This window comes from Aethalodelphis obliquidens, unplaced genomic scaffold (assembly GCF_003676395.1).
Source record: "Aethalodelphis obliquidens isolate GAN/ISIS:26980383/991018 unplaced genomic scaffold, ASM367639v1 scaffold1, whole genome shotgun sequence".
Lineage (NCBI taxonomy): Eukaryota > Metazoa > Chordata > Mammalia > Artiodactyla > Delphinidae > Aethalodelphis > Aethalodelphis obliquidens.
The window spans coordinates 97,010,903-97,082,991 of record NW_020837945.1 but is presented as its reverse complement, the minus strand read 5'-3'; the positions used below and the strand labels follow the sequence as shown (position 1 = coordinate 97,082,991).

General features: G+C 37.3%; 2 long non-coding RNA genes across 3 annotated transcripts; both read left to right on the top strand.

The window, feature by feature from the left end:
• The first annotated feature begins 20,831 nt into the window (after positions 1 to 20,831).
• On the top strand, positions 20,832 to 39,304 carry LOC113623308 (uncharacterized). Its single transcript, XR_003433883.1, has 5 exons — positions 20,832 to 20,902; positions 24,198 to 24,317; positions 30,153 to 30,281; positions 32,568 to 32,694; positions 37,372 to 39,304. It is a non-coding gene; the product is annotated as an uncharacterized LOC113623308 (long non-coding RNA).
• Positions 39,305 to 41,146: 1,842 nt separating this feature from the next.
• LOC113623301 (uncharacterized) lies at positions 41,147 to 62,983 on the top strand. 2 transcript variants are annotated; one of them, XR_003433882.1, is made up of 4 exons: positions 41,147 to 41,401; positions 44,187 to 44,315; positions 49,306 to 51,108; positions 62,873 to 62,983. It is a non-coding gene; the product is annotated as an uncharacterized LOC113623301 (long non-coding RNA). The 2 variants fall into 2 exon arrangements; XR_003433879.1 differs by having other exon boundaries at positions 41,147 to 44,315.
• The last annotated feature ends 9,106 nt before the right edge of the window (positions 62,984 to 72,089 follow it).

Below are 72,089 nucleotides of genomic sequence, written 5' to 3'. Positions count from 1 at the left end.
AAAAATACATGCTTTGAGAGGAAAATAAATGATAATTCTACTAATGCAAAGTATGCTTTGACAACATTTTAAAATTTTATAAATTTCACAGCATACCTAGAATAAAAGTAATGAGTATATACAGATTACTTGTAGTGTGACTTATTTTTAGGACATATAAAGTACTTCAAAGATATAAAGCCATGAATAAATTTAGGCACTCATCTGGAGACAAAAATCATGTTTTAATTATATATGCATATATACACACATATGTTATCCCTGGCTCTGAAAGGAGTACTTAATAAGTGGCTTCTGAACAAATAGAAGTTTAAGTATTGGTTCAGGTATTATCAAGTGAATTTTCTTTACCAGGCAGACTCTCTCCTGCTCTGACCCTCACTGTGGTCACTGCATCCAAGATTCAGAGAATGCTGCCTTACTTATTTCACTGCAACTTGTAGACTTTCTGAAAGACTTTAAGGTAAAACCAACTTTAGATAGACTCTGCTTTTCTCTTCAGTTTCTTTCCAAACCTAGTAAAATTCCAGTGGCTCCACTTCTGACGGTATCTTTTAGATTGTCTGATAGGAGAACTAGTTCTAGAGTAGGTTATGATATTCATTCTGAGGTGAAGATCATTGTAGTCACTGGAGGCCGATGCCTGATATACTCCTACCCTTTTGTATAGCAACAGGCTCTCTTGGGGAGCTAGTTCTTTAGATGTATTGCCAGATTTAATGAAGATTCCCTCACTGAGGTCTCTTGCCTTGTAGTGGACCATTGTGCCTAGGATTCGGGCCATGGGAATCATTTACTTCTTCTCATGGATTTTTGGGTTTCAAGAGTATCTCCTAAAATGTACATATTCTTGGGAGGGATGAAAACATGATGTTTTCCGCATCCACTCAGCGAATATTATTGGGAATTTGTCATTGGAACTGGAGGGAGCCGTGTGGATATGTTAAAGACTTCTACATGAAGAAACCAGGAAGAAAAACAAATAATTGCACAACGGTATACTTAAGGTGTAAAAAATGCTTGTAATTCACTGAGAAAACAAATAAACAAACACAAAAATCTGCCCCAAAGGATCTATAATGGTTGGACAGGTAGTTAATATTTGAACTGGGTTTCACAAGATTAATAGGCACTTACCTGGTGAAGGAGGAGGAGATACAATGTGAAGAAATGCTGGTCATTTCTTGTGACTCGAGTGTTTGTCAACCATTGGATCTTTGAAGCATAGCACAGGGTCCCTATAGTGAATCCAATAGTTATTTTTTGCATGCAGGAGTAAATGAGTGGAAGAATGATTAGTATTGGGTTGGCCAAAAAGTTCATTCTGGTTTGAGATGGTAGGGAAAAACCCGAACGAACTTTTTGGCAAACCCAATATGTTTGTAGGGCATTGTGAGTAGTGGAAGAAATAAGGTAAAACTAGAAAAATTGGTTAGGCACAGAGACCATGAAGGCAACACTAAAGAATCTAAATTTTATTCTGTAGTTTAGTTTCATTTCTTTGTCAAGATCCACTTGCATCATGATCTGTTGAGCTACTTTTTAATTACGCAGATTCCTGGCTCTTATCACAGATCGAGTGAATCAGAAACTCTTGAAGACTGGGCAAAGAAATCTCTTGAACTCTGTGAAAACTACTGCTAGAAGCAATGTCCAATTCTTAAAACATTATTTTTAAACTATTTTGATTGTTCAACATCTTAAGAGAATCTGTCAAAAGCTATGGAAATTCTCTCCAGAAAAATATATAGGCACATTCATTTTTACTAACAATTCCAGAGAGATTATGAAACCCCTGAGATTAACTCATGGGCTCAAGTTAATAACTCCTGAAACCAAGCGGGCTAACAACTAACTGAGAGAAAGTCAGATGAGAATCATCGTTACCAGAAGTTACAGTGATGGAGGGCTTTTAGATGCAGTTGAAACATACAGACAAATCCTTGCTTTTTAACAATTTTGTCTAAGACCAACCTGATTTCCTTCTGTCCATGTTTACTATAAAAGAGACATGTTCACATTTAAAAGGAGAAGAATTTATGCTGGGAGCCAGGAAGCTTCTTGATCATTTCCATCTGAAGTAAAGCATTTAATGAAAAATTGGAATGTTTCAAAAGGAAAACCAAAAGTATTTATTGAGCATTTAGAAACTGATATGTTGGTTTTCCCTGTTTCAAATAACAAACAAATTTGCTGGCATTCTAGAAAGTGTATGAGCTAACTGTTTATATACGTAAAGCTTCACATATTTAGATCATATCTAAAAATCTTGGTCTCTTTCTGATAATCTAATATTTGGGAACCGCAGTACAGTTCTATTTCCTTCAAAATTGAGAGCTATATCTGCAAAAAACAACTAAAATGGTCTATTGCTGGAGATATGTCACATGGAACAAGATAAAGTCTATGAAAACAGCCTTTTAGAAAAGTCATGGCTGAACTCTAATGACCTAGATTATTTAATGCAAACATCGTGTGCCATCTTAGAGATTTAGGGCAGCCCTCCCTGTAGTCAACTAAAACAAGCCAGTTTATGTAAAACCAACATGGCAACAGTTCAGAGGCACAACTTGCTATTCTGTGTACCTGGAGCAGAATCACTGAACTTCATCCAAACCTGGAGCAGAGTCAGAAAAACGGGTGAGGGAGAGAGTGTGGTGGGATGTATGGAAAGGATTTATAAAGTGGGGAGTCTTATACAGAGTTAAGGAGTTAATAATATATTGTTAACAACATATAATATTATTCTGTAAGCTTTTAATTCTTTGGTTAACAAAGAACATCATACTGTGCTTCTCAACCTACCATTTGTTTTCTCACTTAACATTCTTTTGGAAGTTAGTGTGTATTGATGTATGTTGACTGGGTCCCTTTCTTCTGAGTGCTTAAAAGGCTACAGTTATTTGAACATGCCACAACTTTGTTCTCCATTCTCCTCAAGGAGACATATAGGTTGTCTTGGATTCTTTGCCATTACCAAGTGTTTCAAGAATGCTTCTGTGGGTGTCTCCTTGTGTGCACACGTGGAGGGTTTGTACTAAGTGTGGATTTGCTGGGTCACGGGATATTCTATCTGCAACTTTGTTTCATAATGCCAAACTGCTCTCCAGGGCAGGGCTACCGGTTATGTGAGAGGTGCAAGTGCATTATTTTGTCATCTAACTTGTGTCAGACTTTTCAAGGAAATATCTTTATTTGCGTTTCTCTAATTACTGGTGAGGGTTGGCATCTTCTGATGCATTGTCTCTTCAAGGGTACTCTTCTGTGAATTGTTGCTTAATGTCCTATGCCCACGTTTCTATGGGCCAAGCACTAATCTAGGCTCCTGGGATATACCCGTGAACGAAACAAAAAGCACCGCCCTCTTAGAGCTTACATCCTAGCAAGGAGAGAACAGATAATAAACAATAAAAGTAAAAACAAGTGCATTTTGTTGCAGGATAAGACGATAAGTGCTCCTGGAAAAAGTCAAAGTAAAACAGGTAAAGTAAAAGGGCTTTGGAATGCAGGGTAGGCAAAACAGTTTAGAGTAGTAAAGAGTGATCAAGGGAGACCTCGGGGAGAAGACAAGGTTTGAGTCCATTGAGAAAGTTAAGGAACAGTTAAGAAGCCAGTGTGTCAGGAATGGAGAGACAAATGGAAAAACACTGTAGAGATGAAATCAGACAAGTAGAGGGAAAGGATTGTTATATAGGGCCTCGTGGGTCATTGTAAGACACTGGCTTTTAGTTGAATAAAATGGGGGATCCGTTGAAAGGCTTTGCACAGAGGAATGACATGACCTGCCTTGTTATAAAAGGAGCGCTCACATTAAACTTTCAAATGCTTACATACTATAGTTTCTACCTAATGAGGAACTTGGCTAAATCTTTTCTTCCTATGGGAACAATTTGATTAAAGATCAACTAAGACTGGGAAAGGTTGAAATGGATTACTCCTTGCGCTTGGATGAACAACTAAGGTTTAGGACTTGGACAAGCAGCGGCTGAGTTCTAACTGTGACTTTACACTTTTCGTTCCGGCAGCTCTGGCCTGTTGCCTTTGACCTAGGTTCCTTATAGCTTACCCATTTGTCACTCAGGGGTAAATTTACTATTGTTGCCAACCCTATGCCAGGCCCTGGACCAGCCGTTGTTAAGCACTATCTCTAATATCTGGCAGGACAGCGTATTGTCATATTCACTGTCACCTTTGCAGAGCTAGACTAGAAGCCAAATCTGTCCAACCCCAAGTCCCTTATTGTCTTATTACACTCTGATGTCTGCTGTGTGTGGCAGGGCAGTTATAGGATTTCTCTTAACTGGATGACAATGGGTATTAAAACAAGGTGGCACTGAATGATGCATAAGGCTACATTAAGACTTTTAAAAAAAATAATGATTTTAATGTGTATAATTTCTGAAGTATTCGTCTCCTTTGAAGCTGGTATATAACAAGAGCTAGTTGTCTCTTTTCTGTTTGTTTTGATATTCACAATGAAACAAATTTGGGGAATGAATTTTAGATCTCCAAAAAGATTTATCCTAGTTCTTTGGGAAAGTAGAAGTTTCAATCTAATATGCTAATCTGATATGCTAAGGTATTATCAAAACCCAGCCTAAGTGACTATTTCAAAGTGTCCTAACAGATTTAAATTTTTGAAAGAAAAATAGTTTCTGCCCCAGTGGATTGTGAACAACAAACAATGTCTTATTTTCTTCTACCTGAGTGAGAATACTCCATAGGCTGACAGGTCTATTCTCCTCAAATACATTTGTGAATTTTTGTGCTTCGCATGACAGAACACAGATAGTCCCAGCCCCAAATGGGTTGTATCCATTTGCAAATGAAGGCAGCCACTTATGTCTCCAATTCAGGATCGTTCAAAGGCAGCCTTAGCCAAGGATGCTTATGTTATATTTTCCATAACCATGCAAAGGCCATAGAAGAGTTGTTGTTTTTTTTTTCTGAGCCTAGAAGTCTATGGTAATACATATTGTCTTTAGGTACATTTTATTTTTAAACAAACTTCAAAAGAGACAGGTCAGAATAAATAATTTCAATGTCAGATTGTAGTAAATTGCTAGGCATATCATCACTTACTGCAAATAAAGGTTCATGACTGAAATAGGGAACGTTGGATGGATGTGAAGTCAACTACCCAGTCACTAAATAGTGACATGAAGCGGTAGTGCTCATGCCAGGTTTACCTTCCATCTTTGTCTGGAAGAGTTCTTTCAAGTTCACCTCAGTTGTGTGGACTTGGAATCTGGAGATTAAGATGGTATGCATGTGTGTGACTGTGTCCAGTTGGAATAACATTTTCTTCTTGCAGATCATTCTTTATAACACGAAAAAGCAAAACAAAGCACACAAAACAAAGTTTGTTTAAAATTATATCAGATTATCTATGCTGGAAAATCTACCCCTATAAATTCATATACTAAAACGCAAAATCAGAAGATCAAGATGATCTCCCAATACATCTTCCCTCAGGATAGCCACAGCTTGAGAAAGAAAAACAATTAGCAACCTTTATTACTTGTCTAGAAAAAAAATTGCCTCTTCAGGAATGTTACCTCTATTTGCTAGTCTGTTCTAACCAGATTTCCCTTTCTCGCATGGGAAATTTAACTGGAAATATTAGTGGCCTGTTCTTGCTTGATAACATTTCTGCATAAGCATTTAAAAGGCAAGGCTCCTATGCGAAGTAGTCTGATAAAAGACTTTCTTTGCAATGGCAAAAACACCAATTTACTTGTTCAAAATGATAAAGAGTTAAGGCCAGAGTTCATAACCTGAACTTATCCTGTGACACTCCCTCCCCCTTTCACTTGATGAAAACATGCTCGTGTGAAGTGAATTCTGAAACTGAATCCACGGAACACACTCAGCATTTGGTAACCGATTTGTACTGTGACATTCAAACATCTGCCGTGGCCGTTGCAATGTAAATAGGAAATTCTAAATGTGATTTGAATTGCCCTTTGGGGAGTTTTACACTGAGAGACGGTACATTTCCAAGGTAGCCAATACTTAATATGGAGCAAGCCCAGTGGTCGGGTTGGAGACTGTTCTGCTTCAGAGCACAAGTTGACAGGAAACTCTGCACGCCTTCAACTGGACCGAGGGAATTTGGCGGTTGACGTAGCCATACATATTTTTGAAATAGTTTCTCTTGTTAGAAATGTTTTACATTAGCCCGTGAAAATAAGCACCTTCATTATTCACATACAGTGATTCAGTTTTGAGGTGACAGCTGCCTACATAGATCCTAGTTTACAGACTGGCGTAAGCAGCGACTGGTTTTTAATTAGCAGTAAGCTTTTTGTAATTATTAGAAGTCAGCCTTTCCTGTGATTGAAGTATCTATGCTAGCATATATGCTCTCATAGTAAACAGAAGGGCTCAGACCTTTCCCATGAAATGCAACTGAGTACGTAGGTACTGCTGTGTGGCCCATTGAAAATGCATCATCAATTCAGATTTTATTGGGATGTTGCCAAGACTTTTTAAGCAAGAATTAAATTCAAGGGCATTGGATTTGTATATTTTTGATATTACCTGATATAAAATTCTAGTTGTGTCTACCCATAAATAAATTCAGCTGTTGAGGTTTCTTTACAATGTGGGATTAAGTGAAGAGAAGTGCATTGCTAAAATTCTCCACTAGAGGGAGACAGCTCCCTCCTTCCTTGTGCGTCTGGGTCAGGGCTCAAAAAAAGGGTAAATATTATGATGTTATTTTTTTCCCCCTCAAGTTCGTTGTTTCATATATAAAATAATACCATAAAACATATATAAATATACGATAGGTAAAAATATTTTTAAAAAATAATGGTGCAGAATTGTGTAGAGTAAAAAGCTTCCCTGCCAGTTTACAATTTTCCCCTCCAAGCCCCACCAGTTGTTTTTTTTTAACGTGAATGTGATTGCACTAAACATTAATTTTATGTCTTGCTTCTCTGTTTTATTTATAAACTATGTATTGTAGGCATCTTTTCCTGTCAGTTCACACAGATCTACCTTTTCTTCCATATGGTTCCAGAATATTCTATCCTAGGCCCCTAAAAAGATTTGTTTAATAAATCCCCTATAGATGGACATTTAGATTGTTTTCAGTATTTTGGTATTAAAAAAATGCTGTGGTAAACATTCTTTCATTTATTTCTTTGCATGGATGTGAGAGTTTCTCTGTGAGTTAAATTTCCTAGCTACATAATAGCAAGGCTTATTTATTTAAAACTTTAATAAATATTGCAAAGAGTGTCTATCTCCAGAAAAAAAAAAAAACTGTGATTTTGAGATTTAAACTCACACTATGTGTGAAAGTGCCTTTTAGCCCTGACCCTGGCAAACACTGCCTATGTCAAACCTTATAATCTTTGCCAATCTATTAAAGGAAAAATAATATCTTGGTCTAGGTCCATGATAACTAACTTCAATGAATAAATTAAATTTAAACTTGAAAAAGTTGTGAAAATTTGCTTTACATGTTTTATCAGAAGATGGACATAGGATGACCGTTTGTTAATGGTTCCAGAAAAAAACATCATTGGGCAAACTGACCTGACTTCCATAAACTAGTGGTAATAAAACCAGTCCTAGGTCCAAATATTTAAAAATTTCCACAAGACTTATATCATTTGACAAAAATTATTATAAAAAATCTGTAAAGGAAGGTGGGTGGGTATTATTATTTTTAACATCCAGGTGAGAATGAATCTTTTTAATGATCACTATTATGATCTCCAGCAGAACTTCAGTAATGAATCTTGAATCTAAAAGTGAATCTTACTTCACCTTCTAAGCCTGTTTCTCCCTTTCTCCTTAGAGACTGTCTATCACAATTTGCCCATTCTTTTCTCTCCATTCTAAACTACAGCACCCACCCTTTCCTCTTCGTTTTTAGCAAAGAACAAAATGCCCAGAATTTAAATGTCAAGTATTTTTTTCCTAACAAATATTTTTGTTACTAGGTTAAACATACACCCAAGTAGCAGGTTAAAAATAATTACAACACAACTTGGCTAGTTTGTTGTACCATTTTTGTTCATTTTCCTCTGACAGAAACCCAATACCTTTCATGATAGCTATATATATCCTACCTGACCCAAAAATATCCCATCAAGGGACAAGCCCACCTTGGAAAATTGCAAAGCAGTCAAGGCTTGTCCCTTTCCCTCCCCACTCCCCATCCTCGCCCTATCCCACATTTCACCGCTTTCCTCCTTCCACCCTCCACCTAGCTGTGTTTAGCTTTATCCCAGTAATCTATACCAGAAGGGAGATATCTGAACTTCAATGTTAGTTGACTGTATCTTCCAGGGTGTGGAGAGTACATACAAATGAAGAACTTTCAGGGCCTCCCTGGTGGCGTAGTGGTTGAGAGTCCGCCTGCCGAGCTAGGGGACACGGGTTCGTGACCCGGTCCGGGAAGATCCCACAGGCCGCGGAGCGCCTAGGCCCATGAGCCATGGCCGCTGAGCCTGCGCGTCCGGAGCCTGTGCTCCGCAACGGGAGAGGCCACAACAGGGAGAGGCCCGCGTACAGGAAAAAAAAAAAGAACATTCAGAGACTCAAAGGAGAGCTTTCCTTAAGGGCATAATTAGGAATAGAAAGCAGGGGATGTAGTTTCAAGCACAGAATATGTCCTAGGAGGTTTCTGTGCCTATTATATGGAGCATCTCTGAGTCTATGTAAATGCGAAATTCCAGTTGTAGAAAAATAGAATGGTAAAGAACCACTAGATGTACTGGGGTATCATTATTTCTTTCAGTCGAATAGTTTGCTCTAGTATGTATGTGTGTGTGTCAGGGGTGTGTGTGTTTGGTTTGGTTTTGATCACCCATACTTCAAGCTTTATAATAGAAGGTTTTAAACCACATGCCAGCCCTCCTGGGTATGGGAATTCTGTTGGACTCTGGCTGATGCTAATTGAGGAAATAGCCCCCTCCTTCCCGCCCCCTTCTCCAACCAGATAAGAATGAGTGTGACTTAAGTTATCTCAATGGTTTCTTATTTTGAGGTCTCTAAATTTTTAGGTTGTTCTATATGTTCCATTTTTAGTAAGTAACGAATATATTTGAAATAAAGGAGATAAATTGAGGCAGAAGTGTAATTATTGGCTGCCAATTTATGAACTTGAGAAATACGGCTGTGCTAGAAAAGGAAAATACATAAGAATAAGGAAAAATGAGTTAGTTACCTACATGGATACGGTTTTTGTGAGAAATGAGTTATGTATATGGTGTAAATTCCTGAGTGTGAATGTTATTGTAAAAAAATAAAAATTTAATAAAAATTCATTTATACAAACCAGAAAGAGATTTGTGTAGAATAAACTGGAATTTATTTCTGCCTTGTACTGTAATTTTCTGTGTTGAAAATGTGATTTTAGATTATAAAGCTCGAGCTAGGCAGTAATTTCTTATCAGCTGTGTAAAATAACCTTTGGACTGAATATTTTTAAATTGTTGTATATTCTGTATAACAGATACTATGCATAAAATTCTCCATGCTCTGTGTTAGAGAGGTAATGAATAATTTGACAGAGGGTGAAATGCTTTTCAATATGATTGGGAAAACTATTTTAAAAATATTAAAAAGTTTTCCAGTGGTTGAAATGTTTATGTCTAGAAGCCTAGAAACAGAGTTGGTTCATTTGACAGGCACTGGAGTAGTACACAGAAACAGGAACTATATTTTAGAAAGGAAGGGAGAGGAGAGGAGAGGAGGGTAGGCGAGGGTAGAGGAGGGGAGGGGAGGGAAAGGAAGGGAAAGAAGAAAGGAGGGAGGGAGGAAGGAAAGAAGGAAGGGAGGGAAAAGTTGATTTCTTTTCCATTTTCAGCTGTCCAGATGGACTTTTGGAGGTTGAATTGTCACCAGGTGTGTCACACTGTGCAGTCCATCTCCGGGATATCCTTCCCTCTCCCTGGCTGGTTTGGAGTCAGAGGTGAAAATGGAGGTGGACTGAGCAGTTCTACCCCATGCCCCGTACACACATGCACCTTTGTTTGTCCAATAGATTCCTATAGTTTAAAATGAATAAAATTCTGGTTAATGAACATACATCTAAATATGGTGTGTTTCATATACTCTATTCTAGTGTTGACTTGCAACTACTTTAAAAACATGATCCTTAAATTGCAGTTTTGGGAAAGATGCTGTATATTTCCAACCCTTGAAGATGATATAAGCTTAACTCCATAATATGAACGCAGCTGATCAGCTCAATTAATTCAAAAGGAAAAAAACCCAGACCAGTTAGTGTAGGCAAAATAACTGGGTGAATAATTGAACTTTTCATGTTTCAACCAGCACTTTTGACAGCAGGTTGATGAGGTCACACAGTAAGAGAGACATGAATGCATTAGTATCCTTAGGTGTGCATGTGTCTCGCTGGTATCCTTAGGTGCATGCACACACTGTTAGCATCCTCAGGTGCACGTGGATGTCACTTTCTATTAAGTTGCATTCTCCAGAGACCCAAAGAAATGCTCATGTGTTTCTAAGTAACTAGCTTGTGCCAGTGTTTAAAACCTTCAGATGTCACAAGAGCTTACACGTTGGCAAACTATTAAAAGGAGAAATGTCTCTAGTGTTTCTGGGATAGATCACCTTTTGTTGGAAACACTGAATTACAGCGCATTTTGGGACGAACCTCTGAAGTGCTTATTTGCTGTTTGTGTGGAAAAGTGCATTTTTCTAGACTAATTTTCAAAAAGATTTTGTTTGGAAAAATCAGTACTTTTATGGAGATATCAAGACTAGTAATATTGAATTGTCATACATTTCTGGACTGGTAGACAGAGTTCTCTCTCCTCCCAGATCTGAAGCAGAAAGTAAATAAGAACTATAACCTTCTAAAATATTAAGATCAACATTATATCATCAATATTAGACATTTTCCAACATCTAATCTTCATTTATTTTGGTTTTAAGCTAAACTTGAAGACTGGATTTTATAAGTATTTTTAAAAATCATATACACATTTTAGTTTTTACCTAGCTAAAACTCACTGGAAAAAGAAGAGCTGGTGTCATATACCAAAAACAATAATGATCTGTTATTATTTAAACTTCCAAGTCTTTCTTTCCCTCAGTTGTGGATCCACACTGCCTCAATTCAGTTCAACCAACATTTCATAGAATTGCAGTTTAACTCATGACATGATGAGATTTAACACGCTCGCAAAATTCTCACTTGATGATCATGTTTGGCCTGGCCTTAGCTCTCCCGTAACCTCACTACACTTCCTTCACTTACCAAAAATTGTCTTATCTGGAACAAATATTTTCCCTTGTCTCCCCATAGCAGCCTTTTCATTCCCTCTCCTCTACCCTTATCTTGCTCTAAATCCTGCAAGTAAGCCAATTAAAACAATATAATCTAATCTGATTTGGTTGTCCCAAGGAAATTAAGACAACATTATCCATGCCTCTGAATAGTTCCTCTCTTGTCTCACTCATGCTCTTAGAAAAACTTCAGTCGCAAGAACTGTGCAGTTAGCAAGCTCTCAGAATGACCCTACTTATTCATCAAACTATTTGAAATCATGGCAAAGTTTGTTCCTCCATATTTTATTAAACTCAATTAAGTAATGGAATCTTTTGTCATCAGTCTCAACTTCATCTTCCATGGAAAACCCACTGCACTTTACAGTTCATGAGATGCCAACCATTCATTTCTTTGTTGAAGGTAATTTGATCTATGTCTTGCTCTAGTTAAGATGCCCATGTCTTCCAGCATTTTTGACTTGGAGTTAGAGGCTAAGGTCAAGTTAACAATGGTAATCTGTCTCTCTGCAAGCAAACAATGAATCATCATTTGGATTTTAAGACTATGGTAAGCTTTGACTTGGCAGCCTGGTTCAAAGGTTGTCAGCAGAATGTATGAACGTGGCCTGCATCTGGAACCTCTGCTCATAGATGTCAAGGATTCCCTAACAAGGCCACCAATATAGTCGTGAATAATTGGTAAGAAGGAGGGGTGGTTAAAGAAACATTAGGCCCATGCCCTATTTTGACTGGATTGATTTGATCTAGACTTAATAATATTAAAAGCTCTTCTAGTCATTCCCAGGGCACAAATAAAAATGCTTTCAAATTATTAAGAAAGACTGTGACCTATTCAGGACAATATGTAAGGAAAGAGTGATAACATGAAGTAGTTCATTTCAGTCCCTGACTTTGGACCAAGGAAACTGCCATTTGAAAGGGAAAGAGCTTCGTGGAGAGTTGCAATATTTTATTACTAATTGAATTGGCGTTTGTTTTGGAGAGTTGGCAGGTGAAGTAGCTGAAGCCGAGATGAACAGTTCATAAAAGTTAGGGGCCAGTTTCTTTCAATTATCTTGTTGTTCTTATTCTTAAGGAATTCACACAAACTGGTGACTTTGAAATAAAGAAAACTTTGAGATCTAGTCGATTTTGAGTTTTTCCTAGACAAATGCAGTGCCTGCTACATAGTAAGCATTGAATTAATATTTGCTAATTGAATGAATGACGCCTTAGTGGTTGTTTATGAGTGAATATTTATATCTGTCTTTAAAATACCGGCATGAAGAAAAGGCATATGTTTTCACAAGCCATGGCCTAAAAGCAATGATTTTTATGATTTGAACTGATGAGAATCTACTTACTCTATTAAAGTTATTTGATTTTATTGTATTATGCAAAATAACATTAACTGTTTCTCCTGTGTTTCTGTTCTTGATGCTTTATTTTTCTATAGTGATAAAGGGGGAATAATATTCAGGAAAGACATCTATTTGCCAGGTAAGGGTTTGAGCTGATCACTAATATAGAAGTTTCATTAGTATATGTGACTATCATTTGTTCACTTTCATTGACCTTAATACTGACATGAAGAAAATTTTCATTAAGGATTCATTTTACACGGATACCACAAATTAACACTCTAGGATAATGGTCAAAGAGCAGTTGCCTCTCTTCTGGTAGCAAATCTGAAAAAAGAAAAGAATTGCTATTAATTATGCTGTTCCTGGATTCTATAAACTTATCTTGGGTATGCACTGAAGGGAGTATTAACACAGTTGAGCAGAAGCAGAAAGACTTGGGGATTTGGGATTCCAGGGTTTCTTGCCTAGTATATAAACACCTCCTATACCTCGTCTGCCCTCTTTGTCTAATCACCATATTGCTCATCGTCCAATCTGTGAGTTCTAAGCAGAAAATACTGAAAGTTTCCCTTAGCATTTCAAAGTAGAATTCTTTTTTTTTTTTTTTTTTTTGCGGTACGCGGGCCTCTCACTGTTGTGGCCTCCCCCGTTGTGGAGCACAGGCTCCGGACGCGCAGGCTCAGCGGCCATGGCTCACGGGCCCAGCCGCTCCGCGGCATGTGGGATCCTCCCGGACCAGGGCACGAACCCACGTCCCCTGAATCGGCAGGCGGACTCTCAACCACTGGGCCACCAGGGAAGCCCTCAAAGTAGAATTCTTGCCTCTGGCATGATTGGTGCTATCCTCTAACTCAGTGGATTGGATATGGGTGTCCTTCTTTCTAGGTACTACCCCTATCCTTTAAATTCAATGGATCTTGTGGAAAGCAGTGATTGGTGACATAGCATCTCAAACTTAATATCTAATTGTTTCATAGAGAAGCAGAAAATTATGGGATCTAATCTTACTTACCAGTTTCTATGGTTTTGAATATAGCATAGCCAACTTATTGTAAACTAATACTGAATTAGAATGTACCAGATTTCCATCATTGTAGGTGTTTTACTGATCATTTTCATAATAAAAAATATTTGAAATGTAAAACTAAATAGAGCTATGGAAATAACAGAAACCAATGTGGCCCTCAGAGAGGTGACTTTCCCAGAGTAACATGGGTAAGAATGAATAACTCCCAATGTCCAGTCCAGGTCTCCTCTCTCTGTACTATCCTGGTTCTGTGAAATGAGGTGACAACATAGATCTCAGGTCCTTTCTTAAGGGCCCATAAACCAGTAGGGTAAGTTCTTGTCTCCCAGTTAGTGTAGTTACTCCTGGGAAGAAGTATAAAGTCATGTTTAAGAAAATGATACTGAATCACAAATGCTGACTCAGGCTGTGCAAGCTCTGAGCAAACAACTTCACATTAGTTTCCTTAGTTTCTTCTGTAAAATGAAAATAATAACAGACATTCCCTTACAGTGTTGTTTTGGTTATCAAATGAGGTAATACAAGGATAGGGCTTAGAACAGATCTGGGCTTAGAACAGACCTGGCACACAGTAGGTACTCAGAAAATGTCAGCCCCCTAATCATGAGCCTTTCCTCAGTTCTCCAAGTCATTCATTCCCCATAACTTGCTCTCTGGTCATTCTTACCTTCTCTTATTTCTGCAAACTTTTGTCCTCTCTCTGCTTGAATTCTTACATTCTGAACATCTGCTGGAGGTCAAGAGTCTCCTAACCACAGTTTTAACCATGCTACTTATTTTCACCTTTTAGTAACTGAATAAAACATAAAAGAAGATTGAAAAATAGGCATGAATAAATTAGCCCTTGGTTTTCAGAATGGATATATTTCTTCTGGAGGTATTAATATAATCCATCAGTTTTAAACTGAAGTGTTAAAGTTCTAGAATTGTTACATATTGTTTGGCTTTTATCTGGAACACTGATGAAGAGGAAATGTTGTTACTGGATAGTTATTAGTACTGTCCACACATCTGGAGGATGGCAACCACCAGGTTCCACAAAAGGGGCAGCAGCCATCATGAGTGCCCTAGTGAGATACCATGCTGAGCCTGGCACATAAGGTATCCATTGCAAAAAGGAACATTGCCACTTGACTTCAACACTGAAACACTCCGAACATTTCCTTAAGGATTGTGCTGTATGTGAGCATATATTCAGAAAACAAGCCTAAAAGAAATGAGCCAGGAGGAACTTGCTTTCGGGACCTATCCCAGCCCCATTGTCTTAGGCTCATTTCCCTTTTCTGATCCACATACTGTTTTCCAGTCCTGAGCTGCTGGATTATCCACACTCTGTAGCTCTTACAGTGCCCCTGCCCTGTCTGCCTGCCCTCTCCAACTAGTGCTTTAATTGCCAAGGTAAACTGAAAAGGCCTGTTATCAAAAACATAAGAATGGCTGCATACTGATTCAGATTTGCTTAGTTGCTATGACCTTCTGCAGTCAATATCTTAATATTTTCTAGCCCATTTGCAACTGGAATATGAGCATATTAGGCCATTTTGGAAGAGAGATGCCATATGGCAAAAACAAGCAAACAAACAACGACAAACAATGAAAGAAATATTTAGGGACCAAGAGAGTATTCCCTCTGATCTTTTATACAATCTGTCATCTGGTCCTATCCATTCCACCTCAAGGAAAATCTCTTGGTACAACCTTTTATCTCCATCCTTTTCCAGATCTCCAGTTCAGGTTCTTGTCTCTGACTAAGATGCCTGCAATGGCCCCCAACTGGACTCCCAACCTCCAATCCAATATGCACACTGTCGTCAGTCTGACCATGATGTTTTTATGGCAGCCTGCAAGCACCAGATTAAAACTTCAGTGCGATATTAAAAATGGTTCACTTTTAAGGACCAGCACAACTCTTCAACATCATTCTTGTTCCTAAACCCTGTCCTCTAGCCGTGAAGAAAATGTGTCTCTCACGTTCAATAAAAGACTTTACTCATTCATTCTCTTCCTTTTGACTGATGAATTTCTACTCTTCTAGACCCAGTTCTAATGCTACCTTTCTGAAGACACCCTGATTCCCTCCTGATAGGATTAACTATTCTTTTCTTTTAGATTCCTTAGCCTTTTTTTTTTTTTTTTTTTGCGGTATGCGGGCCTCTCACTGCTGTGGCCTCTCCCTTTGCGGAGCACAGGCTCCGGACGCGCAGGCTCCGCGGCCATGGCTCACAGGCCCAGCCGCTCCGCGGCATGTGGGATCTTCCCTGACCGGGGCACAAACCCGTGTCCCCCGCATAGGCAGGCGGACTCTCAACCACTGCGCCACCACGGAAGCCCCACCTTAGCCTTTTTTATGTGTCTCTATTCACAGCACTTGTCAGAATGTTCTGTATCAATTTTTCACATCTTCCTGAATCAGTCTCTTGGATTCTCAAAAACAATACTAGCCTTATTTATTTTATATCATCAGCGCCAAGCACAGGACCTTGTGAATAATGTAAATGTTGAATAAATGTTTAATAAGCAAATGAATGTATAATAAGCATGCCATGCAGGGAGCCAGTGTTCTGTTTTTGTATAGGATCAGCCTTGCACAGTTATGCGTATTGGAGTAGAGAAGCATTCCTTCCTTCTTGTTTTCTTTTCTTCACCAAGTATTTATTGAGCAACTTCTGTGTTCTAGGTTCTATGGGAGGCGTCAGCATATTAAAAATAATAAAACATTGCCTCTTCCCTACAGGTGCTCTCAATTTTAATATGAAGGAAAAACAGCAAAGTAATAATATGAGTTGGGTACCAATTGCTTAACAGGAGCCCCTTTCATGTTTATAACTGGACTGTGGAGATGTCTTCTACTCTGCTCTCTGAGGGCCAGCATTTGAGATGAGTCTTGAGTGCACGTGGTCACCTCCATATTGTGCCCGACACCTAAGCACGTGCAGAAGGTCTTGGGAGAACCTCTTCAAAGTATATCAGTAGCTCCTAGAGAATGATGTCTGATGTGGAGAATGAAGAGGTCCTTGATCAAAGGGTCAGGACCCCTTAGTTCTAGTTTTAGCTCTGCTAGTAATTAGTTATGACCTTGGGCAAGTGATCCAATCTGTTGGATATCTTGTCTGTAAATTGAGGGTGTTGTTCTATACTCTAGGTCAGTGGCTCTCAACCAGGAGTTTATCATAGGATTTAAAAAATATATGTATTCAGTCCCTACCAAAGAGTCACTTAAATCTCCCAAGCTAAGGCCAGGCCATGTGTATTTAGCAAAATAACTTGCTGGTGATTCTGACAGGCTTTGACTGAGCTATATCTGCTCTCGATGATATCTTGATATCTGAGGTCTCTGGGCCTCTGTCTGGCAGGTCCCCACCCTGACCGAGACACGGAGACTCTAGGCCCACTCCAGTCTTTCTCCTTAATAGGCTGTGAGAACCAGGAACATTGTTTCCAAAAACAATCAGATCAGTAGCTGACATCATAGGTCTTCCTGAAAGAGAGGAAAGAGATGCAGAGCAGAGATAAGACAAAAAAAATCCCCAAATGCTTGTAGGATGCTGGCATCACAGCCGGCTCTCTGCAGCTTGTTGAACTTTAAGATGGACCCAGTCATTCTGATGCCCTCACTCCCATATATTTATTCTCTGACTGAGGCACAAAGATCCGAGTGAGCTAATGCATCAACCCATGAAAAATGAACAATTAAAACAATGAAGTTGTCAGTTCTTTTACCAGATTGTGAATAAATAACCTGCCTGTCAGGCTGGCTGCTCTGCTGGACCATTAGTTTAATACAAAGACATTCTGAGAAACGGGTGGATGACAGCTGATCTATCACCGGGCCTTTGATAAAGACTTGAGCAAAATATGCTGTCACAAAACACCTAAGGTCAATCCCAATGTGTGAGAAGCAAAGTATTAGATGAAATTTGAATACACCTCTCTGCCCATCACGAAAGCTATAGGTTTAAAAAAAAAAAAAACTGGTGAGATGGTGAGTACTTGTTTTGACAGTCCAAAACACTTTTCTGCTTATGCTTAGCTGTCAGGGACTCTGTGCTGATGTAGGAGGCCTTGGAGTTTCTAACCATCACAGTGATCTTGGGACTGCACCATGTATCTTCTTACTAGGCCGGACAGGGTCTTCCCATGAGAAGTTACTCTAAGCCATGTCGAATGCTAACACAGTCATGAATTTCCAAACAAAAAGTCAATTCATGGCATTTTCTTATGTGTATGGTTTGAATTCTGTGTGCTAGCTCAGAAAATGTTTGCCAGCCAGATATATCGCCCAGGTAAAATAATTACATAAGACAGTAGACAAGACAATTAAACAAAGACAAATTCATTACCTTCTCTAGTTGAGATCTCATCTATCTTTACATTTTAGTGGGAAAAGTAGAGATAGGAATGACCTCTCACAAGTCACTTTGAAGAAGATAATTGTTATTTCTTAGAAGCAAAAAGTACTATTAGAAAGTTTACCCTATAGTAAAGCTAGGTGAGAGGCAGTGTTTATGAGGTTTTCAGAGTTAACCAACTTGTCTCTAACTGATTTGTCTCATCTTGAATTTAGCAAAGCTGACTCCTCAGTTTTTAATAAAAATCATTCAAATGCCCAAGAAGCAAACAAATCAAAAATACAATATTTCCCCTTCCAAAATCTTTTGGGTATTCATCTCTATTCAAGTCATATCTTCATGGTCAAAGTGATGTAAGTTCTACCTAAATCCAAAAATAGGAACTATCAGTTCCATCTTATTTTGGAGTACATTCACTGGTTAATTCAAAGGGTAAAATCTAGCTTCAATATGGAGAAACAATTTAAATCTACAGAGAAGCCATGATTTCAACGAAAGAGGCATCAACTCTATTACTTCAAACTGGTTTGACCAGTTCTTCCAGGGAACTGGGTGGCTAACTAGTAAACAAGGTGAACAAGAACATGTCAATATAAAACTCTCCAGGCTGATTTTCCTTCCTACTAAGTCAAACCACAACTTGGCCTCTTGTCCAACTTTGTAATCTCTTCAATGTTATATAAAATTAGCACCCTCTCACCTCCTAAGAAGAATCCCCGAGAGACTGGAAAAAAGCTCAGAGCTCATCCTAAGGCTATCTTGGTTTTGTTCCTGATTTTTCCTTAGTAGCCTTGCCATTTGGGCAAGTGGCTTAATGTTTGCTTATCTTGCTACGTGCACAGTAACATCTGCTTAAAGGAGACCTTATATATAAAAGCAAACACTGTTCTATAGTCAGGGGGAGCCCTTGAAGTTGTTTTCTTAAAACAGAAAAAATAATGTTATTACATTGAGCACTAAGAACAAGTTTTATATAGAAGAACAAGTTCTATATCTTCTAACCTGCAGATATAGAAACTTCCACTGCAATCTGCATTTAGTCTTCTGTCAGTTTTAGCCCTTGAGAAGTCTCTTCCTCCTGAGTCTTACTGTAGGTGTATCTGGGCACTCAGGCTGCTTCCCAAGTTCTTGCTGGGTTCTGACCTTCCCTCAAGAGTCCCAAGTCATTCTCAAAGTGACATTTATTAAAACCTGTCCTTTGGTTCCATTAAGGAAAAAATTTTTTTAATTAATTAATAATTGATGATAGTTTTCCATATATTTTTTAAGGTTATTTTATGACATATAGGTTTATTTATTTATTTATTTTTGGCTGCGTTGAGTCTTTGTTGCTGCACATGAGCTTTCTCTTGTTGCATTGAGCGGGGGCTACTCTTCGTTGCAGTGCACAGGCTTCTCACTGTGGTGGCTTCTCTTGTTGCGAAGCACGGGCTCTAGGTGCACGGGCTTCAGTAGTTGTGGCACATGGGCTCAGTAGTTGTGGCTAGCAGGCTCTAGAGCACAGGCTCAGCAGTTGTGGTGCACGGGCTTAGTTGCTCCGCGGCATGTGGGATCTTCCTGGACCAAGGCTCGAGCCAGTGTGCCCTGCATTGGCAGGTGGATTCTTAACCTCCGTGCCACCAGGGAAGTGCCCATATATATATATATATTTTGATGCTAATTTATTTTTTTTAAACATTTTTATTGGAGTATCATTGCTTTTCAATGGGCATACATATATCCCCATATCTCCTCCCTCTTGCCTCTCCTTCCCATCCTCCCTATCCCACCCCTCTAGATGGCCACAAAGCACTGAGCTGATCTCCCTGTGCTATGAGGCTGATTCAATGCAATCCCTATCAAACTACCAACGGCATTTTTCACAGAACTAGAACAAAAAATTTCACAATTTGTATGGAAACACAAAGGACACCGAATAGCCAAAGCAATCTTGAGAAAGAAAAACGGAGCTGGAGGAATCAGGCACCCTGACTTCAGACTATACTACAGAGCTACAGTAATCAAGACAGTATGGGACTTCCCTTGTGGTGCAGTGGTTGAGAGTCCACCTGCCGATGCAGGGGACACGGGTTCGTGCCCCGGTCTGGGAAGATCCCACATGCCGCGGAGCGGCTGGGCCCATGATCCATGGCCACTGGGCCTGCGCGTCCGGAGCCTGTGCTCCGCAGCGGGAGAGGCTGCAACAGTGAGAGGACCATGTACTGCAACACAAAAAAAGACAGTATGGTACTGGTACAAAAACAGAAATATAGATCAATGGAACAAGATAGAAAGCCCAGAGATAAACCCACGCACATATGGTCACCTTATCTTTGGTAAAGGAGGCAAGAATATACAGTGGAGAAAAGACAGACTCTTCAATAAGTGGTGCTGGGAAAACTGGACAGCCCATATATTTTTTATATTACATGGTTTTAAAAATAATTATATTTGTATTTATTTCTATAAAGACTTGTGCATCAAGCTATTGTTAATAACATAGCTCTATTTAATAACATGGTCTCTAAGGTAAGTCAGAAGCTACTTTAAATATTTAGAAATACAGAGATTGTGATAAGTTGAATAATAGACCCTCAAAGATGTTCTAATTTCTGCAGTCTGTTAATAGGTAATCTTACATGGCAAATGGGACTTTGCAGAAGTTAACGATTTTGAGATGGAGAGATTTTTTTGGATTACCTGGTAGGCCTAATGTAATCAAAAAGTTCTTATAAGAGGGAAACAGTCAGAGTAGAAAGAAGCAGCTAAACTGCTGGCTTAGAAGATTGAGAAAGTGGCCAAAAGCCAAGGAATGTAGGTGAGTCCTAGGAGCTAGAAGAGACAAAGAAGTCCATCCTCTCCTCAAGTGTCCTGAAAGAACACAGCCCTGTCAACACCTGATTTCTAACCTACAGAACTGTGAGGTAATAAATTTATGTTTTTTAAAGCCACTAAATTGGTGACAGTTTGTTACAGCTTAGGAAACTAATACAGAAACATTTATAATAATGCAAGCCTTACCTTGTCTAACATACATACATACATACCATTGCCAGCACACTGGGAATTATATCGGTAACTCATATGTACCTGGGTCTTTCCCTCTGGAAATTTTTTGTCCTCCCTACTCTTTTTTTCTTCCCCTTCCCCTTCCCACTCATTATATTCTCTCTAGTGTTTCCAATCTGTTAAGTGGTGATCTCCTCAAAGAGAACATTTGGAACTAAACACACCCCATCCCCTGCCTGCCAATCTAAATTAGGGTCCCTGATGTTATTCTGTCTCATACACACTAACCCCTTATAAGATTTTTTAATTAGGCACTTATTTGAATGATAATTTTGTTGTGTTCATCTTTCTACTATTGCAAGCTTGATGGGTACACGCGCCATGCTTGATTTTGCTCACTGTTGTGAACCTAGCACATAGCAGGTATCCAGGAAATATTTTTTGGCTGACTGAGAACATTCTAGAATTCTGCAAATTTTGTAATATAGATTGAAAGCATGCCCCATAATGCAGTCCATCTGGGATCATGAGGCAACAAACCAACACACCACCTCCTCTTTCAGAGGACATGAAGCAGGCTGTGCATTAACTTTGATTTCCTCTGAAGTCTTAGTCAAAGTCATGATTATTTAGCCAGATGACAATTGATGGATGTTTTTCATGATGCACATATAATCTAAGAAATGCTACAGTATTTCTCAAGAATTCTCTTTAATAACATCCAGAATGCTTTGACTTGCTTTTATTTCCATTTGCACTTTATTGCTTTTCAATATAAATTGTAAATTCCTTCAAAGACACTTAAACATCCATTGAAGAACAGACTTTGAGAACTTCAAGAGATTAGTCTTCCTGAGTAATTATTTATGTCTTCTGCAATTTTGATTCCACTGGAGTTCAAGAATCAAAGCTAAGGATTTGTCTGAGCTCTTCTTGGGATGGAGAAGTGATTAACATTTGCGAAACATTTTTGTGAATCCTCAAAACACTGAACGATTAATGAGAAAGTGGTTACATTTTATTTATGTGTGTTTCAGAAACATCAAGCCAGGTGATTTCAATGTTTTTTTAGAAAAGCATTGGTCTTGACATATTATGTATTTTTCCCATATTATTCTGAATGTGTCTATGGTTTTTGCCCAGGTATAGCATCTTTGTTGAATAGTTGATCCTGATTTTAAATGCAAGGGTTTCAATGGAAAGGAAACACATTTTACTGAAGTATTATGAGATTCCTTTACGTTACTATGTCTACTAGGTTACTCCTGATAACAATCTGTGAGATAGATTTTATTAATCCCATTTTACAGAAGAGGAAATTGAAGGTCTTAGAGCTTAAATAACTGTTTAAAGCCAGAGATAAGGTCCATAGCCGTGCTGAGCCCCGCAACCCAAAGTTCCCACCATTTCCTCTAGACCACACAACCTTCAGTGGATCTTGCAGACCAGCACGGTATTCAGGACGGCTCCCTCTCTCTCAAAGCAGACCAGTCAGAATACCGCTTCCCTCAAAGCCCTATGCCAGGGGGCCCCATAACTCAAGATGGGAAATGGCTAAGTATCAATAGATGAGGATACTGGAACTTATTATACAAACCCTACTGTGTTCAGCACGGCCACTTTGACTCCTCTAATGTTATTATTCTCCTCAGAGCACAGGGTTTTGTGGCCATGTTTGCTGTGGCCATATCAAGATTTATACTCAGGTAACCCCACGGCAAAAACAGGTCTTCCCAGTGATGGGAAGAATTTGTAATAACCACAGCTCTTGGTTTCTGAAGTTATCAGAAGGCTTTAATGAAACATTTTGATTTTTCTGATTGTTTGTGAGCCTTCCATTAGGGATCACCTTTCATCACGTCACGGTGAAATGTAGGTGATGCTGTTACGCGTTTACTGACCACGATGTGAAGGAAGTAAGAATATCACAAACCTCCACTCCCAGTCACCTCTGAAATGCCATAAGCAGTTCTTAGTGCTTAGTCACTTATTAACAAACAAAGTTAATAAACTTCTCAGGCAGTAAACCCAGATGTGCTTTTTGGCATACCTGGCAAGTTCAGGATAAGTGCTTTACTGATATATTTGAACAATCAGTGATTCTTAGATAAAAGAATGTCTAGACCAACAGCAGACTACATAAACAGCTGTTCAGATGCCGAGTCAGATTCTACCTAGTACTCTCTTATTTGTACATATCCCACTCAAGAAAGGGAGAAAAAAATGCATTTTTTGATTAATCACCCCGTGTTTCATTAGTCTTTGTTTTTAATACTAAGGAAGCAACCAATGGCCCTTAAAGGTAGCATTTCTGTTACTGCTGTCATTTCTACTTAAAGCAAACTGGAAGATGAAATGTTTTTAAGGATAGTGGATGCTAAAAAACAAGTAACACCACAGGCACACAGGGCAGCCAACAAAACACAGGGATGCATTGAACAAGACAGTTAATAACTTCTCCAGTGTGAGGGCTTTTTAAACGGTTTGTTCTTTCACGATGACAAACCCCCAAGGTGATAAATTAAAAGGTTGACCCAGAAATTATTATTCAAATTTAGGTCTACAACAACCTAAATTGTCTGATTTTTTTTTTTTACTGAATTTGTTTGAATGTTCATCAAATACAAACATGAAACTCAAAATGTCTACTTGACTCTGTTTTGTAAGCTGAAAAATACCCAGAAAGCCTTTCTCTTTTCCTAGCAAAATGGCATGATATTATTTAGAAGTTGGAGAGAAAGCTTTCACTGCTTGCCCTGTAAAAAGGAAACAGCACAACCAGCAGAGTAGCTGACAAGTGACACAAATACAGTACATACTAATGCAGAGAGAGAAACAACCTTGAGAATTTAAACCGGTTGCACCAAAAAAAAAAAAAAAATCTTTATCCAGATATGTGGCCCCTCATGAATTATACTATTATTTTAGTTGATTTTACCTGACATCACCCTATGATTTTCTTCAGTGACAAGAAAATTGCAGCCGGCCCTTGACAGTCGGTCACAAATTGACTGAACAAAACAAAGTCAAAGAGTGAAGTAATCCCCAAGTAAATTTAATGAAACCTAAATCCCAAAGGGCAGCACACTTCTGTAGGCAATGGTCTTATTTAATAAATTTTTCCCTGCTTTCACTTTTAGAGCTATATTTACACAGACAAATTTAATTCATTGGGTTTACATTTCCTCTTTCTCTTCGTTTGTCCACCAGGAACAAACGGGAAGGACTGTAAACAGGTGTGTCAGTGTTCAGCTGAGAATGAGGAGTGTCACTCCATCACAGGGAGATGTACCTGTGTGCTGGGCTACCATGGAAACCGCTATCATCTCCGTAAGTGTGTTCTGTGCTTTAGCTGTAATTGATTGAAGAGACACTGATGCGGGGCGGGGGGGGGGGGGGGGGGGGGGGGGGTCATCACTCAGAATGCTAAAGGGCAAATGTTAATTCAAGCTTCTAATTCATTGCAAATCCCCTGGGAATTTTTATTGGAATGGTTGAAAACATACTTTCCTGTGTAACTCGTTCTCCTATTTGCCTTTTCTATTCAAAATATCCCCAAGAAAAAGATAAGAAATAAAGAAGAAAATATGAACCAATGATTATAAATCAATATACAGCAAATGGCAACATATTTAAGGTGATTCATAAAAGTAAGTTAGTTCCAGGATCTGCTTAGGAACAATCAAATTAAACAAATTGTTATTCTGGAATGAAAACAATGACTTGCTTAAATGACAAAATGCCAGTTGGCTCCCTGTTGTGTAATAAAAAAGAATAGTCCGTAGACCAGACACCTTATATTGATTTGTTAGGACATTTTAACATCGAAATGGTTATAGGAGAACACATGATAAAAAGTCCCAAAGAGCATGTTAAAATGTTCAGTCAGCTACTTAATTTTTAAGCTCGTAATTATTTATAATGGACTTTGTATAGGTTTAAGGATAAAATGATTTGGCCTCAGTTTCATTTTCTCCCCCAATTTGGCTTTTGCCACTCTTTCTCCCTAGTCGTTCCTATAAGAGATTTTTTTTCTACTTTCCTTTCCTAATTCTGCAAGTATATGGATGAGTTGGGGATATTTCCTAAAAAACGCCACCCATAAAAATAGACTTATGGTCAAGCTATTGGTTTTCATTTTCTACAAGCCATAGAATATATATTTTGAATCTCACTTCTCACATTTGTCCTAATTTTAAACGTTACCAGCTAAAAACACAATTAAGCATGTATGAAAATGGTTTCATACACCCATAGGACCCATAATGATTGCATCATTCAAACTTAAAATGAAGAACCAAAATATATGATTAGTAAAATTTCAATTATTTTTTTCGGTCATGGCAAATTTCAAGCACTTTTGCAGTGGAAGAAAAGAGTTATTTCCTCACATTTCATGCTGTCACATTTCTCAGGAAGAATTTCTTCTTGATATCAAGGGCGTTTCATCTGAATAAAATAAAATTAAGTTACATAAAGCTGAGAGTCCTTCCATTTCAGAAGACCAGCTACCTTGGGTTGAAGGAGGGGAGCTTCGCCTTGTAAAAGCCAGTCTGAGGCAGGGAGCCACTCCCTGACTAGTCAGATGGGCTTAGTTCCAGGCAACACGTGGTTGAAAGTTGCTGCAAAGGTTCCTTGGCAACATCCACTGTAATTACAGGACGATGAAAAAGGGTTCAAGAAAATATCCATGAAAGGTGTAGCTGGCTCAAAAGCAAAAGTTCCAGCAGCCAAAAACAACTGGGCTTTCATGTTCTCAGGGTCGGAGTGGAGAATCAACATTTTCTCTCGGCAGAGGCCAGAGGAAGCAGAAAAACTTGCAGTAGGAATCTCACCACTTGTTCATAATTTACACTGGGCAGGTCAGTCCCAGTCTGTGGATAGCATGAGGGGAAAAACAAACTGCTCGGTAGATGCAAACTCATCATGCTATCTATGTATTTTATGACCAATGAGAAATTGTATAAGCGACTACAGGTCCTGGAAATCTTTTGTTTCTCCAACCTGCAATACTATTTATTAGAAGTCTCTTTGAGAGAAATGAAGGCATTGGAGTCCTCTAAAACCATGGGCATTTCTGTTGACAGTATTCATAAGAACACCGTTACATTGGTTGAAGATGCTTTGAGAAACATGGGCCACAGGAAGCTCACCTGTGCCAGGAAGAAGATGTCAAGGCATTAGTGGAAGCTTAGGTTTAATGCTCTTCCTCATAGCAATAAAAATTCAAACAGACCACGTCTTAGTATCTGTTTTTAAGAGTAAAATAAAACTGCGGGCTTGCCTGGTGGCACAGTGGTTGAGAGTCCGCCTGCCGATGCAGGGAACACGGGTTCGTGCCCCGGTCCGGGAAGATCCCACGTGCCGTGGAGCAGCTGGGCCCGTGAGCCATGGCCACTGAGCCTGCGCATCCGGAGCCTGTGCTCCGCAACGGGAGAGGCCACAACAGTGAGAGGCCCGCGTACCGCAAAAAAAAAAAACTGTGCAACAGTGGCTGGTGTGTGTGTGAGTAACCTGATCAAATACTACTAGGAAAACAGACTGAAAAAACAGATTCATGCTTTTCATTTGCTTTGGAGCTAAGTGTCTCAAGATACAGTCACAATGTTGCCTGTTCTAAGCTTCTAATAAAGCTACCAAATGTCACTCACATCATCAGTAGCCTTCAACATTTAAACAAATCAGAACTGTGAATTCATTTCCAAGCTTCTTCTTAGTTAATCCCTTTCATGTAGAGGGGATAGTACAAGGATGGGGAAAAATAGTCATCTTCTAATGGAAAATAACCAAATATCCCTTGCCAGAGAAACAGAATTTCCTGGGAGAGCTAATTGTAATGAATAGAGCGAAGGCCAAGTAATGGTCAAAGTGGAACTTTAGGAAATGAGGGAGGGGAGACCAAACACACAAACAAACCAAATGAAATCATTATGTCCTGGGTGTATGTTTCCTTGTTAAATTTAGTGAACACCAGAGCAAGAAATGTATGCATGATTCCAGAACTTTCACATAACTACAGAATTATATGAGGAAGTGGAACTGTCAGTAAAATAACTTATTCTTGGGGAAAAAGTTATGGGCACTTTTGTAAACACATATCATACTCTTGATATAACTTTAATGAGTTGCGGGACTAAAAGGTTAGCGCATCTACTGTCTTTCAACAGATGTTATGCTCAGTAGGTTAATTTCATCAAGTTCAGTGTTCTGATTTCAAAAAGATAATTAAGTTGAAGGCTTATTTTTTTTTCTATATACGAAAAAGGAATAGCAAGGGATGATGCTTTTCAAATGCAAAACCGCCATTCAGGTAGTTTGAAAATGAGTATATGTCAGAGAGAAATTGTTTTCCAAGTACCTTCAACTCAAATGAAAGCGATCTCAAAATATAAATCTTTACACATATCACTTATATAAATTCATCAAGTAATGGCATATAAACTCTTTCTTCCTTTTAACTGAAATGCTGATTCTGTTATATGTATTATTATATCCACAATTTAACATTTCCCTTATTAATAAATATGTAAATTTCACTTTATTGGGTGTTTCCCTTTTCCCTATTTGCACAAAAATCCTTGTCACTTTTCACTTCCTAGTCATGTGACTACAGAATTTTCTATGCCAATCCATTCTTATTAATTTAACCTCCTTTTTGGAAGCAACATGCCAGCAGTGCACCCAAGACTTCATTGTTCCCAACTGCATACCTTTAGCTTGCTTTGTGTTTTTTTTCTCTAATATCAAGCAACCAAACATTCTTTTTAAGCATCACACATAGTAATAATAAAAACTATTTAAAAATTACATTCTGAAAGATTGACCCGGATAGACATGAAAGCATTTTATATCTTGGTGAATAAGAGAAGAAGAGGAGGGACTTGCCCCATGGCGCAGTGGTTAAGAATCCACCTGCCAATGCAGGGGACAGGGGTTCGAGCCCTGGTCCGGGAAGATCCCACATGCCACGGAGCAACTAAGCCTGTGCACCACAACTACTGAAGCCCACGTGCCTAGAGCCCGTGCTCCGCAATGAGCAGCCACTGCAGTGAAAAGCCCGTGCACCGCAACGAAGAATAGCCCCCAGAGAAAGCCCGTGCACAGCAATGAAGACTCAGCACAGCACAAAATAAATAAATACATTTTTTAAAAAAAGAGAGAAGAGGAGGTAGAGACTGTTTTTAAACCACTAGTTCTGTTTTTAGGTATACTCTATTGAATTTTTGTGCGGGAGAAAAATAACTTCTCTAAGAGGACTAAAGAATGCTGTTTACCAAAGAAGTGTCCATTAGCTATGAGAATTGACATCCCTTGGAAGGAGGGAACAACAGAAGAGAATGTGAAGTGCATCCATCATTTTTCATAGAGAGTAATAAAGAAATACAGCAGCTGCAGAGAAGTAACCTTTGGTAGGAATGATTTTAGGTGTTTTGCTTTCCATCCCCATCATGAAGGGTTTTATTTTAAAACTGAAAGAGAAGGGGGGGAAGAAGAAGTTATTCTTTGAGACTCAAGCTGAGAGCATGGGTTTTAGGACAGGATGTAGATAGGGATTATAAACGATCTGAATCTCAATAAAAACCATTCTTTGGCTTCTACCTCTAAAACCTGCTACTTGTGCAATACTCCAAAGTGTTCTTTACCATTTGATTCTTATATAGAAATACAGGATAAATGGGAAGGAAGCAAGTGTCATCCAGTCTCTGGTTTAGTCATTTTTAGAGCTGAGCTTCCAAGTGAAAAGATTTTGCAAGAGGAAGGACCTAAAGCAAATATGAAGCCTTTGGACTCAGGTCAAGCAGGTAGGGAAAGCGTTTTGCCATGTGCCCACCAATGATCCTGCCACCATGAATGAAATAATGGCTACCATTGACTTGGGAGCTATCTGAATTTGGCAATATGATAGATGCTCTACTTGTTCACACAATAAGCCTGTGATTCTGTCATCATCCCCTTTGGGAATGAAGAACCAGGAACTCAAAGGAAGGACTGACTTAACAACACTAGCAAGTGGAAGATATAGGGTTCAAATTATAGTCCATTCAAAATTTCCTACAGCTCTATATTTTTAATATATGACAGGAAAAAATAAATTTATCTTTAACAGATGACAGAATTTTGTGCAGTAAAAATTTCAAGTGACTACAATCTAGGCCTCAACTTCCTCATCTTAAAATAAGAGTTGAATCAGATGGACTTGAGGTCTCTTGAAACGCAAACTTCTATGATTTTAAGACTTTAAAGTACCAGACATTTCATAGAGCAGGAGAATATCATATTTGGAAGTGCTTCAAAGTTAATCAAGTGCTTGAATCCCTGCTGCATTTTCTCTGCTAGTTAACTTATCCTATTTCTGCTGGAACTCCTACAAAGATGGGTAACTCATTACCTCCTGGAAAAAGCTTATTCCAGTCCTGGACAGCTCTTTCAGAACGTATTTCCTTATTGAGATAAAATCTACCTTCCTCCTTTTCCATGAGACTTCCTTTTCATGGGTGAAGCAGTTCTATCTTCTTAGGTCTACTTTCTCCTGGCTAAACACCCTCAACCTTTCAATCATTGCACAGATAATGTGGTCTTCAGGTCACTCTTTGTCCTGTTCAATCTCCTTTTATCTTGAAGTCTGGCCATTTATCTGTCTCTCACACAGGTATCAGAATGGTTGGCCATGCATCCATGGATATAAGAGTAGAAAACTGAGAAACTAACAGAAAATGAAGATGCTTCCTCCATGCTTGGTGCCATTTTGAATTCTTATTTGTATTAAACCCAGATCATTCCAGATAAGACAAATTATAATACTTAAACATTAATTGAAATAATGATTTTTTCTAGGCTGGAATGAAACAACCTTGTTCAGTGCATTGTCTTTTATTCTGAGCATTCTCCAAAACTGGGTCAATTTTCAAGGAAACTCAAAGTTAAGTTTCTTATATCTTATGAATGAACAGCATCAGGAATTTTATGTCCCCTTCCATATTTCTAAGGCATGTATCTGTATCAACTCATATCCTCAGATATGTCCATGACTTGAATCGGTAGCTTGAAGGTGATTAAAAATACCAAAGTAATTGGAATGTTGAGTTAACCACACGACTATGGGCATGAAGCTAAACACTGATAGCTTCAAGTTACAGTACCACATATTTTGTTCTCCTTCAATAGGTTGCCCAAAAGGCACTTATGGTCCTTATTGACAAAGGAAGTGTAAGTGACTGAACGGTGGCAGCTGCGACACCATGATTGGCACCTGTGACTGCCCTCCTGGCTTCATCGGGGCTGACTGCAGTCAAAGTAAGTCACTCTACGTACTGTGAAGCAGCTATGCTGAAGCAGAGTTTTAAAGAACTGCACTTAGAGAGTAAATGTGGTCGCATTTATTTTACATACTGATTTATTGCAGTAACAGCAATCAGCAACTGACCTGTATTCTAGGTTGAGGAGTACTTACAGCAGGCATTTGACTGAGAGCTGAAGTCAGTGAAGGCAGCCGGAGAGAGACCTTTGGTCACATCCTCTCTTGCCCCCAGAAGTGCTGGACCCAAGTCAGGATAAGAAAATCTGTTTGGCAACATCAGAGCAGACTGGAGATTCCTGCGTACAAAATGTCAAACTCATTGTCCAAAGTTCCACAATTTCATTTATCCTCAGCAATTTCCCAGTTCAAAATTAAGTAGTTCCTCTAGTTACCAAAAAGTAACCATTTCCTGAAAATCTGAAGACCTTAACCACCGATCATACAAACAACTATTGACATCAAGGGACCAGATGTAAATTAAAGTTTCCTTACAAATGCACTGGCTTAGACATCATGGGAATATCCTTAGCAAATACATTTTGCTTTCATCAGATCTGCCATTTTCTAACTATTTAGACAGTTTGTAAGATGATGATGAGGCAATGAGTAGGAGAGGGCGTGGTGGGGAGGTGGTCCTGGCAATGCTGTGTTCTTTGACCTAGTGCTGTTGATGAGGATGTTTGCTTCACGATCCTTCACTGATGTGTGCATTAATGTTTTTTTGTTGTTTGTTTTTGTTTTTGTTGTTTTGCAGTACGCAGGCCTCTCACCGTTGTGGCCTCTCCCGTTGCGGAGCACAGGCTCCGGACATGCAGGCTCAGCGGCCATGGCTCACGGGCCCAGCCACTCTGCGGCATGTGGGATCCTCCAGGACCGGGGCACGAACCCGTGTCCCCCGCATCGGCAGGCAGACTCTCAACCACTGCACCACCAGGGAAGCCCGTGTGCATTAATGTTTTTGTGCACTATTCTGTATCTTGTACTTCACAAAAGAGTGAAGATCTTAAAGATAGAAGGGCTGTGATTGTAAACTTGAGATTCGTTTATTTGGAAGAATGATAATGAAGTTTGTGATCAGGCAGAACACTAAATTGTTATGTGCTAAAGATATCCAGAATGCTTATCTTCCGTAGGCAGGTAGTTACTCTGTCTTCTTTGTAGGAGGGTAATTTTAATTACTCTGCTTCAGTACCCTGCTGTTCTGAGGATAAAAGATGAATAAGATAAAGTCCTGGCTCCAAGTAGCAGAAAATTGAAACCTAACGGGTACTGCCTCTGAGGCCTCAAGGGCCAAGTTATCTCTGAGTGAAGGCCAACCCATAAGCATCTCCCAAAGAAGGTTCTAACTGGCTCCTTTGTGTTTGTTCTTCAAAGAAAGTCGTTGGAGAAATTTCTTAATTTCCTTAGGCCAGAGCATCTTCAAAATTTACGTTTTCCCTGAATATTGGGAGTAGTTTTGTCTTCAGAAAGCCGTGATTCCCTTCTTTGCTTTGACGGCTAGGGAAGTCAGAGCCATATTTGCAGTCCACCTCTTACAAGTTCAAAGAATTATGATATTCGTTTATGTATACACCGCTACTACATTTTCCCTTCACTTGATTCTCACAGACATTTATTTTATCTCTGTTGTATCTATATTTTGATAAGCATCTCAGTGAAATTGTGGAGTGAGATTGCAGCAAAGCAAGCAAATTAATAAATGTGTTAATTTATGAATAAATTAATTTTTAATTTATATTCATAGTATGAATGAAATAGATATAATCTATTAAAAGTAATTTAACAGATTTGTTGATTTTTAATAAATGCACAATAGATGTATAAATACATAAATAAATATTTGGAGATATGAGCATAATGGATCCTATATCAATGCATAGAAATGTAAGCTAAAATTTTAGAGTGGACTTTAAGAGGAAACTTACTCAAGATTATCACATACACACATACGCAGGCAAAGACAACCATGTGGTAAAGCAAGACTGAGTCTGTGTCATTTATGTCATATACGTATATAAATGTCTGACACAATATATTTGGATGGAATTCCTGATATCAACTAAAATTGCACTTAGTAAGCAAGAATTTGAACAGGTCCCTTTTTACTTTGGTTTTTTGAAGTAAACTTTTAAACTGAAAACTGAAGGCAAATCAGGGAAACCTATTTGACTAAAAGAAAAGGTCATGTATTTACACGTTTTTAAAAATCTTGACCGGCAAAACGTTTTAATAAGGAAAATCTGGTTTCCTTTTGCTCTGCTTTGTTTTGTTCCTTCCTGCAGCTTGTCCTGAAGATCACTACGGGCAGGACTGTGTCCAGCGGCGTTCCTGTGGCTCAGGACAGTGTGACCCAGTGACTGGAGGGTGCCAGTGTCCCCCCCGGCCAAATGGGAGCCAGGTGTCAGCAAGGTAACAATGCCTTCAGGGTCACCTTGTTCGTCCAGGCACTAATTAAGCTAAACTTTGAAGGCAGTTGCCAGGGCATATAATTAAGTGGGCATTGTTTAGAACACTTTCTTCTTAAATGTGGCTTTAATAACATGAAAGTACACACTCCCGTAGAGTTATAAAGGAAATAGTCTACTGGGGAGTAAACAAAAACAAAGAATAATTTACACATAGTCTTGACTAGGAGCAAATTTTTAAGTAACTGGCTAACTTTTGTAAAACTACCTCGAATTGTGTGTTGGAGGTACCTAATTGTATCAGCTGAAGAGTTTTATGTCCTCATCAATTTTCAACCCAGTGAAATCTGTAAGAAAAATGAGAGAAGAAAAAAAAACATGATCTTGGTTTAAAACTGCAAAACTTTCTTGAACTAAATAGTATTATTTATTATTATCATAATAACAATCATGATAACTGAAGAACTGTCAAGTTCAATGAAAAGACATGCATAGAGGTTGTTGGGCCCCTACAGCTCTTGAGTGGGGTCAGCAGAGCAGCTGTTTCTCCATGGCATACACAGAGGAGGAAACCTAATGACCCTTTGTTGAAATACAAGAGTCGGGTGTGTGGGCAGGCTGCAGCTTTCTTGAACCCCACCTGACATCACAAAGTGGCAGGAAAATGGGATAAAACCAAGAAGTGCACAGACATATTATCTTTTCAAGTCTTCTCTAGAATAGAGGGGAATCTATGGACTATAAGCGGCCTTGCAAGCTAAAGGGAGGCTGAGCCTACCCACACATATCCCATGACTTGTGTCATATGGAGTCTTACTCTGGACCAAGGAGGCAGCCTAATAGCTAAAATCATTTTTCTAGCCCCGAGTTGATACTAGCCCCCTAAAAAATTACAGGTGCACAAGAAACCAATCTGTTACATTAAAACAACTTGGCGCATATAAAAACCTTCCCTCATCTTGGAAACAAAATATGAAACTGTTCAAAGCTTTTTTAGTACAAATTCTGTAAGAAGGAGAAAGGAGAAAAGGAATACAGAAACAAAAGCAGACAAACGCAGAGCAAAAGAGTTTTGTTACGGAGCCCATGAAAGTATTATCCAGAATTTCTTGCAAGCATTCGAAGGACATAATGAAAAAATGTTCCCTATAAATTGTGAGTGCAATGCAGAGATACAAGGGTTCATGGAATAGATGAAAAGACAACAAAGGGAAATGAAAAAGTAAGCTGGCAGAGTTCAGAAAGAAGTGGAAATGAAAATTAAACCTCACATCATATAAATGTAGACCACATTGAACGCAGGTATTGGGAGAATGGAATCTGCTGATGCGACAACCACGTACATGGAGAATATACTTGAGGAAAATGAAAACAGTGAAATGGAAAAAATAAACAAATATAAAAATGGAAAAGAAAATATTCATGTATAATCAATATGTTTTTCCCCTGAAATGAAAGATCTGCTGCTACAGATTGAATGAATACATTCTATTCCTAGAAATACTAGTTAGGATTGATCTTAAGCGAGGGGAAACTATTGGCGATGTAAGAAAAAACATGAGATCTTATATGAAGAGATGGGGAAAATCACTCTGGCTTGATACTTCACAGCAATATTTATTGCTAGCATATGGCTATCAAAGCCTATGAAGTTCTAGGGAAAAAATATGACTCAAGTATTTTATACATAGTTAAACTGTTAAGAATAACCTATGATGGAAAATAAACAACAATTTTTAATAATCAAAAGTTGCTGGGAATATAGTAGCCATAAAATATTTTGAAGAAGCTTCTAGAAGATAAATTTGAGCAACAAAGTAATACGTGCAAAATCTCTGGTAAAAAAGACGTCTAGTGGGTGTTAATTCTATTTTAATTATGGCTAAGTTTAAAACAAATATGGGAATTATGGTGACACGGTATATGATAAATATATAGATACTTTACATGATAAAAATGTTGAGATTTCAGCATAACGAGCATAAGCTGAAAGGGAAGAGAGGCTGGAGGAGTATAAGTATCTTGATCTTATTTCTTCATTAAAGTTTGTGGGATGGGAGGGACAAATCTAGGTCAAAACATATTGTTCAAATATGACATCTCTATAAATACGTTTAAGTGTATAAAGATAAATGCTGGAGTTTAGAATGCTGTAATTTAGAATTTAAGACTAAAGATACAGCCAAGTACAATCAGGTGAAAAGAGGAATGAGAAAAATTCGGAGAAAGCAGAATCATATCAATTCCATCACCACTCATACTGGTGAGTCAATATATACCAAATGAAGAAACTCATTGTATTTTATATTATATGCACTGTCTAAAGAAGATCCTCTAGATTATACAAAATTATGTTTATACGGTTTTCACTTAGAAAAACTGGAGTACACACCCACCTTAGCTTGGAAAACAAGACTCTAGAATAAAATGAAGGTAAATAAATGGGTACAGACACACCAAGCACATGTGAACAAAAATAAAGCAGTAGGCATGACATCAATGTTAACTTTTATAATTAATAAGTGAATTGCTAACAAGGAGTAAAAGCTATGGTAAGAGAAAAAAAGAGCATGATGTAGTAGGGCTTGAGAGTACTAGATGGGCTGAAATTTTAAAACAAGTGGTCAGGGTAAGTCTCTTTGAAAGAAGTGAGACATATGATACAGAAAAAAGCTGGTAACCATGATGTTTTTTAGCAGGGAGACTGGAAGACTAGAGCACAGGGATGCAATACTTTTTTCTGTAATATATATACCTTTTTCTGTAATATACCATTTGAAATATTTATCGTGTAATTACAATAACTTTTAGAAAACAATAAAGTTATTTACACAATTCTGTGTGAATATTGTTCTGGAACTTAGACCTCTGGAAAGAAAGATTTCTAAGTACTCTTCACTCTTCCAATTATGTTTTTTTATCCAAAGTCTTATCTTGGAGTCCTATATTTTCACAGATTCACCAGTTTCATCAGTACATTTCAGCATTCAGGTTGGAAGATGAATGGGCCTCCTGGTTGATGAGGTGGTTCTGGAAGGGTGAAAGGGACACATATGAAAGTTTATTTTTATAGTCTAAGACTTGGTATCACTGATTTTGCTTAACTGTCTTAAAGGCAAAACTCAAAAACACATATGATGACAATTCAACCATTACTTGCACAACTATACCTGTTTTTTTAAATAAACAAAATTGAAATGCTTCTTTCATTTGAGACTAAAGTTAAGCACACCTATTCAGTTAAATAAAGGCAAGGAAGACAGTGTCATACAAATTGAATTCAAGTATGTGCTCTGTTGTGTATTAACCAAAGGCTTTAGGGCAAGTTAAAAAAATTTTTTCTCTACCGTTTCTCCCACCATCTAAAATAGAAAGAGAAGCCAGAAGGTTCTAGGTTTGAATCTTGGTTCTTATCTTTACTGGCTGCTTAAGCCCGAGCAAGAGTTAAGTTTCTCAGCTTCAGTTTTCTCAAGTATAAAATAAGAATACTGTTACCCACATCAGAGAAATATGTGTAAGCATTAAATGAGATAATTCATGTGGAAAATATCATTATGTAAAACTACTATAAACTAGAGGGTATAAATGGCAGGATTTTGGCCAAATCTAGCCACAAATGTGTTTGAATTGGCTGACATAGTTTTGGCTTCCACAATGCTATAAAACAATTTTAATTAGTTGCCAACTTTCAAATATTGGATGATTTCATATAAAATATGGATTTTTAGTTTTCCTGAAAAAAATCACATTAGCTGGCTGTATTGGGCTCATATCCATCTTGGCAAAACCAAATAAATGTAAGTGACGGTTACTCTCCCCCTGGTGGCACTTCCTGTCATTCAGTTATTTTCCCCCTGACAATGAAGGCTCAATTTCCCTTATGTCTGGTCAGCTTCACTCATGTGTAGCTTAACTCCTCTTGCCAGTGCATTTTTGTTGGTGTCACCCACCACTTTGTGCTGAAGTGCTTTTCAGATTTCAGCAGAGAAACATTAAGGAACAAATGACTGGTCCGTCTTCTTTATCAATTATGAGATTAAATACATCAAATCTCCCATCACCACTCTAAGGTTGATCTCTATCCATGGGGCATCTCCAATTCCTGAAGTATACCAGGCACATAGTTATGAGCTCAATAAATATTTATGGAGTGAATGAAAACATGAATGAAAGACTGTGATGTGCTTACTACCCTACGGATACATGTGAGTAGTTGTTTGTTTTAATTTGAGCATTTAAAAAAATGGTTTGGCGAGGGCTTTCCTGGTGGCGCAGTGGTTGAGAATCTGCCTGCCAATGCAGGGGACACGGGTTTGAGCCCTGGTCTGGGAGGATCCCACATGCCGCGGAGCAACTGGGCCTGTGAGCCACAACTACTGAGCCTGCGCATCTGGAGCCTCTGCTCCGCAACAAGAGAGGCCGCGATAGTGAGAGGCCTGCGCACATTGATAAAGAGTGGCCCCCGCTTGCCACAACTAGAGAAAGCCCTCACACAGAAATGAAAGACGCAACACAGCAAAAATAAATTAATTAATTAATAAACTCCTACCCCCAACATCTTCTAAAAAAAAAAAAATGGTTTGGCTATATAGATTTCTTCCTGAAGATTACTTACTGAAGCAGAGAAAAATGTTTGCTGTGTGACATTTTTATTGTTTGATTTTTAAAATTTTTACTACAGGATGTCCCCCAACGAGGTATGGCCCAAACTGTGAGCTAAAATGTACCTGTAAAAATGGTGGCCTTTGCAATCCTGTGGATGGAAGCTGTACCTGTGCCCTTGGCTGGACAGGAAATTATTGTGAAAAAGGTAAGTTGATTACTACCTTCTTTCATTCAATAAAAATCTACAGCATAGTGCCATTGGTTGATAAAGTATAGTACAGACCTGTGAAGGAGCTCTTTTCCAATAAGTTTATACAAGTTGTTTATAATTATGATTGCATTTCCAATAAAAATAATGTTATGTTAATACTGATTGATTTTTTTACCTTGTTACTGGAATACCACATGAAAACTCTTAAAACTCTTAAGTAATTGAAATAGTATTCATGCGAAAGAGCTCCTTTGAGACCTGAATCCCACTCCCCACCCCCAGCAAGTTCTTGAGGCAGGCGGGATGGAGGATGCAGGGCCCTGGGCAGAGCCAGTTCACATCAGGAGTGGACCCAGCTGCAAGAAGTGAAGTGCAGGATTCTGGGAGCAGAGGTCTCCAAACTGCACCTCATCGGGAGAAATTTAATCATGCACCACCATAAATGTACTTTTATTTAGAAGTGACATTCATGTGCTTCTCCACTAATATGTACATTATAAAGGTTTAAATTGATAATGAATGGATAAAGATAAAGATCAATAGTTGTTCTAATGTTTTCTTTTGGAACCACAGTTGATAATTTTGTACAACACTGAAAAGCATGCACCATAGTTAGAGCACACTATTGTGGGAGGTAGTGTTGTGTTTTTGCAGAATATTGAGAAAAAGCAGTGAGGCGGAGCATGGGTGAGAACACTGTGCTTGGGGCCTAAACTTGGGGTGCCCTGAGTGAAACATAACCCACAGTGAACTTTTACCTAGATGGTTCCAACTTTGGGGGCTATGGCTCTTTAGACCTGCGGCCCTAACATACTCTCACAGTGAGTGTGAGTACCCACCATCCTTTGCCGCTAATTTGACCGTCGTGAAACTCGGCAGCGTGGCACAGGCGAAAGCACCTTGCACTGGGGGTGGATAACCCTTAGGCTAATCTCTGCTCTGCTGACCATGCTCTGTGCCTTGGAGAGGTTCACAACCTCTCCCTGAGTTTCCCATCTGAAAGTGAGTATGGTGACACTTTGAAATGACAGCCCTTCTAAATCCAACATTAAAGACCATTTTTCACAGAATTTTTAAAAACATGGATATCCTCCCTAATTCATCGGAAACAGCTCCTATCAATTTTGTGATATTTGGGACTCCTAAATCAGAGGAATAGCAGTGTGTTTAGAATAGATGTGTTCATGTTGTTTTTGTTTCTAATTCAGAGTTGGATAATTCTAGCATTTGGGGTTGTGGGATATTTTAACTTTTGATTCTATCATTTAAACTCTTTATTATGGAACATTTCAAACACATACAAGAGTTACTGAGTCATGGGGTAAGTACAAATGTAGTTTTGCAACATACTGACAGATTTTCTTTCATGTGGGATTGTACCATATTGCATCCTCATAAACAACATATAGAATGCCTGTTTCCTCACAAGGGAATCAAAAGAGTATATTATCAAAGTTTTGGTGAGAAATGTTGTATTAGTGGAGTTTTCATTTTTATTATTATGAATAAAGTTTAGCATCCTCTTTAATGGGTAAGGACCTTTTTCTATAAATTGTCTATTTGTACTGTAAATAGTTGTATTTTTTGTGTGCCCATAGGAGGAGGTGAGCTCGGGGTCTTTTTTATTCCACCATCTTGACCACTACCATCCCTGCATGGCTTTTTTTTTTTCCAACAGGATAATTGGGTTTCTAACATGACAGCTGACTTTTTTTTTTTTTTTTTTTTTTTTGGCTGTGTTGGGCTTTCATTGCTCTGTGCAGGCTTTCTCTAGTTGCAGCGAGCGGGGGCTACTCTTCCTTGCACTGCACAGGCTTCTCATTGCAGTGGCTTCTCTTGTTGCAGAGCACGGGCTTTAGGTGTGCAAGCTTCAGTAGTTGTGGCACGCGGGCTCAGTAGTTGTGGCTCACGAGCTCTAGAGAGCAGGCTCAGTAGTTGTGGCACGTGGGCTTAGTTGCTTCGTGGCATGTGGGATCTTCCCGGACCAGGGCTCGAACCCGTGTCCCCTGCATTGGCAGGAAGATTCTTAACCACTGTGCCACCAGGGAAGCCCGACAGCTGACTTCTTAAACCAAAAGTTTTCAGGTCTTCCTATGGCTTGGAAATGATATAACATTTCCACCGCATACTCTTGGATACAGCCAGTTATGGGTTTAGCCCAGATTCCACAAGGGAATTGATGACGCAAGGGTGTGAATCCTAGGAGATGTGCTTCATTAAGAGCATCTTTGGATTATAGATTCTGCATGATTCAAAAGACTTTTTTTTTTGTTTTTATAAAATATGTCTTTCCTCTGTTTTTTAGAATTTTGAGTCATAATTAGGCATGGAGTCCCCATTCTCCGGTTTTAGAGGAATTCAACCAGGTTTTCTTTTAATACTTCTATGATACCATTTTTGACATTCAATTCTCTGATCAATTTAAAATATTTTTCCTGGTGTATGGTGTGAGGAATAGATCCATTTCTCCCCTTATGTGGCTTTTCAGTTGTCATAATGCAGGTTTTACAAGTCTATCTTCCCCACTGATTAAAGATGCAGGCTTCATCAAATACTAAACATTTATATGCAGTTAGGTATAGTTCTGGATGCTCTGTTCTATTGATCTGTCTATTTATGTGAAAATGCAATAATATTTTTATTATGAAGTCTTTATTATATGTATTTGTCCTGGCAGGGCTAGCTGCCCTTCATTGCTCTTCTTTTTCAGGGATTTCCTGGTGCTATTCTTGTTTGTCCTTCCAAATGAAATTTATAGTCAAATCATCTAGATGCAAAAAAAAATCAGGTTTCTTCCCACTGTTTTGCTGTCCTCTGTGTCTACTCTTTTAAGGAGAATTAACATATTTCTGATATTAACTCATTTCATTCAAGAATAAACATTGTTTATCCTTCCATTTGTTCAAGCTATGTGTTCCCCAATAAGTAAAACATTTGATTTTCATATTCGTATTATGATATAGCTATTAATTTTTAATTTATTCAGTATTTTTACTAATTTTTAATTATTGTCAGATGTTTCTTCTGCATTTATGAGATTAATAATATGATTTTTCTCTTTAGGTTGATAAATATGATGGATTTATCAATGAAATTTTTGTAATATTACATGACCTTTCATTCTTGGAATAAATACTATTTAGTTGTGATATATTACTTTATAATATGTTGTTGGCTTCTGTGTAGTTTTTAAATAAATTTGGCATTGATATTCTTAAGTAAAATTGAGCTGTAGTTTTTTTATGCATTTTTTTCAGGTTTTGGAATTGATGTTATACTAACATAAAAAAAAAGTATTTGAAATTTTCCTTCCTTTTCAATGCTCTGGAATGGTATAAGTAATAAGGTGATGATCTGAATTGTAAGAGGTTGTAGGATTTACCCGTGAAACCTAGGACGGGTGGAATTTTTTTTAGTTGGAGCGATTTTACTATTTTCTCTATTGTTTTTCTATTATAGTTAGCCTGTCTAGTTTTTCTGCCTCAAATTAGGCCAATTTGGTAAGTTGTCTTCTATAACTTTTCCATTTCATTTAGGTTTTTATATTTATTCATATACTTTTCAGACTTACTCCTTTTGATGATCATTTGACATTTTTTAAAAATTGTGTGTATTTGTGCTTTTTCTCTTTTTTCTTGATTACACTGGCTAATGATTTGTCTGCCTTTATTTTTTTTATTAATGCTACTGTTTATTTCTGTCTTCAAACTCATTACAAATGCAATTGTCTTAACTAGAATTATTGCTTGAGTGGTTTCTTTTTCAGAATGTTTTCCTGGTTATCATGCTCTGAGCTGCCATTTTAATTGCAAGTGTCAGAACAGTGGAATTTGCAGCAGGTTTTCTAGAAGCTGTGAGTGCCTCCCAGGTTATTATGGAAGAGACTGCGAACATGGTAAACCAAGAAAATGAGTGGGCATATTATGGTGTTGATATATTTTAAGTTTTAAAAACTATTTTTTAAATCATAGACATAATACATTCACATTATATCAAATTAGATAAACAATAGTTTAATGTATATTCTTGCAATGTATTTTATAGCTCTAATTTAAGTTGTGGGTGTTGACAACTGGCATGATGAAGTAATTGGACTTCTTTTTTCTTTTTGGAATAGTCGTTCAAAAGAATTTCTATGGTTCTATGATTATCTAGAGTAGATACGGGCAGACACACACAGTGGAGTCAGCTGTTGGTCTTTTTGAATGAAATCATTCTCCTTCCCCTGGCTGCCTTTAGACAGAATATAGACAAAGAAGCTGCTTATTTATTTCATGTTAACCTAGGCTTAACTCTAAAAGATCTGCCTTCAAGTTTCCTTTGAATGTATTTATTTATATCACTTCTTCATTTGGACTCAATGTTTTCAACTAAATTGGGAAAAGGAAGAATTATGCAATAATTTGTCTTTGACATCAGAGAGCCCTGATGGACAACACACAGAAATTAAGATATGAGAGTTTAATCTCCAGAATTAGTTGTATATGGCCTGGCTCTACCATATAAAATATGTATAAACAAAACTTCTGTAAGTTTCAGTTTCCTCATCTATAGAATGGGGATGATAATAACACCTGCCTTAAAAGGTTATCATGAGGAACAAATAAGAAGATACATGTAAGCATTTAGCACTGAGGCATGTTGTAAAAACGTGATGAACATGAATTACTTAGAAGTAAAGAATTTATAAAGCCTCTGTAGTGATATTAACAATATTTTAAATTGTTTCCACTTGTTTCAACCTGTCTTTAGGCTCTAGAAAACATATTTCACAGAAACAAATCCTACTAATCCTTTCCAGGTTTAGAATTCTTGCCAACTACTCTGATGTTTCTTGGGTTAGGGAGTATGGAAGTTTTTGTTCATTTTGTTTTCAAAATTGGAATTAGAGATACCAAAGATGGAAAAATATCTATTCAAGCCCCATAAATTTCATCTTACATGCAGTAGGGTAGCAAGTAAAATTTTGAGCAAAGGACATCACTTTGGTGAAAGAAATCTCTAAAGTGGATACATTATTAACTGTTAGGAAAAGGAACCATTTGTTGTGTCCATGTAGGAAGCTGTAGTGATAGTCTAGGATTTCAAAAATCTATTCTGGGATCAAAATGTAAATGAATGAACAGAAAAATATCTTGGAAGAACAATTGACTGTATTTGGCAATCGATTTGGACATGTAAATGAGGAAGATGTAGGAATCCAAGATAACTCTAAAGGTCTAAGCCAGGGGACCTGGAAGAATGATAGTATTATTTAGACAAATGGAAACTTGGAGCAAGCCAAACTTTATGAGCTCGTTTTTATATATAATTCAAATAGGGGAGATAAAGGAGATTTGATTTTTTTATGTATTGTCAACGACGATTATATAACAATGAACAGAAGAAACCCTGCACTGAATCTTCCTTTATTATTCATTTTTTTGAGTTAAAATGAGGTTAGAAAATGGAAGACTGTATATTATATAAAATAATATATATCAAATTAGATATTTGATATATTTTCCTCATCCTCATCTCTTTTGGTTTTACCTCATTTTTCTGCTCTCTGAATGTGAGTTTTTCCTAATGTTAAATCTGTCCTGAGTAGCTCCATTCATGCTGAAGAAGTGTCACACACATGAAGCCTCGGCACATCCAACTCTAGGTTGGGGGGATCAGGAGACACAGAGAGAGAAAGAAAGAGGAGAGAGCAGGAGTGAGAGGGAGAGCAAGAGAGAGCAAGAGAGAGTGGATAATTGAAGGGTGAGGAAATTGCATGCCCCTTCTGTTCCCAATGGTGAGTGGTGACCACAGCCCCAGCAAAAACTCAAGGTAGGGAATGGGAATCCTTTGACTGCAGTCAAACTTAGCTCTCACCTATGTCCCTCAGGGTGAGCATCTCCCTGGGCAGAGGACAATTTTAGCATTCCAAGAAATGCATTTGCTTGGATGACATAGGCTGTAAATCTAAACCAATTACTTCTGATGTTCAGACACAAAAGTACTGATCTCCAACCATGGAGGAAAAGCATGTTATATTGGACTTACTAAGAAGCAGTTCTATATCATACTCTATAGGCTATCTAAGGAAAATTTTCAGAGATTAAATTTCACTGACTTTAAAACATAACTTCTTCATAAGATGTTAACCTACTACATATGCATCATATTCTCTGTCTTCTATTTCCTTTATCTCTCCTTTTCTTCTCCTGTCTCCCTCACACCCACTTCTGTCATCCATTCCAGGACTTTAAATATCAAGAGCTGCGTGAATCACCTTCCACAAATACTCTCTTACCTATTTTAAGAATTTTAAATTCGCACTAAATTTAGCCTGGATCTGAAGTTAGAAAACATTGCTATTTTAGGTGTTTAGGTTATTAGAGGGTTTTGATGAAGTCTTTGTCAGATTATAACACATTCTAGCAAATAAATTTTATCTACTTGAAGATATTTAAAATTTTCTTATGGACTTTTCTAGACTAGTTGTAGAGAATGGCACTGATATATTCGCATCTCTGCATGACAAATGTATTATTGTCAACATGCTTCTCCATGTAATTTTGTCTTGCTTTTCAATTCTGTGCTCTTCTCTCCTTCTTTGGTCCTGATAAAGACGTGACCTAGAGCATATCCTTTAATTTTGTCCGTTTTTATTCTTAAATCCAAAATAGCATTTTGACATTTTCATTTTCTAGCATGCCTTCCTGGATTTTATGGTTTGAATTGTGCTCACATCTGTGACTGCAAAAACAGAGCCAACTGTGATGCAGCAGTTGGACAATGCATTTGCCCAGCAGGTTTCCACGGTAGCCAATGTGAAAAAGGTATAACCAGGGTGTTTTTAAGCGTTGAATGTGGGAATTCTGTGTGACTGTGAGGTCTTTCCATCTGAGGGCAAACGTGTAAACCTGAATCTGAACCATGGAATAATCACCTGAGCTTCTGATTTGGACATTAAAGTGACAGGAATTCACTCTACAGACAGTATAATGAGTCTTGATTTTGTTGCTGATTGGTCAAAATTTTTATTTTGCCCTAAATGAAACTATTTAATATGTCAAAACACTACGAAAGTAGTCTTCAATGGACAAAGATTCTACTCTAAATGAGAAATATTTCATTAAACGCCTTTTAAAGAATGACATGCATTGGGTTCAGTGGTACTGAAACAGATTCGAGGGCTTTATGAAAAATATTTAAAGATGTGAATTAGGCATTTATCAGTAGAAGTAACGGCAGCCATGAATGTGGATGAAGATATAGAGGTGAGAATTTGGGCTACTCAGTTTGAAATAAAATATTATGAAGCCCTGGTCCATTCAAAACAATGCCAAACCACATCGTTCTCAGTAAAGAACTCCAAGTCCCATTTTAGTCTATATTATGTTTGCTCTTGTGTATATACGGTTACAACTCCAATAACGATAATGATAATATAATGATAGTGGTAATTTGACTTTGAATCAAAGTTCTTACCATAAAAAGGAGCTATAAATTAGTCCCATACAGTGTCCTCATGTCACTAGAACTTTACATGTAGTGACTCTTGTCCATCCTTTATTCACTTATTCATTTATTATTTAGTGATTCGATACAATGTGCATCTATTATGTGCCTGTTCTGTGTTAAATTCTGGGAACATAGTGAAGCTTACCGTCTTCTGGAGAAATAGACAGTAAATAAATAACATTTTAAGGAAAACTATTTAAAGCAATACACTTGGCTGGGCCACTCAGTCTCATTCCTTAAATTCCTGTCTTCAAAAAGCTTACATACATTCTTAACTGGTACAAACCGATGTTGAAGTAACTCAACTTTAAGGCCCAAGTGTGAAACCGTGTATAAAATGAAGCTTCTTTCTGAGAATTCCAAAAATTTCCTCTCTTCTTCTGACCAATCAATCTCACTTTATCATCCCACTTTGCTCTTGTGGAAATTGTATCTTTTTTTTTTTTTTTTTTTTTTGCGGCACGCGGGCCTGTCACTGTTGTGGCCTCTCCCGTTGCGGAGCACAGGCTCCGGAAGCGCAGGCTCAGCGGCCATGGCTCACGGGCCCAGCTGCTCCGCGGCATGTGGGATCTTCCCGGACTGGGGCTCGAACCCGCGTCCCCTGCATCGGCAGGCGGACTCTTAACCACTGCGCCACCAGGGAAGCCCGCAGAAATTGTATCTTTAATCTCAATTTAGGTGCATCACTGACAGCTCAAGGAGTTAATTTTTCAGCGTTTCTCTTTCCTGGGTAGTGTTCGCCTGGAATATTTGGAGACAATTGCCATCAACTTTGTGATTGTGAAAGAGAAAAGCTCCTACCGCCCAGTAACTGGGACAATACTGTATCTATGTATGTATGTAAATATCTGCATCTAGTCCAGAATAAGGAACCTCCAGAGGCTCATTAAGAGTCTTGTATTCCTTCCTACCCCTCCTTCTTCCCTTTTGGGTAGACTTATAGGATAAGGCGAAGGGGTTATGAGTAGTGACTCGGAATCCTTTAGGATCTTCCAACTTGGGAGCTTCTTGATGTTGACATTTCTTTTCTGCAAAGCTGCTTCATTAAAGTCTCTAATTCTTGTGTTTCACTGCACTACAAGTTTCCTGAGAGTCACATCCACGTTTACTTGTCTTTCATCAAAAACGTTTAGAACCAAGTCTAGCACATGATAGCCTTCAGCAAATTTTTGTTGAGGAAAGTTTTGCTTTCCTTCTCCACGTTCTTCATGGAGTCACAGTAGACAGAAATATTTGAACTTTGTGAAATCTAAACTAAGTCTGTCAGAATAAACATCCACATGGCATCTTGGTGAAACCACGGTAACATGTCACCAATGAAACACTCACTAAAGGCAGTGCTTATAGCATTGGTGCTTGCATTTAAATCCTTAAGAAAACCAGTAATGTGTATTGAATGCATATTATATGCCAGGCATTTTCATTTATACTAGGCGCCTTTACTATTATCACCATACCCATTTTATAGATGAGGAAGCTGGGAGCTGAAGCACAAAAAGGTTAAGTAACTTGCCCAAGGTTACACAGCTAGTATGTGGGAGCTTGGGGATTTGAAACAAGCAATCTGGGCCCAGAGCTAGACTTTTTAACATCCCCACTGCACTGCCTCCCAAGGAAAAGAAAGGGATAGGACTTTTCGGTTGTCAGTCTGCATTGTCCATTAACCACACGTGCTACTTAATTTAAATTTAGTTTAATTTAAAATTCACCTTGGGCTTCCCTGGTGGTGCAGTTCTTGAGAGTCCGCCTGCCGATGCAGGGGACACGGGTTCGTGCCCCAGTCCGGGAGGATCCCACAGGCCGCGGAGCGGCTGGGCCCGTGAGCCACGGCCGCTGAGCCTGCACGTCCGGAGCCTGTGCTCCGCAACGGGAGAGGCCACAACAGTGACAGGCAAAAATTCACCTCCTTAGTCTCACATGACATTTCAAGTGCTCAGTGGCCACACACAGCTAGTGGCTACAGTATTGGATAGCTCAGCACAGAACATTTTCGTCATTGCAGAAGGTTCTATCGGACAACAGTTAGCAATGACTTAAAACTAGCCACGAAACCAGGAGAGCTTATAGACAGGACGAAAATTAAAGCCTCACTCTATGGAATTTTTGTGGACTAAATTTGCTAGCACATAGTCTCTTTCATCCACAAGTAAATTGCCACGTGACAGTGGCATGTATTAACATGTCCATTCTAGGTGGGCACCTCAAGGCCTCTCTTGTCGTGAGCTCTTTGGGGTACCCATGGCCTACACAGGCATACTGCAGGCTCTTTTATTTGCATTTTTATTTTCAATTAAGCACAGTTCATCTGCGATATTAACTGTGAACAGCTGTGTCTATGCAGGCACTATAAAGATAAAAGACCTCATTTTAATTTGAACTCTGGTAAAGAACCTATTAAACCGCCATAATATTAATTCGTAAAAGAATGTAGCAGCTTTTTATTGGATTACTTCCCCACCCCCTTGGTAAATTAACATTTGCAGACATTCAAACAGATGTCTTGAATACACATCGTTATTAACATGAAAATGTGGTAATTTTGTAAATTAAAATCAGATTCTGAACTGCTCAGTAGAGAACCTGACTCATAACTCTTTTTCAAACAAGAAAACTAGGTCTTACCACCAAACTAAGTAATTCTCCCACACACTGGGCACAGGTGGTTATGTTAGGTTAAATTTGAAATGACACATCGTTTTTTTTTTTTACTTTCATAAAGTTTGATGATTTAAAGAGAAGATTCATTTCAGAGCAGTATTTGCGTCACCTCCAAAGTGCCTTTTACCTACCTGTAGTTCCTTGATTCAGGAAGGGATTGAATTACCATTTGCTCACACTGAAACTCTGTAAAAAAATTAATTGCAAAATTGATATATTTTCCATTTATCTCACATTTCAAATATAACTAGTTAATTAAGATGAGAGCTAGACCACACTGTAACCTACCTTCATTATCTGAGAAAGAAAAATAAAATCAAATAAACATCCACTGCTCGTGGAATATTCAGGATGACTCTCCAATCCAGCAAAGAGAATTTTGAGGCAATAAAGAAATGTTTAACAAAATTTGCTCAGACTCAGAATTTGCTCTAGTACCTGTATATTTATATCAATATCTCTAAATTTTCCACTTTCCACTTCCTGATTTGGGCTTTCTTCTACATACGCTTAATATCTTGTGTCTTTCCACATCGTAGTGCAAAATGAGGAATGAGCACTAGATGAGAATTTAGAAATCCAGCTCTGTCATTTACCAGAGATCTAACGTTTGAGAAGGTCCCTTAAGACATTCCAAACCTCAGTTCATCTCTTTCTAGAATGAGAGAGCTTACCTCACTGCCTCTCCTACCTCAAAGGTGTTTGTTAGAACCAATTAAGATAATGTATTAGGAACCCATTTTGAAAAATGGTGTAGGGCTAGCTGACTGTTATTATTGCAAAGTTAAGTTTCTCTGGTCCTTAAACATTGGTAAATTGAGTTATTTCCCAGTCTTGCCTGACTGCCTAGGAAATGTGAAACCATTTTCTGTTTCCATGGGCTGGGCTTGGCTTTTTTCCCAGCCTCACAATCCTTCAGAAACAGAACCTGTTAATTCTCTGCTAATTCTCTGCTGGATATCAGACTAAGACCAAATGCACAGGCAGGGGTGTGATGTTTGAGGGGGCCCCTTTTAGTCCACGTTTCATTGTTTTGATAAAGCTAACACTTTTTAATTCCTTTTCTTCATTTCTCTACTGGTTGCAATCACAATGCAATTCAACTTAAAGATAGTTATAACCCTTTAGTACATATAGTAGTATTTTACACAGGGGATCTATGGCCCTTTTGACGTATTTTAAGAGATGAAAGAGTTGAATTTAAAGTCATTTCCTTTTCAGCAACATAAGCACAAATAATTGTGTTTTCAACCTAAAGACAAACTTCACATATTGTGTATTCAGGGTGAATTTCGCCTTTTTCTGGTCTCAAGACAGCTAATCCATTTTCTGTGTGTCCCTCACAATGCACTGCTATTGAATAATCTAATTCTGAGAAGGCACTTTAAAAATATAAGTTGCTGTCCTGTCTTCTCGTCTTTTTGATTTTGCCACTAACTTCCTTGCCTCCCCAGCCTCCTCCTGTTTTCCATTAAAGTCCTTACTTTTCTTATATAACATTCTAGCATGGGAAAAAGATGCCAATGGTTAACCAGAATTCTTTATAAGCCTATCCTTATCTTATTGCAATCCAAGACATAGTAGTAAAAAGACTGTATGATAGGAAAGCATATTTGAATTGGCTTTATTTTTATTTTTCCCTCACAGAATGCAGGTCAGGCCAGTATGGACCCAACTGCTCTCTGAAGTGCCAGTGTGTCCACACAGCTCACTGTGACCCTCTCAATGGGAGCTGCACTTGCCCCCCACCCGCCAAGAGAATGGGTCCAACCTGAGAGGAATATGGTGTGGACAATCCTCAATAGCCAAACACTAACAGCTTCTCAGTGGACGAATAGAATTTTGCTGAGGTTCACCCATGGTTCATCATCTTAACTTTGGCAGGGAAATATACTTACTCAACCGTCTTCAGCCCAGCCTCGCCTGTTGTGAGGTGAAAAACAGGACGTCTCAACTTTATGGCCTCCAAGCATAAGTTCCATTCTCTAGCCTACCCTTCCCAACTTCCTTTTGCTGCATAACATGCCCAAGAAAATGAGAATGTTTTTTCAAGATCCCAAATCGTAGTAACATTTTGGACTAATAAATGAAACTTTTTATATGCACAGGAGGTATTTAAATTTGGAAGTAAGAACTGCTTTTCAGTTCAGGTTGGATAGCCTCACACCTATTTACTGAAGACCTCAGTGGCCATTAAGTAGCTGGATCCTCTTGAGAAATGTCTAGAATTTCATCTATGTGTCCTCGGTATCCTGCTTCACAACTAAGTCAGCTTCAGATTGTTAATGCGTTGTATTTCAAACATGACGTTTGGTGTGGGAGGCTATTAAGACTTTAGCCACATAAATATCAGGGTAAAAGTATGACGTGCAGACTTACAATGAATCATCAAAATGTTTAGTGGTGTTCTCCCAATCACTGGTCAGCAGACAGGAAGAAAAAGTGAGTAGAAGTGATCAAGGCAAGTGCTTAGCCTGCTCTGAGGGACACAAATTTCCCATGGAGTAGGGCCTGACTGGAAGGAGGATTTTAATCTACACTGTAATCTTGACCCAAATTGTTCATCGTTTAGGTCAGCTCTACAACATTTGTAAGCATAAGCCCTGTGATGAGCCCCAGAAAGACACAGCAATAAATATGATTGTATTTTTTGCTCTCAACTGGTTTATACGTGTTTAAAATTTCAGACGACTGGTTAATTCACTTTAGAGGACAAAAATTTTCTTGATTGGAAATGTTGTTACTCACGTTATCCATGCTTTATTGGGATAAACATAGAGAATACTGAAATTATATGACTAGATATTTGACTTATATACTGCCTAGAGTAGTTTTAAATCAAAATCTATTTAAGATAGACTTGACTAAAGGATTTATGAAAAATACTTAGTGTTATCAATTCAGTAGAGTTTCTGAGCTTTACTTAACATTCATCTTCCTATATCTCAGCACATTTAACAGAGATATAGCATACCTATAATAGGCAGCCATGTCAAATTTAATGTTATTAAATAATATGAAGGACTTGATTAGATAACTTCCTAAGAGATTACTTATAAATTTGCTTTGGTCTTAAAAAAGCTGCAATCAGCTTATCCTTTTCTATTCTCTATCTACAGTATTTGAAATTAAAGTTTTTTGTTTATATTTAAATTATTTTTATCCCATCAGTGGAAAACTATGCTTTATTCTCAATATTTGCTCATTTTCCTTACCTTTTATTTTTCAAGCTTCTCTCAGCTATCCTCATCTGACCTGCAAAGACAATAAGATATATAAAAGCAGCATTCTTTCTTGGGCTGCCATCCACCACTGAACTCCCTTCATTTCAAGACTTAAAAAAAACAATGACTGCAAACAGGGAAGAAAAGCAAGACACCAGGTTTCTCTTCCTTACTAGAGATGTTGTTATCACCAGTAAGACAGACAAGAATTTGGCACGAAAAAAAAGTAAGAGATTTCTTTAGGTTGAATTTTTTTCTTATATACTGTTTAACTCTTTATAAATGAGAAACCATATGTAAACTGTTAAACATGATTCTTGGCAAATGGCAGATGTTCCATATGTTATCTCCCTTCATCCTCTTTTCCACCCCAAGCTCTAAAACTAACTATGAGAGTGGGAAAGCAAAGTCATAGCATAAACCTGTATTTGCACAATCACGTGACCCTTTAGACAAAGTGAATTTCACTTTCATTGTTATACCAGTCAACAGGAACCAATGCAAGTTACTGTAGCCCCTTTTCTTTACAAAATTGGTATAGGTCTCCCTTTCATATCAAAAAAGAAAACAGAAAAATATTTAAAATCCAGAAGGTTTCCATTTTACTTTTAGTCACCTTGAAGTATCTCAAGTATGACTCTACAAAAGTTAATAGTCATGTGGTAAGTCATCTGTTCTAAAAATATTCCAGTTCTTCTCTTTGAGGACACTAGTAGATGTCTAAAAATCATTGTAGGCAATGACATTTCATTCATGGAGCAGCATATAATAAATGTTAATCTTAAATAATTTAACAGATGGAAAAGTATAAAATAGAATTTCCTTGCAAAATCATATAACAGAATTTTAAGATTCATTTTTTAAATAACTGGCATGTTAAAATGCTTTAAATTAAGAAAATAGTATACAATGACCCACATTTCTGAATAAATAAATACACATATGTTTTACTACTATAAGGATTTACCTGAGCTTTCTACATGTCAACAGCTATTCAGGTACAGTAAAGTGTAATTTGGCTACCAAGATATAATTTGCACAAAATTAAAAAAAAATTCAACTGTTGTTTAAAATGAAGCATGATTTAATAGGCATGTCCTCTTTGTTTATTTTTTTAAAATCTTTACTGGAATATAATTGCTTTACAATGTTGTGTTAGTTTCTGCTGTATAACAAAGTGAATCAGTTATATGTATACATATATCCCCATATCCCCCCCTTCTTGTGTCTCCCTCCCACACTCCCTATCCCAGGCCTCTAAGTGGTCACAAAGCACTGAGCTGATCTCCCTGTGTTATGGTGGCTGCTTCCCACTAGCTATCTATTTTACATTTGGTAGTGTATATATGTCAATGCTACTCTCTCACTTCGTCCCAGTTTATCCTTCCCCCTCCCCATAACCTCAAGTCCATTCATGTCCTCTTTAAAGTCCAACGTCAAATGAGAATCATTGTCATTGGGTAGAAATACGTTACATTATTCCTTCTACTTTCCCTCCCTATATAATCTGCCCCTTAAATGTAGACATGCTGATCCCAAAAGAAATTCATCCATCCATAATACCCCTTTTCAAAGGTGCCTATGCTGTGATGTTTCAGTCTCTCTCATTTGAAATACAACATCAGAGTGGGGATTACTATGCTTTTCTGTGATAATATAGCTCAAGTTTAAAGAAAAGTGAGCAGATGTATAGAAGTGCGCTGGCTAATTTCCATCTAAAAAGTTTCCATCAAAAAAGCCTGGGATGTACCATTTCAATTTAACACCTAACTTTCCCCTTACTCTTTCTAACTTCTACGTTCATCTATCGAGTTTTCCAGATGAGACAGCTATTTGACACAGATTAAATTATTTTTAGAGAACTTGGAAATAATTCGAAGAGTTAGTGGCAAGAATGGCATTTCCTTTGTTAGAAATAGCAAAGAGGGTTTGACTTCTCCTGGGCCTCTTTCACCTTGGTTTCTCTAGGACCTGGTAATACAAATGTAGCAATAATTTAAAAAAGCATTTTGATGAAGTGAACAAATAATAGCAACTGTCTACACTCTAGGAGTTATGTATGCAATTCAGTTGAAATAACTTTTCATGGTTCTATAACAGAAAAAAAAAATCAAAGTAGCTGAGCTTTTAAAGTAGATTTCAAAGCGATTCCAAAGTTTTGACTCTTTTTGCTAATCATGTGGAAACTATGTTCTACTCTTTCTGCTTATATTATAGTTTTTTTAAATCAAAAAACACAAAAACCAATAATTAAGGCCTAGGAAATATATTTAAAAGCAGTAGATATCTCTTTTCTATATTCTTACAAATACTGACATGCTCTTTCATCTCTAAATCTTTTGTCAGGATTATAGGAAACACCATTTAATCACTCCTCATTTTAATGTTTATGTGCAAGTAGCACAAATTTTGAAGAATATTAATTCAAATGACAAATATTAACATTTTAATTAATATTCTTCCACTGGATATCTTAAAAATATATAGAAAATTTCATAATTCCTCTTCTTGGAAAGAATGCAAGAATATCTATGAAATATAATTTTTTTGCTCAGACTTCATGAGAAAAATTCAACAATAGTCCATCAGACAAAAAGATTCATGTGAAGAATTAGATATTAAGTGCTTAAGTGTTGACAGTATTAGTCTCTTGAAATGTAGAGATTGGTTTGTGAATAAAATTCCATCTGTAAGATTTGGATGACTTTGGTAGCTAGTGTTTAGCACGTATGTGATGAATAATGGAACTGGTAACTGATTAGATATACAAATAGTCCACTGGTAATATTTCAAATCATTTATTGATTGAAAAATGGCCTTTGCTTGCGTCACTTTTTAACTATTACCTAAAAAGCAATTTTCTGTATTTTTTAACTCTCTTCTGAATTTACTAATTCATTCAGAAATATTTACTGTCTACAACACTAGATACTACTGGAGGCATGAAAAAATAGTGGTGAGCAAGATGGATGTGTTCCCTGCCCTCATAAACTTACAGTCTAGTATACGATATTAGCCAAGGAGAACAATGTTTTTAAACATTCTTAGCTTTGCAGTGAGTTTTATAGTTCATCAATCCTTTTATAGTTCATTAATCCTTTCCTAAGTCTATTTCTCACAAATGTGTTATTTCTCCTATATTAATACACACTTTGATAAACCAAATGTATTCTACCTAACCTTAAAAAATCCACACAAAAGATTTTACTCTTAATGCCACTACAGGAAATGAAATTTTTTTTTTTTTTTGCGGTACGCGGGCCTCTCACTGTTGTGGCCTCTCCCGTTGCGGAGCACAGGCTCCGGACGCGCAAGCTCAGCGACCATTGCTCACGGGCCCAGCCACTCCGCAGCATGTGGGATCCTCCCAGACCAGGGCACGAACCCGTGTCCCCTGCATCGGCAGGCGGACTCTCAACCACTGAACCACCAGGGAAGCCCGGAACATTTTTTAAAAACTCGTGACATACCATTTTACATTTATAGAAAACTATATTATTTTTTGTAATGTAAAAAGGAAGTCCACTTTCAAATTTGTTATTGTAGCTCTAACGGCATGGAGATTTAGGTAGTGGAAGTAGAGAAAAAAAGGAAATATTTCTCTTATTCTGAAAAATGTCATGTTCTTTCAGCATCCACTACTGCATTCTCTGTTGGTCAAGATAAGTGTTTCCCAGTGAGAGAGGAAAGTTTTGAGACATTTTTAAGAATCTGGTTTCATAACAAGGCAAGTAGTTCTCTCAAACCTTAAAAAATACTTGCCATTTTAATGATGTCAGAGAAGAAGATTAGATAATTTCTTTTTTAAAAAAATTGGTAAAATACACATAACTTAAAATTTACCATCTTAACGATTTTAAGTGTCTGAGTGGTATTAAGAGCATTCACATTGTTGTTCCACAATCACCAAGCATTATTTCTTTTATTATAGGAAGAACTTCTCGATGCCAGTTGCGTAGTATGTAGAGTCCTCAGCACAAGCTGTTGGTCTACTTAAATAACTTAATTGTATACTGCCTGCACTTGTGAATTTTTTCATATTTTGTGAATATTTTGATTATTTGAAATTATGCTTTCTATAAGTTTCTTCTTATTTGCTAGGCATTTCTGAAACAAAGACATTTTTCACCTTTAGACAGTTACACTTTTCTGAAAGATCGTGCAATTAGAAAAGCAGTCGTTGTTTGCTAAGCGTATCACAGTTGTAGCGCATCCATTTTTTCATGTTTCTAAACATACTGAAAAAACATCAGACAATCAGCAAACTCATTGTGCTCTATGAAACATTAATTGAATTTGTAATTCTGTTTTGAACAACCCTCATGAATTTCCCAAATTTGTACCCTTTTCCTAAATATCTGCTCCCTGGAGGCCACTCTGGCCTTGAGGCAATCACAGTATCAAGGAAATGGTACAGAGGCTCTCAAGGCCTTGAGGCCTCAAGCAATGAGTGTTCCATGGAATTAAAAAGTAATCGTATTTAATAAGGAGTAAAGGGGGGAAGGGGAGGAGAATTGTGTGAGTCTTATAGTCAAAAGAACACCAACGACTATAAAACTCTGGGTTAAACATAGATTAAATAGTATACTTCACTGAAATACTTGTTTGGAGCTCTACTATGGATTTGTGAATTTCAAATAGGAAGACACAGTATGCAAAGAATTCCAAATTTTTTAACTAGGTAGTTCCTTTTTTTTTTTTTTTTTTTTTGCGGTACGCGGGCCTCTCACTGTTGTGGCCTCTCCCGTTGCGGAGCACAGGCTCTGGACGCGCAGGCTCAGCGGCCATGGCTCACAGGCCCAGCCACTCCGCGGCCTGTGGGATCTTCCTGGACCGGGGCATGAACCCGTGTCCCCTGCATCGGCAGGCAGACTCTCAACCACTGCGCCACCAGGGAAGCCCTAGGTAGTTCCTTTTTTTAGGAGCGTTTTGAAAAACAAGTGTCCAAAGAAGCACCATTTGTGAAAAATGAGAATACATGTATACTTGAGAGAGTCCTCAAAATCATGCTTGGTCTGGATATCCTGATCACACAATTTTATGGTGTTTCTAGTAACTGCTTGAGAGGATTCTAAGCAAGGCCTATATTAGTTTATAGTTTCCCACAGATCTGCTATGAGCCAGTATTTCTCAAAATAGAGCTTTGAAATGTGAAGTAAGATGTTGATGAAACTCTTAAAGAGTTCTGCCGTTCTTGTTTGTCTAATTAATATGAGAAATTGAGTAAATGCTTTTTTAAACATTAAGGACAATTAGGAAGATGTGAAATAAATTGTATTCTTTTTAAATGAAATATTATAAAAGTTATACAGAAATATATGTTAGAAAATAAAAGGCTAAGGTTTTGCTAACATCTGGGCATTTTATAGTAGTTTTATATACCATATTTTGAACAACCCATGGGGATTAATATAAATGTGTTAAAAATTCCAAAGCAAGAATGTTTAATAGCACACTGGAATGAACATAATTTCTTTTTGAGAATTGCCAAATGGTTACATAAGTTGTCATATCATAATTGAAGTATGTGGACTCTAGTGATACTAGAGTTATTATGATCTATTATTCTTCACTAATGGTCATCATACCATTTATTAAAAGTTTAACATAAATTAACCCCAATTCTATACACACACACACACACACACACACACACATACAGACCTGTTTATGCTGATGGTGGTGAAAAGTTGTGGAGAATTTCCGTCTGGATTATATAGTTTAGACACTTTCTGTTAAAACTCCATTAAACATTCCAAATTATTACAAATAAATGTATAGGCTGTAGTATTGAGAAAAATCATCTTCCTCACTTGTAAACACCTCCAGTTCTATGTGACTTTATGTATATACTTATTAAAATTTAAAAATTAATAAATTGCAATTCCATATGAATCACAATTCATACCAGTTCAGGCTAAAATACATCTTCCATTCGTAATATGAGATACCATAACCTAGCTATATGATGTGTTAGATAACCAAGCAAAACAAGGGCGCAACACTTCTGGAATAGAGAATTTTGTATACTTGGAATCATAGAAGCTCAGAATTGGAAAAGACCTTAAAGCTCCCCTCGTCTTTTTTTCTTAGGCAAGGAAACCGAGAATCACAGGACCAGAACTTTTTCACCTCTTATCTCCCGTCTTATGTCTTTCATCTTTTGCCTTTGGATTCTGCCTTTTCCAAGACATATGAAAAATTCTTCTGGCTTAGGAGAGTCAGAGAACTTTGCTTTACAGAAATTCCTTTGAATTCTAGCTTTGGTGTCATAGAGCTTCCCAACTTTCAGTGTCACCATTTATTAGATATTGATGCTATATCTGGGAGCAGTAGTTTCATACAGATATAAGGAATTGAAGCCAAGGAGAAGTTCATAGTCCTGTAATGATTTCACTGCCCTGTGAATTTTAAACATTTTTATATTGTCTTTGGCATATATTATTCAAACCTTATATTTTATATGTTTAAAAGACAGTTTAGCCTACATATAACAATATCTTAATTAACCACAGCTATCAATTTCTATAATGAATGATAAGCACAATTCCTAGATTCAATCCACACAAACATTTAAGTTTAAATATGTAATTCTTAGCAATTATACTCCAATAAAGATGTTAAATAAATAAATAAATAAATACCTACATAAATACAAAAATAAAAATAAATATGTAATTCTTTAAGTTTATTATGTAAGTGCCAAAGAAACCTCTGAGAAACATTGTTAGTAATACCTCCACCTGTAGCCATAAGGAAAAGTTGCATTAACTTTTTTTTTCCATTAGTGTCAGAGCACTTGCAATGGAAACCACAGTGATAACAATGAATCTATTCCACATAATTTTAACTAACCAAGTGTACTGCCTTATATTTTACTTACTCAACAAAGATATATTCAAGGAAATTTAGAATAATTAAATAAAAATGAGTAATCTGAATATGTGTATACTTCTAAAGCAATGGTTACCAAATTTGATCAGGAAGCATCTGAATGTCATGCTGATCAAGGTAGAATATGAATTATTAGGATATTTGATCATATTAATGAGTTGGAATCAGTGCTTCTTAGAGAAACTATAACTCTATTATAGGTACATGGTGCAAAAATCTTAGGCATGAATATATATGACCACATTTATTAACTGTCCAATTAGGCACAGTCACCTTTCTATACGTATTCATAAAATACATATTTTATGATACTTGGACATTCACTTTGTCAGACTCAACAATTATCAGGCATCAGTTTTATAAAGGAAAACTTATTGGTCAAACTGTTAAAAAATCTAATCAAATGTGAATTGGAAGAAAGATTGGCCATATTCAACTAAGCAATGGAACCATTTTCCAAGTTTTCAGCCCACCATTGTATAGTTTGAGAACTATTGCTCCAAAGTCTATATTATGGTTTGTTGATTAATAATCTAAATAGTAGGTAAAGACAGTGACTACATTTCAATCTGTGAATATATAATTTTGAAAAATAGAGAACATAAAAATTCACTCAATAATGTACTTTTTTAAACAAATGCATATTATAAAAATGGTGCTTATTTTGAACAAATGTTTTGATGATGCATTTGCTCTGCAATAATGTATGTGTTAAGAGTCATAAATATAACTGAAATATTAATTTTGGAACGAACTCCGATAAAAATGTTAAATAAATAAAAATATACCTACATAAACACAAAAATAAATAAAAAATAAATATGTAAATCAATAGCTAGCAATTAAAAAAATGTTAAATAAGTCTGACATTTGTTAGATCCCCATGAGTCGATTTGACAATGTCAATTAACTGGCTGACACGGTGCTTTTTCCACTCTGGTTATTTGAAAGGGTTTTTGTGACACATTAATCTCTTTAAGAGGTTTTCCTCTCCCCCTAATCTCCTTGTTCTATTCTGGCTTTTATAGATTTTTTTTCTCTTGTATGTTATATCCTGACTTCTTTTTTTTCTTCTTTGTAAACAGTAAGAATATTTTATCTTTTCTAACTCACAGAGTTGGTGCCAAATTATTTGTCCATGAGGGAATATCCTTAAACACTGAAGTATTATATGTATGTTATTATTATCCTTTTCATTATTATTTAATCAAGCAAAATGCGGTGAATCAGCTGGCTCGCTATACAGATAAAGTGGTTTCTACAGATGTTTCTTCTCAAGCTGATTATCTGTGTTTATCTTTGGGTAATGATAATAATTATATAATTGGCTAATGACATTTATCAAGTTCTTAATATACACCAGACACCACAGTAAGCATTTTTCAAGCATTTACTTAATCTTCACAATAACTATTTGGTAGATACGAGTTTGCATCTGATTTTTCTTTTTAACAGTTGAGAAAGTTAAGACCTAAAGGAATCTAATCACTTGCTGAGGTCATAGGGCTCATAAGCAGACAGAGCTCAGGTTTGCTTGATTCTGGAGGCCAAGTTCTTGTCTATATTATGCGTGCAGTTCTAAAGCACTACCATATAGGATGAAGATCTATAGCTGAGAATTTGAGAAAGTAATAAAATTTTGGCAAAGCTAAACGAGAGTGGGTTCATACTCCAGATCAACACATGTAGATTTAGTCACATTTTCAACCACTACCATTTTTGGCACATAAAAAGATGTGTGTGTGATTTTTTTTTGATATGTGTATAAGCAATGATTAAGCAAATGGTATCTCTGAGTGACCTTAACTTTTCACAAAGAAATTCACACTAATTCTATCTGTACCTTGTTCTCTCCCAATTACAAACCAGATTCTTAAAAATCAGAATGAAAAACAAAAATCCCTAGGGCGATTTAATTTAAGTATTACATGTTTTGTTTTTTAACTGACAACAATATTTCCAAATATCTCTTGCCCCTATTTATCTGTCCACTTAACTTCAGACCTTACAGACATTCTTTACTGGAAAGAGGAATCGGGTTTTCTCTTCATATCTGTGGGAATGTAATACTCCATTTCTCAGGATTCATAGAGATGGAACTTAACATTCTTTATCTTAAAACTTTTGATGATGTCTCTTTGAGTGTACCAACAAATCCAACATCTCTACCGTGCCCTCCGACTTATGTTTCTACATCCTTGCTCTACCCTTGAACCCATCACACCTTCATGCCATTTTCTCTGCTTGAAATACTCTTTATTCTCTGCATGGTGAAGTTATTTATCCTTAAAAGCTCATTCAAAGAGTCTAACCTCGTCCTAACCACCCCCCACCCAAAAGTATAAAGAAGTTTTCTTTTCAGGCTTCTGCAGCACAGAAGCTGGCAGATAATGGGAGGGAAACAATGATTTATGGAATTGTCAACTTCATTAAAAATGAACTAGAGACTGATCTACCTGTCAGGAGGCCTCCTCTCTTAGAAAATTTAGAGCTCCTTGTTTAAATTTCAAACACTCATTCCCCTTGTGGCTATAATTGGCTTGGACAAGCAATAGCCAAATGAACATATGTGGACAGTAGATGCCAAATAATGCAATTTTATTGAAATATTCATGTGGCTTTTTTGTTGGCGGGAGAGTATACTGTTATCTCACCATATACACTTAGTTCGAAAAATGCAGCATAAGGAAAAAACCAGATCCCATCTGCCAGACAAAATAGCTATAAAGTGGAGAAATCAGGTTTTTAATGAATCCATTGAGAGTAACTTGAGTTATTTTTTAATGTAAGAGCAAATAAACTCTTGAGCAGAGCTGCATAGCCATGTAGTATTCTTTTAATTTATAGCTAGGCCAAATCCAAATCCTGGTTTTAGCTAAATTAGAATGTTCCCAGAAGAGAGAATGATTAGACAATACAAATGAGCTCTAAAACCTGGCTCATTGTCTAAGGGGACTAGATTTCCACCCTCAATTCAAGACAAGTAAACATTTCTCCATATATTCATGAAACTCACTGCACAACTTGGCTGGATTTTTCTGTTTTCTTTAGCACATGTCCACAAAAACAAGAGCTCTTCCATATTCCACTCTGATGGAGTGTGGGAGAAGATCAAACACCTGTTCTTTCTTCTTTCTTGGCCAATGTTGTCTGTCTCCATTTTCAGACTCCTATTTTAATGAGTGCTTTTTTTCTACTAATAGACTCATTTGAAATATAACTCATTCAGTTGATTTTAATGATTAACAAAGAAAGATTCTTTAACAACAAGGTCCCACTGTATAGCACAGGGAACTATATTCAGTATCCTGTGATAAACCATAATGGAAAAGAATATGAAAAAGGATATATATATATATATATATATATATATATATATATATATATATATATCTGAATCACTTTGCTGTACAGTAGAAATTAACACAACATTGTAAATCCACCATACTTCAATAAAATAAATTTTAAAAAATAAAGATTCTCTATATTGATAAAACTTAATTACAATGTACATTGTGTAAAGCAAGACATTGTAAGCAATCAGAGGTATTTGGGGTTTGTCACTATTGAGAGGCACTGTTTTCCTTAATACTTCACAGCATGGAGAAGAACTCTGCAGAAACATGACTTCGAATCCTTCATTTGTCCTGTCCCAATTGAGTATCTTGGACTGTAGTTTAACATGCCTGTCTCAGGAAGGGAATAACTCAACTCAGGTCCCATCTGTTTTACAGGCTGATGTGGGCGTGTTCATGTTATCATCATGAAGCCCTACAGGTCGTTTGCGTAATTACATATGAAGGCATTTACAAAATTCTGTGCCTCTTAGAGTCAGGAAACCTTAGGCTGTTTCCCAGCTCTACCTCTGGGCAGCTGGGTGATCAAAGCAAAATGCTATCTGTTAAACTACATTTTCCTCACCTGGACAGAGAGGGAGAAATTTCTTCACTCAAAGTTAATGAGATGTCTAAATGAAAACAGCACAGTGCCTGGAACACATAGATACTCAATAAATACAAGTGGAGTTCGGACTAAGTAGTATAAGAAAATCATCTGAATCATCTCTCTAGGACTTAAGTCTTTGAGTAGAATAAGTATAAATATCGAAATTGCCCAGAATTTTACATATATATATTCTATTATTTTTACTGGAAGATGAATGGTTATTGGTATTTGTAACAATGTTTCTAATACTATTTGGCTGGTTCCTAAAAGAATGGTGTTACAGAATATTTGCTTCCTATCTGGGGCTGACAAGAGGTGAGGATATCACACTCACTGGGGATCACACAAAGGGCCTCCTCAGCTAGGGGGCTGGGATGTCTGGGAAGGTGAATCAGAGAATGTCTTGTGCCATTTTTGAGTAAGATGGTGTGGAAACTGATGGCATAGCGAAAGGGATGGATAGCATGCATCATGTCTAAATGTGTAATCAGATGAGTGATAGAAATCTGAGCCCATCTTATTCTTTCTGATTTGTCTTAAGCCCTTACAAACCCCAAGCCAAGTGAACCCTGCCCTGCCATTATAATACAAAACACATTATGGTAAATTAGACAAGTCACTATATTCTGTCACTTCTGTTCTTTAAATTGGAGGCTTTATCATGAGGAATTTACTGCTCTTTTAGAATTGTTCTCAAGGGCGATTTGCCCCTGTGACTCCCAGCACAAGTCAGCATCTCCTGTCAATGTGGGAGGGAAGTGGGAGCAGGGTGGGGGAAAGAAAAATGAGGAAAAGAAAAACTAAGACTCCTGACCTCTAGAGTGTTGGGCAAATATGTTAGCAGTGTTTAAAATAATAGAATCCAAGGGTTGAAAAGACCTTAAAAACCCCATAGTCTTAGTTCTCACTCAGTGAAGCAATCATTTTTATAACCATATGTCTGATATCCATCCAACCTCTTCTTGAATGCCTTCAGTAATTCTTGAATATCAATCTGTTCCGTTGTTACCAGAAATGTCTTTTTTAAATTAAGACAGGTGCTAAACTCCATAGAACTTCTAGTCTTTAGAAAATGTCTTGTTATTCCTCTACTTGACAGTCTTTCGAAGGGTTGAAGCTAGCTTTTGTTTCATTACTCTTTTTTTCTCCAGGTGAAAAAACATCAGTGCTTTAACTGCTCCTGATATCCTCTGCTAACATCCTCTGAAAGTGCCCCAGATAAACAGTGAGTCCTTTTCATAATTACCGAAGCTATAGCTGTTGTTTAAAATAAATGATTATATAAAACAGTTTTTTCTGAATACTTAAGTAATAATATTCATTGTGTCAAATCACCCATAATGTCACCCCAAGATAACCACTGTTTACATTTTCATGTGCTTCTTTTCATCTTTATATACTTTATATCATATTTATAGAATGGATTATATACAGAATTTCGAACCCTGCTTTTTTTCTAATGTTATGTTTGAACAATTTCCTGTCTCCTTAACACTCTTTGAGAAGATGTCTGCAGTAATTCATCCTAAATCTAGCATTCTAAATTCTATCTTGATAATATCTTCTTCTTGACCCCTTGACCCTAAGTATCTGCAGAAATTCTTTTTGAAGCACTTTGTCAACATCAAGACTATGGCTATAAAGACTTGAAGCACTTGGCAGGTAATCATTGATAACAAAACACTTCAGGTACAATAGAAAGCCAGTGTTTTTTTGTTTAGAAAGTTGGTTGAAACTGAGAACACTTCTCTCTCCTTTGTTGACCAAGTCTTCCTTATTGAAAAGACACTTCTGAAGCAGATAAAGAAATTTACACTCTCTATTCATAAGGTATTTAATCTTTGTATTCTCATGATGACACTGAGAGCCATTAGCCAAGGAGACTCTCTCCTGATGACAGAGGTGGATCCCCAGTGAAAGGAATCAAGTGAAGGTAAAGCAGCACAAGGCTTTGTAACCATAGTTACTTTAAGTCTAAGATTATAAACGTATTGTTTCCATTATGAAAGATGCATTAACATTCCTGTTTGTCCAGTCTTAGAAACCTCGTTATCACGGCTAGCCTGTTTACTTATTTATCTCATAAGGGATGGCTAGGCTTAATTAACACTTAAACATTAACCTTGAAGATATGTCCTGGGAGTGCCAGAGAGGGGGGATAGAATTCTTTGAAAATGGGATGGAGTAATCTCAAAGAAATGCTGAAATTCTGAGAGAAACAAAAACTTTATCTTATGAGCCTCTTGAAGAATTTGCTCCTACCAACTCAGAAGATTCTAGAAATGACCACCTATGTCATTATACATGCACCTGAATGGGGGGACTTTGGAAAGTAATCCTTCAAAAACAAGATTGCTATATACTTTGCAGCTAATCATTCATCTAGTTGTAGCAGATGTTTTCTTGTAAGTGGTAAAAAAAAATATTCCCAGTAACCACTGAAATGATTCACGTATTCATAACAATGAAGTAGAATGTTCTTTAATGACTAGGCTGTCACCACATTTAGGGAAATTGCTTCCTCAGTTATTTTCTCCCTTTGTAGCAAACATCCTGAAAACCATACTGTACTATCATTTGCATGAGAAGTTGGCTATTGTAAACCACTATATCAATTATGGAAGTATTGTAGTGTTGCTATTTCCATGGGGATTTTTAAAGAAAGGATACCAGTATGAGTTGTCTCTAACCATTTATAATAAATTTCCAGGGTTAGGAGTTTTCAATTGGCTTTTCAAAAATATTATAAATTCTAGTGTTAGACTTTTGAGATTTGAGATCTTCTCTAAAGTTTCTTTCTGCCTTGTAAAGCAAGGAGAAACTTAACTTTCACTCAGAACAGGACCATATTAGTCAATATGATAACCCTCCCCAACATGACTCCTATGCAGCCTGCAGAATTTAGCTTTAACGTAACTTTCTCAAAGGAACCTCCTGTTTTGCTGTGCTAAGTTAACCAACCCACGACCCCATTACCTGATCACATTTTACACCCTCAGTACCCTAAAGTTCTTCATGTAACTTAGCACACTTTTAATGCTCACTCAGTACCTGTCTTCTCCACCAAGTTTAAAACTATATCAAAACAGGGACCTTATCTATGCTTTCTCAGTGGTGTTTCCTCAGAACCAAACATAGCGCTTTGCACGTGGCTGGCCCTCCATAAATGTTTGTTGAAAGAGTAAAATCGAGGCATTACATATACCTAGAGTTTTTGAAGCATGAACTTTTCTATAATACCACATTACTAGTTTTATATGAAGAGTATATCATACTTTGGAAGGCAAAATCTAGTACATCTGAATTGAGGCATGCCCATGGTTAGTGACACAGTTTGCCACCTTGGGGGAAAACTCAAAGTTATTTCCCTCTCACTCTATTCTCTATTCTGCCTCAGGAGGAAGATAAACATGAAGAAAGGGCAGTATTGGGTCATGCCCAAAGGTACAAAACCCTCCATGTGACGATAAAAGAGGTTAAAACATCTTGTGTTCTGCTAGTAAATTTTCTTTGTAATTAGGAACCAATTTTCACACTCTTGGTAACTGAGAATACATGCTCTAGTAGAGAGAAATTGAGACTCTATGATCAAAGGAAACCTTTAAAAAGTATATATTATTATTTCTAATTATCTGGACCAGAATATTTGCTTTTGTACATCAAATACTAGTACTGTTTTGTTTTAAATAGAAATTATATAGTAAAAATTTTAAATTATCCTCTTTGTAGAGTCTCTCTATTTTCAGAGTATTGAAATAGTTATTCCAGTCTGAAGAGAAGAGGCAAATCTCCTGTGCAGAAGAATTTCAAAAAATGTCCGTAGATACTCTACCCCAAAGGAGATGGAGCATAACTTCCCATTACTTAAGTATGGGCTGTGCATAGTGACTTCTTTCCAAAGAATATAGTATGAAAGGCAGGGGCCAGGAATAACTTAACAGCAGAGAAATCTGACAAACACTTCTCATGTAGGTGAACATCAACAGGGATGTCATGTTGGTAGTCTGTACCCTTGATATTATGTGATGAAAACGATACCGTACTTCTGTGGTCTTCCCTCTAAAATGCAACGTCACAGCCTAATCATGAGAGAAATATCAGTTAAATTCCACAAAATAGCTGACCAGTACTCCTCAAAGTGATCAAGGTTATCAAAAACGAGGAAAGTCAGAAATTGTCACAACCAAGAGGAGCATGAGGAAACATGACAATGTAGCATGGTATCTTGGATGGGATAGGACACTAGGTTAAAACCTAGGAAATCTGAGTAAAGTGTGTGCTTTAGTTAATAATAATGTATCAGTATCAGTTCATTCGTGGTAACAAGTGTACCCTACTAATGTAAATGTCAATAGAGGAAGCTGTATGGAGGAATTCTCTGTAGTACTTTGTAATTTTTCCTTAAATCTAAAATTGTTCGACATTAGAAAGTTAATTTTTTGTAATGACTCTTCAAACCTTGGAAATTTTACTAGATTAAAATTCTTATGGTCATAATTTGAATTCTATTTTCTACAGTTGTTCTAAAAAGAATATGGACTGTATTAGCTTCCTAGGGTTGCTATAACAAAGTACCACACACTGTGTGGCTTTAACAACAAAATTGTCTTATAGTTCTGGTGTATAGAAATCTGAGATCACAATGTTCAGCAGGGCTGGTTCTTTCTGAGGGCTGTGAAGAAACATATGTTCCATACCTCTTGCCTGGCTTCTGATGATTTGCTGGCCATCTTTGGCATTCCTTAGCTTGTAGATATCTCAACTTGATCATCTCCGCATGGCATTATCGCTGTGTGCATGTTTGCTTCTGTCCAAATTTTTGTTTTATAAGAACACTAGTCATATTGGATTAGGGTCTTCCCTAATGACCTCATCTTAACTTAATCATCTCCAAAGACTCTATTCTCAAATAAAGTCACATTCACAGGTACTAGAGGTTATGATTTCAGTATCTCTTGGAGGAATACGCTTCAACCCATAACGAACACAGCCTTTGAATTCTAAGTGTTTGTTCATCTAGGAAGTCACCTCACTCATTGGATGACCATATGAGAGGGGTAGGGTAAGGATGGTACTAAAATTTTCTTCTAAGGCTGTATCTGCTACTTACTGAAAGTGATCCTGGAATTAACTAACTACTGACCCTTTTATAGGGCCAATCAGATTCAGTCTTTATTGCATTTGAGTTGATACAATCATAGCTAAATCTAGAAATGTAACTTTTAGCTACTTATTTTTTTTTTCTTTTTTTTTTTTTTGCGGTAAGCCGGCCTCTCACTGTTGTGGCCTCTCTCGTTGCGGAGCACAGGCTCCGGACGCGCAGGCTCAGCAGCCATGGCTCACGGGCCCAGCTGCTCCACGGCATGTGGCATCTTCCCGGACCGGGGCATGAACCCTGCATCGGCAGGTGGACTCTCAACCACTGCGCCACCAGGGAAGCCCTTAGCTACTTCTTAAATTGATAAGAATTTTTAAGCTCAAATGGATATAAGTACATCGGACTTGGATGTGCATACTTCTCTCTTCTTGACCCCACTCCATCTTCCCAGCTTCCAACCATGTTCAATAGTCAAAGTGTTCAAATATGATTATAAAGCACAGAAACTGATCAATCTTAAAGAATTTTTCAAGACATAGTTCCAAGAAATCTGCTCAGCCCAGCCAAACCTTTTGAAGTTGATCTGTTGGTAGTCAGGAGTAAATTATAGACTCCTCAATCGACCAGACTTATAAACCCACTTATGTGGTTATTTATCCTGTCTCCCTTCAGACCTGTTACAGTGGATACACTGCTATTACTTCTTTTAAGACTAATGTATCAATTTGAAATTCAAGTCACATCACTTCAAAGAACCACAAAATAAACAATATAAATAAGTAAAATATGTACTTTAGACAGTGTGTTAGATAGTAATAATTGTTAAGGAGAAAAATAAAGCATGGAAAGGCAATATGAAATGTTAGACTTGGAAATTCTAGATAAGGTGTGCAGGAATGGTCTCATTGAGAAGGTAACCATAGAGTAAAGAACTAAAAGAAATGGAAATTTAGACGTGGATATCTGCAGGGAGACAACCAATAACGTCCTGGGCAGAGGGAATAGCTAATGTGAAAGCACTAAGGAAGGGGCATGCCTGGCATGTTCGAGGACAAGGTAGATGAAACAGAGAGAATGAAGGGAAGAATACTGAGATGACATCAAAGAGCTATCAGGAGCTAGTGGGAAGCAGCCGCATAGCACAGGGAGATCAGCTGTGCTTTGTGACTGCCTGGAGGGGTGGGATAGGGAGGGTGGGAGGGAGGGAGACGCAAGAGGGAAGAGATATGGGAACATATGTATATGTATAACTGATTCACTTTGTTATAAAGCAGAAACTAACACACCATTGTAAAGCAATTACACTCCAATAAAGATGTAGAAAAAAAAAAAAAAAAGAGCTATCAGGGAACCAGATCCTTTAGGAGGTTGTTCAACATACTATTTTGGTTTTTACACTGAGTGATGTGGAAATCCATTGAACTGATTTTGAAAAGAGGAATGATAGGAAAATAATTATGTTTTCTGGGTAGAGAATAAATTATGGAGAACTAGGGGCAGAAAAATGGAGACTAGTTAGGAGCTATTGCATTAATCCAAGCAAGAGAAGATGGTGTTCAGGATGTCAAGTAGAGTGGGAAGAAGTTGTTAATGTTTGATGTAATTTCATGCAGAACAAAGAGAATTTGCTGATGCAATGGATGTGGAGAGTGAGAAAGAGAAGAGAAAAAAAACAGCATGATTTATGAAAGAATTATATTACTCTTTGAGATAGGAAGGACTACAGAAAGAGCTAGAACTTTATTGGGGAAAGACAGACATCAGGTCAGTTAAGTTTGAGATACCTATTAGATTTTCAAGTGGAAATGTCAAGTAAGCTCTTGGAGAGTTGAGTCCAAGATTTAGGGGAAAAGTCCAGGTGGGAGACATAGAGCTTTGAGCCATTAGCATATAGATGGTATTTCAAACCTTGAGACTGGATGAGGTGATCTAGGCAATGAGTGTAGGAAGGAAAGAGAAGTGGTCCAAGGACTGAGCCCTGGATGTTTCAGCATTTCTTAATTTTCATTCTTCCTCTGATGTTTGGCATTGCTCTACTGTACGTCAAACTTAAAAAGCTACAGTAATTAAAAGAGCGTGGTATTGGCTTATAAAGATATAATGAATAGAATCAAGATTCCCATCAACAGACAGATGCGTATATGGACATGTGATTTACAACTACAGTGGTACTGTAATAGTGGGGAAATATGGTCTTTTCAATAAAAGATACTGGGAAACTTGACTATGAACAGAAAAATTAAAATAAATTTGACCTTATTTCATATCATACAAAAACATCAATTCCATATGTATTGTAGACTTAAATATGAAAGATAAACAGTAAAGCATCTAGAAGACAATTTGGAGAATATATTCATAATCTTATTATAAGTGAAAACATCTTAAATGGGAAACAAAGCACTAACCATAAGGAATTATTGAGGATATATACTAAAATTGAATATTTCTGTTCATCAAAATATACCATTAAGACAGTTAAAAACTAATCACCAAGAGGAGAAACATGCTTTCAACACGTATTGCCAATAAAGAGCTTTTTTCCAGATTATGTAAAGAACTCTCACCTAGGAGTAAGAAAGAAGCAGACAACCCAATAGAAAAAAAGAACAAGAGAACTGAAAAGGCACTACACACTCAAATACTGTGGCAGCAAATATCCAGTAAAAATACGGAATATATGAAAAGATATTCAAACTCACTAGTAATCAGGAAAATGCAAATTAAGATCATCTAAAGAATGACTAAATTTAAAATTACTGATGATAATAAATGTAAGGGCCAACAGGAATTCTCACACACTAGTACTGGGTGATATAGTACTACAACTACTTTGGAAAAATGTATGTACGAAAGCTGTCCATATTTTATGACCCCCTAATTTTACTCTTTAATATGCGCCCAAGATAACGCAAAACGTGCATACCAGGAGACATGCACAAAAATGTTCACAGCAGCATCATTTACCATAGTCAAAATTGGAAAAATGTCCTTTAAAAGTACGGTTAAATAACTTGTGGCATCGTCATGAATGGATGGATGTAATTGTGAGTGAAAGAGGCCAGGAATAAATAAATAAATAAATAAATTTATATACAGTATGTATGTATGACTCAAAGTTAAAAACAGGAAAAACTGGAGTGTTTAACAGTACGTGCTTTGATGGTATTAAGAAAGGCAAGGAAATCATTAGCCTAACATTCAAAGTACCGGTAATGTTGAGGGGGAGGGAGTGAGAGAGAGGAGGCACAAAGGGGCCTGCTGGGCACAGATAATATTTTATTTCATGGTCATGATGATAGTTACATGGGTATTTGCTTTGTGATAAATAATAATTGCACTTTCAGAAAAGAAAAAATGATTGAATTAGGAAACTAAAAGCTCAACTACAAATTTTTGTTTCATTTCCAAAATTATTTTTCTGTTACAATTCAAAGAAAACCATATTTTTGTTATAATTATTAACAGGCTTGTTAAAAAAGCCTGCCTACTGCAATGATGTATTGTATGTTTCTTTTGATTTTTATGCTTGAGTCAGCTCTAGAAATTGGTAGAGCACCATAAAAGAAAACAAAAGAGGGACACAGAGCAACATGATCATATCAGACCGAGAAGAAGAGCCTGTGATCAGGGAGAGCAAAAGTTTTCTCACTTGACAGTCTGATTGATAGGTACTCTGATTGATCTTGAACCCACTAATGAGCCAAAAAAGAAAGTATTTTGTAATCGATTATTAATAGCTACTCTCTTAGTCCATACAGGATGCTATAACAAAACACTACAGACTGGGTGGTGGATAACAACAGAAATTTATTTTTCACAGTTTTGGAGACCTGAAGTCCAAGATCAAGGAACCAGCTTGATAGCCTTCTGATGAGGACCCTATTCCTTGTTCATAACCAGTGACTTTTCTCTGTGTCCTCACATGGTGGAAGGGCTACGGAGCTTTGTGGGGCCTCTTTTATAAGGCACTACTCCCATTCATGGGGGCTCCACCCTCATGACCTAGTTACCTACCAAAGTCCCACCTTCTACTACTGGGCATTTGGATTTTAATATGTGAATTGGTGGGGAACAGATTTTCAGACCATAGCATCTACTATTAGTAGATATTTGCTATATTTTTCCTAAATTATATAATTCCCAAGAAACAAATTAGCTCTAAATCCTACTAAAAGATAAATTTGGGGAGGTAATAGTTCAATTAAACCTGAGCTTAAATAGAAGTCCCAAATGCTGTGATATAAATTTGGCTTTGCATTTTACCTTCTGAATAAAAAGACAGTGTATGTATTTTCAGTGTGTGTGTGTGTGTGTGTGTGTGTAAGGAACGGAGTTGGGTGGGATGTGAGGTGGAGAATGACTTCTCACTGACAGGAAAATCATTAAATACATTCTCAGCAGAGAAGAGAGTTTATGTAAAATTGACTCGGAGCACAAAGACTTCTCTTAGCATAATCCTTTATATTTGTATTTAGAAAGTGCTTAGACTTAGGATAAATATTGGAAAATACTTGGGAAAAATATTGGAAATAGTACCAATTTAAAATCAGAGCCTTGGTTTCTAATTTCAGTTATGTCACTAGTTAGGTATGTGAACTTGTGCAAATTACTTTTCTTCTCTGGACCCCTGCTTCTTTACCTGTCAAGTGAGCAATTAGGACTACATGGTCTCTGCATTTCCTTCCACCTCTAATAGTCTGTAATTCTGTGATGGAGACCGTTCGATTAGGTGGAAAAACCGTGAGCATTGGTGTCAGACCTTTGTGACACACAGTGTCTTACTTAGCCTGTCTGAACCTCATTTTCTCATCTGTAAAATGGGGGTGAGTATATCTACATCCTTTGATTGTGAAAGTTAAAAAGAAATGAAATTGTTAGTCAACCTGGTGCTTAGATGTTAATGAGCTTCCAAAAATGTAAATTGTAATTCGGGCTGAAATCATCTGCATAAAACTATCTCACCTACCTCAGACTCCAGGAGTTCCCCTTTCTTCTGATCTCAGAACAATTAGCATCTGGGTTAACCATTTGCTAACCCATCTATCATGTGACAGCTCTTCCATTTATGTCTTAAATATTAACTAAATATTATATTACATTACTAGTAATGATAATAGTGGCCATTTACCTATCACTGACTATGTGCCAGGCACTGTGCTTGGTAATTGCATATAATCCTCACAGCAGCAGTGTGAAGTAGATACTTCCTTGCTTGAGGGTTAGGGCCAGATCATATTTCATTAAATACCCACACAGAGCCGAGCACA